We start from the raw sequence: 72,089 nt of genomic DNA, 5'->3' as shown, positions 1-72,089 counted from the left end.
GCGGCGGCCACGGCGGCGACGACATCGCCACGGGAGTCGCCAGAGGTTAGGGTTAGGCGAGCGAGTGAGAGGGCCGAGTGAGAGTGAGTGAGGTGGGCCGCTTCGGCGCCACCGAACCCAAAAGGGGACCAGCCTTATTGGGCCGTCCCTGGGTTTAAGTTATTGGGCTGGGCCCAATATGGGTCCAGGGGGTATTTTGGTCTTTTTACATTTAATAAAAGACCAAAACTTTACCAAATTTTAATAAATCATAAACAACTCTAAAAATCCAATAAAAAATTGGATTTATGAATAAAAAATAAATCTTAACAAGAATAAAATATGAAATGGAATTTATGAAACAAATTCAAAATTATGAATTTTTAGAATTTAAATAATAACTTGGAATTAAAGATTATTATTTCCTTGTAATTAAAATTCAAGGAAAAATCTCAAATAAGTTTAAATACTTATTTTCAAACATTTCAAAATGAAATTCTACTATTCCAAATCATTTCTTTTGAAAAAGGGTATTTTTCCCAGAAAAATACTATACTCCTTTTTATTCCAAAAACTATAGAGGTCACTCTATAATTTCAAATTATTTTGGAATGATTAAAGGAATCACCAAGTAGATAGTTTTACTTTGAATTGTTGTACTTTGTGTGAATTACAATGATTAATACTTTTAAATCAATTGTAAATTACCGTCAAAGACATAAATCTTAAATACAACCCTAAATTGTAATAACTCATTGGGGTAAAGGGATTCAACATAAAATAATCCATCCATGATTGCATTATTTGGATTTTATAACATTGTCCTTACCGGACAATGATGCTTCTTACAGAACCCGAGGTCCAGGTTCCATCAACTGCATTGAACTGCACTATCTCGCATCCACGTGCAAGTTCACCCTTGCTCATGTCAACTTGATTATTTTCTACTACTTTAATGCAAAGCTATATACTTATCATTCCTGCATCGCAAATGAAATGTTATTTTCCAACTATGAATATGACTATGTGGCTGGCAATGGAACCATGGAATGTGTTGATATGGTGGAGGTTCCATTGCAATGGGTTATATCACCCTAGGATTAATTACCAATGCCGTCCAGTGATTCTAGCGCCGTACAAACCGCATTGACCATGAGATCTATAATGGCTCTGGAAAAGCCAGCTGTATCTTTTCCCTTCTGCACGCCAACGGATCGGAGAGCCGGTGGGGTGCTGGAGGCACTGCCGCAATAGGTTGGGAAATCCTTTTAAATCCCCATCCATTAGTGATGATAAGCTCTACGATCTATGAGGGATTGTCCGGAGTACACCATGAGTAAAGCCGTATTATCGGGAAGTCTACCTGGAGGTGTACGGTTGGACAAAAGGGTGGGTTTGCAAGTCGCGGAGAAGGCGGTGTGGGCTTGGATCTTTATACCTGGCCTCACACCAAAGGAAGTGTGAACGGGGGCAAGTTCTCGGATGGCAAAAAGGGTGAGATCTCTTGTGGGAAAAGTAACGCACCTCTGCAGAGTGTATCAAATTGTGGTTGTCACTCCTTGTTCTGGGAAGGGAACTGCGAACGCGGTAGGAAAGGAACTCCACGAAGTTCTGGTCAACCTGTGAAGACTGACGGGCATAGTTTTCATAATAAAAGCAACCTTTTGAAGAAATGTTTTCAAAACATGCATTGACCTGCGATTTCCTGATCAATGGTCGTGGCTAGTGCATCAAACACCTTTTATTCTTTTAGAACTTGCTGCGTACCTCTGTACTCACTTTCTTTCGACACCCTTGCTAGACTGTGATCCGGAAATGGAGGCTATCAACGATGGAGCACTGTAGGAAGCCACGAGCTGGTCTACGAAGAACCTGATCTTACAGGCGGAGTGGAAGGCGTAGACTATGGGATAGTCTACGGACCAGATGACACGGAGGTGGAGGAGTAGTGACATACCTTAGCATCATAGAGCCGAGCAACGTAGAACTTACCTAAATAAGTTGTTGAGCTCTTTATATTTGTTATGAGTTGTAATCGTACTTAAGTAGTATCTTAGGGTGTTCTCATAGGACCTGTGAGAATACCAACTTGTTAAGGCAATGTTTGTAATAAAGTATGGAGTGTTATGACCTGCAATGTTTCTGTTGTACCACTCTGAGGGATATGGCAAATTGTGAAGAAGTCCCTTCGCAAAGATCATATCAACGACTTGTATACTACAACATGCAAGTGGTATGTCGGGTCACCGCACTGGTATCGTGAGCAAATGTTGCGACCTTAGGTTGGAAAAACCTAGTATAGGGAAGAAACCTGTAGGAGTCTAGTAGAAATAGTAAAGGATTCTCTAGAAATATGGTGATTATTCACTTGAGAATAGCAAAACCATATATTTTAGTGCGATAATTCTTTATTATAGCTATTATGATGCATTATCACTACTAATATTCTGCTTTTGTATACAGCCATAATGGCGAACACTTTTCCTAAGAGGACTTTGAGGAAGGTTGAGGGTTGGCTCGGTGATTATGATGGACCAATAACAGCTCTCCGTGTGGGATGTCAAGGAACTTCATTGTGATCCACGGATACCTGTTATCAAGTATACCTACTATGATGGGGAAATCCTAGCCAAGTGCAGAGTATCGGTCCAACTACCGGAAAAACTGCTGATGAGTCGTATAATGCCATACGGAGAAGCGAAAACTATTACCACAGCCTACCATATGGGCCTATTCAAGGCAATCCTTGAGATAAGGCAGCATAAGTCAGTAGAACTCCTATGTTCAGAGTTTTCTCATATACCTCATGCCGAGGAAGATGAGGATCCTACTCTGAATCATTTGGTGTTAGCACACAGAAGTCCTGAAGCTGCAGCACAGCATATGGATAGCTGTAAGTCTTTATTGACCACGATGTACCTTTTACACATGAAGATGAGAGGTGAGATTGACCACATGCTAGCTGAGTTCACGGACCCTGATAAAGTCCAAACTCGGATGCGTGATTTGAGGGCACAACCACAACATACTACACCTTTCTTTAACCCAGACAGCGATGTAGATTTGAGTGACCAGTGGTCCAAGAGAAATCCACTTACAAGAGATCCACTTACACCTAACTTTGTCCCGCACTATCCACACGTGTCAGCATCGTGTGATACTGGATATGGGGGAGACCATTCATGGAACATAAACTGCTCGGAGTCACCGATCGAGAACTCGACGGGTTGGCGTTTCGGGGAACCTTTCGGTGATGAGGAGGAGCCAATTCCATGTGATACAGGAGATGAGAGTGATGCGGTTAACCAGAATGTTAACCAAAGCTATGGGCAGAAAGAGAAAGACACCAACTCCATTTCTTTAGATTTGGAGATGGGATTACCCAAAACATCCCAGTACGTCGTAGGTGAGAGCTCTGGAACAAAGAAAAAGAAGAAGAAGATGAGAGGTCAAGTGAATAGGAATCCTCCATGGATGACTGGAGAAGAGGAGCTGTATTCCACTGGGGATATGTATGAGTCTTTATCTAGTTACTTTGGCATGACAGATCTCTGTCTCGGCACTTCGTCCGATTCAGACTACATACCTACGGGAAGAACTTTCATTCCGGACGGTCTTCGGAGGACAGACCGCTGTACCGGATGGACCCCAGGGATGTACGCGGAGGCGAGCTATGATGATGAGGAGTAGAGCCCCAATGAAGAATAAAGTAATTTAGGTGGTATTGTATTAGAACGTATTTTAAATTTCCGTTGGCTTGGGCTTTGAGCCAAATAAGTGGTTTATATGTACCACATGTAATATAAGTTTGTGAGTGTGTTATGTATTATACGGTGTATATACATAATAAATGTTTGTTTTGGATTTGCTTCTTGATTTTATTGTGTGACTAGTTCTGGGCAATGAGTTGAGCTCAGAAAACATTCGCATGGTGTAATTATGAGTAATCGCTCTTTGTTACAGGACTAGGGGGAAATGGCGTTAGTAGAAACCGAAGAGGCTCGCAGAGAGCGGGAAGCCAGAGAGAAAGAGGAGGCAGATGCAGCAGCTAGAGCAGAGAACGCACCACCACCACCACACCCAATGTTGCACCCAGACTTCCAACAGTATATGAGGTCAATGGAGGAGGATAGGAGGCGTTACCAGGAAAGCCAGAGCAAAAACATGCAGGATTTCTTTACCCATGTCATTAATGATAGGGGTAATGAAGGCAAGGGAGTAACTCTATCGGATTTCCAAAATGCAAGACCACTACCATTTACATCAGCTCCAGAACCAATGGACGCTGAAGATTGGCTCATGGATACGGAACGGAAATTGAAGACCGTTGGTTGCAACGATGAGGAGAAGATTAGATATACCACTTATCTGTTGTCAGGACCAGCAGCATCATGGTGGGAGAACCTTGTAGCAGTACACCCTCCAGATAAGGTATTCACCTGGGAGGAGTTCAAGAAGAAGTTTCGGGATGCTCATGTTCCGGACAGCGTGGTGGAGCTGAAGAAGAGGGAATTTGAAGAACTAAGACAGAATACTGCACCAATCATGCAGTATGTTCGGGATTTCAATAGGTTATCCAGGTATGCACCTGAGGATGTAGATACCGAGGAGAAGCGGAAGAAGCGGTTCATGAAAGGCATGAATCCATACATGAAGATGCAACTGAGGTTGGCACGGACTGCTGAATTCCAGGAACTGATTGACTCGGCAATCACTTTCGAGGATGACTACAGGCAAGTCCAGGAGGACAGGAGGAAGAGGGCTCGTATAGAGCCAAGGAAGTACCCAATCAGTAAACCAACACCTGATCGGAGTTTCAAACCCCGATACCGATCTACTACTGGTAATCAATACAACCGGGGAGGTCGAGTCGAACCCAATTAACCAGATCATCTGCAACAATTGTGGCCTGAGAGGTCATTTGCAGAAGGATTGTCAGAAACCCAGAATCATCTGTTATGGTTGTGGGAAGGATGGACACATCAAGCCGGATTGTCCAAACAAGGCGTCCTGGAGCGGACAGAGCTCTGGAGGACGAGGTGGAAACAACAACAACAACAACCGCAACAACAACAACAACAACAACAACAACAACCGCAACTACAACAACAACAACAATAAGAGGGGAAAGCCTTATGGAAAGCTGAATTGCACATCTTTGGAACAAGCGGAAGAGTCGGATCAAACAGTCTTAGGTACGCTAAGCATTCTTACTCATCCTGGCAAAGTATTATTTGATACTGGAGCAACCACATCATTTCTTGCATTGGAATTTGTGGAAAAATTCGGGCTTAGATGTTCTAAGTTAGAAACCCCTATAACTGTTCTATCCGCGGGGGGAACGATCTTAGTAACCACGTGAAAGAAGCACAAGTCCTAACCATATGTGACTGTGTGTATTTCGCGGACCTATTCATCATACCCATGAAGGACATATCAGTCATCTTAGGGATGGATTGGTTGACAGAAAATGGAGCGGTGATTAACTGTGGAGACAAAACAAAGATCACTTCGCAACTCCATCGGAGGTCGAATAGTGTTCCAAGGAGATAAGTACAGTGAGTTGGAGATCGGATTGGAACTAAATAGCCTGAAGGAAGTGAGAATTGAAGATATTCCTGTAGTGAATGAGTTTAAGGATGTATTTCCTAAGGAACTACCGGGAATGCCACCCGATAGAGAGATAGAATTCACAATCGATCTGATTCCAGGCACAGCACCAATAGCACAACCACCATATAAGATGGGGCCAAAGGAGTTAGTGGAACTGAAAGCTCAGATAGATGAACTGGAACAGAAGGGATTTATTCAAGAAAGTGTGTCACCATGGGGTACACCCGTTATTTTTGTGGATAAAAGAGATGGAGGAAAGAGAATGTGTGGAGATTACAGAAATTTGAACAATGTAACTATCAAGAACAAGTATCCTTTACCTAGAATTCAAGATCTTTTTGATCAAGTTCAAGGAGCAGGAGTCTTCTCAAAGATAGATTTAAGGTCGTGGATACCATCAAATCAAGATCAAGAAGGAGGATGTACCAAAAACAAGATTCGTATCAAGGTATGGACACCATGAATACTTGGTTGTACCATTTGGACTAACAAATGCACCAGCAATTTTCATGAATTTGATGAACAAGATATTCATGAAGTACTTGGACAAGTTTGTGATAGTGTTCATAGATGATATTCTAATCTATTCCAAAGATAAAGAAGAACATGCCAAGCATTTGAAGATAGTTCTGCAAACTTTGAGGGAACATCAGCTATATGCGAAGTTTAGCAAGTGCAAATTTTGGTTAGATAGTGTTGAATTTCTTGGACATGTTATAACCAAAGAAGGCATAGCGGTGAATCCAAGCAAGGTTCAGTCCGTATTGGAATGGAAATCACCTAAAAATGCTAAGGAGATACGAGGATTTCTTGGTATGGCAAAGCTACTATCGGAGATTCATAGAGGGATTTTCGAAGATTGCAGGACCAATGACCAAGTTACTCAAGAAAAATACTCCATTTGTGTGGACTGATGAGTGTGAAGCCAGCCTTCCAAACACTCAAAGATAAGTTAACCACAAAGACCGGTGTTAGCAGCTCCTAACCTGGAAAGGATTACACGGTGTATTGTGATGCTTCCAAGAATGGACTTGGATGTGTTCTTATGCAAGATCGGAAGGTAATAGCTTATGGATCAAGGCGCTTAAAACCACATGAACACAACTACCCAAGACATGATCTCGAGTTAGCGGCGCTTGTGTATGCTTTGAAGAGTTGGAGACAATTTCTATATGGATCCAAGTGTGAGTTATACACCGATCACAAAAGTTTGAAATATTTCTTCACCCGTAAAGAATTAAACATGAGACAGAAGAGATGGTTGGAGTTGATTAAGGATTACGACCTTAAGATCAACTATACACCGTGCAAAGCTAATGTAGTAGCAGATGCCCTAAGTAGGAAGAGTACCGAGAAACCACCTACGGACTGGCAGATTCCACCGGAACTTCGGAAAGAGTGAGCAGCTGCTCAGAATTTGTTTATTCAAGGTGACGTCAAAGGAAGTATAGCAACCATGAGGATTATGGATGAGATGTACTCAGACTTGAAATATGAGATTATCCGAAAGCAAGCGGATGATTTGTTCATCCAAGAGGAAATCAAGAGGATTGGCGAAGGAAGACCATCGGAATTCCATCTAGGGGATTTTGATTCATTATACTTCCGTAAAAGGATCTGTGTACCGTATGATCCAGAAGTGAAGTCAATCATATTAAAAGAAGCACATGAAACCCCTTATTCCATACATCCGGGAAGTACTAAGATGTATATGGATTTGAAGGAGATGTTCTGGTGGAACAACATGAAAAGAGAAATAGCACAATATGTCTCGGAATGTCATACATGTCAACGAGTGAAGGCAGAGCATCGTAGTCCCAAGGGATTACTCAAACCACTAGAGATACCGAATGGAAATGGGATGAAATAGGAATGGATTTTGTTACTTGGTTTACCAATGACTAGTAAGAGGAAGGATATGATATGGGTAATAGTGGACAGACTTACCAAGAGTGCTCATTTCATAGCCGTAAAACACAAAGGATACTGCGTAAAAGCTTGTGGATATTTATGTGAAGGAAATTGTGAGTAAGCATGGAGTACCAAAGAAGATAGTCTCGTATAGAGGTTCAATTTTCACATCAGCATTCTGGAAACAACTACAAGAATCTTTAGGATCCAAGTTGGATTTCAAGACAAAGATACCATCCACAAACCGGAGGACAAACCGAAAGAACCAATCAAATACTTGAGGACATGCTTAGAGCTTGTGCTCTGAACTTTGGAGGCTCATGGGAGGATCATTTACCTCTAGCAGAGTTCTCATATAACAATAGTTATCAGAGTAGCATCCAGATGGCACCGTACGAAGCATTGTACGGAAGGAAGTGTAGATCACCAATTTGTTGGTTTGAAACCGGAGAAAACAAGGAGTTTACACCGGACTACATCAAGGAGAGACAAGACGTCATCGAGGTGATCCGGGATAGACTCAAAATAGCTCAGAGTCGTCAGAAGAGTTACGCTGATTTAAGGAGAAGAGATTGGGAACCGAAAGTGGGAGACATGGTTTATCTGAAGGTTAGCCCAATGAAAGGACTTAAGAGGTTCGGAGTGAAAGGAAAGTTAAGTCCTCGATATATTGGACAATTTAAGATAATCAGTCAGAATCGAGGAACAGCTTTTGAGTTGGAATTACCGGCACAACTAAATCAAGTTCATAATGTATTTCATGTATCACAACTCAGAAAGTGTTTGAAGGCACCGGATGATCCTATCACATATGAGGAAATAGAATTGCAATCTGATCTAACTTATGTGGAAAGACCTGAAAAGATCTTAGAAGTACAATGGAAGAAGTTAAGAAACATGGCAATCAAATACTGTAAAGTGCAATGGCAACATCATCCTGAGCGAGAAGCAACTTGGGAGACGGAAGAAGAATTAAGGAAGTCTTACCCCGAGATGTTCAGGTATCAATCTTAACTTCGGGACGAAGTTTCTGTTAAGGGGGAGAGGCTGTAATAACCCAGAACATAGGAACAACGAAGGGTAGATTTAGAAATGGGATGTGCATTTCATCGCAAAACGGGGGAAATTTTCGCGCTTTATTGCAACTAAACCTAAGAGGGATCGAGGTTCTCTCTCATTTTGCACTTAGGGTTAGGCAATGTGAGTTAGGGAAATTTCGACATGATCTCTTTTGTATCTTGTTGATTTGGGGAATTGATTTCATTTGACAAGTGTTAATACATTTAACAATAAGCATTGAACAATATAAAAGGAATGCATAATTTAAACACAACTTATGAATTCAAACAACTTTGAATTTCAAAGTGAATCATAAATACAATGTATATTCCAGAATATAAATATTACATAAATCAAAAGCTCATAAACAAAAACTTGGGCTTTATTGATATCACAACACAAATTACATTGTCTTTACAAAATTCTTGATACAAGAATTGATGAATAATAAACAGAAATAAAAATGAAGATTACAATATTATTCCTAAACTAAAACCTAGACTATATGACTTGAAGTATTTCTTCATGGTCATGTCCATCTTCAAAACCTGCAAAACAAAGAATCAACACTAGCCAGAATGTTAGTGTTAGCCAAAGATTCAGTTTGGACAGTTAGCAAATAACACAAGATTCAGTTTGGACAGAACCAAGTGTCATGCACACTTGTGCTTGTCCAAAACCATGGACAGGACAAGATAAGGGCAGCAGCAGACCAAACCCGAGCACACACCGTGGGCTCAAGTTTCAAAGATATGAGAGCACACACTCAAGTGTGTCAAGCAAGAATAAAGAAGGCCATGCATCAGCTTAGTCACCAAGCAAGCCAGGCTTGTGTGTCAATGCAAGGATAGAAGCAGTGGTTCATATAAAAGGGGCACAAACCCTAGAAATCATAACCAATCGACTGCATAAAGATTCACCAGGTAAGGGTGAAGCAAGAACAAGCTCAGCTTCATCCAGCTTCTTGAGCAAGAACAAAACCAACACACACACACCCACTCAACCACCGTAAATCATGGTGACTCGAGAAGATCATCCAAGACCTCGGAGGTGAAGGGTCAGAACACAAACCCAAGTCTGCATCAACAAAACATTTCTTTCTAGGAGCTGGAACAAGGTATACCTAGTTCCTGGAAAAGATCCAATGGATCTAATCCATCATATGCATGAAATAAACATGGGATGAGCAGATGCTCATATGGGTAGATCATCACTTGGTTTTCACCAAGGATTACTGCCAGTCAAAAGCCACTAAAATAGAAAGCATCTAGGTACAGATCTTATACACAGAAACTAGCACATATGCACAGAGGCACACACTAGCCAGAATTGATGCATAGATAGCACCAGTAGATGGCAAAGATTAGCAGCTAAGACTATACAGTAAATCCTAAGCATACAACCATCAGAAACCCTAGATTTCTTCACAGGCAAGCATATTGGCATTCATAGTTACTATGATCCCCAAATATGCAAGCAAAGATGAGTAGCCAACAAGATCCAACCAACCATGTGAGCAACCAGTCAGTAGCAAGGCTACTGAGGTCACATCACACTTAGCACCAATTAAGAGAAAGCCAAATACAAAGCATCACTATCCAGAAATGGATTCAGACTCTAATTGCTTGTAAAGGAATCATGAATCATAAATTCAGACACAAGCAAGTAATTCAATCATCACTGCATAAGCAGTTCATCATAATTTAAGTAATACAAGCATGAATTTATCACAGATCCATGCTAAGCATGACAATAGCATACTGTTAAGCAACACAATTTAATTCATAGCCACTAGAGCAAGTCTAGATAGCTAAGATGAGCAACAGCACAAGTAAGCAACAGCACAGTAATGCTTGAGCATCAGCATCACAAAGATAATTGAATCATTTAGCCACAGTATTAGCCAGTAAGCCATCACTGACAATCAATTGATCAATTGGATCAATCATAGCAAGCCAAGTTACACAGAGAGGTTAGCCAACAAGCAGAGAATGATCCAATGGATCATTGGCTTGCAGAGATAGCACTGAAGCATATCACAGGCACCTCTGGCACACACACAAGTGTCACAGATGCATCACAAGTACACCTAGACAAGCAAGCATGATATACCAGTAAGCACAAGCAAGTCATAGCATGACATAGTTAGCTCTTGAGCAAGCACAGTAGAGCATGGCAAGTGTAGAGCATGCTAGGAGCAGCAGAGAAGTAAGCACAGCATGAATAGCAAGAAAAGCAGCATGTACCAGTACCAGTAAATGGTAATTGGGCCATGAACTTGCAATTAATCAAAGCACAGACAAATTGCATAAGAATAGCATGGCTCTGTGTGATCACAGGATCACCAGAGAGCAGCAGAGCATGAGGAGGAAGAAGAACAGTAACGAGGGGAGGCGCACAGAGGAGAGGTGGAGATGCAACACTTACTTGCGCCTGGAAGCAGAGGCTAGGGCATGGCGAGGCAGTGCTCGCGCGGCCCTAACAGCTGCAAATCCAGGGTAGGCGCCGACGTTACGCCGGCGAACCAGACACGAACCAGCACCACCGTAGCAGCACCTGAGGCGACGGCACGAGTACCGCAGCAAGACCCGCGCCAGGTCAACCCCAGGCGCGTACCATCGTCGGCGAGGACGAGATCTCGCCGGAGTTCGTCGAGGCGATTCTCCACGGGATCCAGATCGGAGGCGATTCGCCAGGAGAGGACGAGAAGGGGAAAACTGCGCGGACAGATCGATAGATCTGCACGCGGCGGTTCAGGATCGGTAGGTGGCTACGGCGGAGTAGCACGGCGATGGCCGGAGCGAGGCGGCGGCCATGGCGGCGACGACATCGCCACGGGAGTCGCCAGAGGTTAGGGTTAGGCGAGCGAGTGAGAGGGCCGAGTGAGAGTGAGTGAGGTGGGCCGCTTCGGCGCCACCGAACCCAAAAGGGGACCAGCCTTATTGGGCCGTCCCTGGGTTTAAGTTATTGGGCTGGGCCCAATATGGGTCCAGGGGGGTATTTTGGTCTTTTTACATTTAATAAAAGACCAAAACTTTACCAAATTTTAATAAATCATAAACAACTCTAAAAATCCAATAAAAAATTGGATTTATGAATAAAAAATAAATCTTAACAAGAATAAAATATGAAATGGAATTTATGAAACAAATTCAAAATTATGAATTTTCAGAATTTAAATAATAACTTGGAATTAAAGATTATTATTTCCTTGTAATTAAAATTCAAGGAAAAATCTCAAATAAGTTTAAATACTTATTTTCAAACATTTCAAAATGAAATTCTACTATTCCAAATCATTTCTTTTGAAAAAGGGTATTTTTCCTTAAAAATACTATACTCCTTTAAATTCCAAAAACTATAGAGGTCACTCTATAATTTCAAATTATTTTGGAATGATTAAAGGAATCACCAAGTAGATAGTTTTACTTTGAATTGTTGTACTTTGTGTGAATTACAATGATTAATACTTTTAAATCAATTGTAAATTACCGTCAAAGACATAAATCTTAAATACAACCCTAAATTGTAATAACTCATTGGGGTAAAGGGATTCAACATAAAATAATCCATCCATGATTGCATTATTTGGATTTTATAACATTGTCCTTACCGACAATGATGCTTCTTACGTAACCCGAGGTCCAGGTTCCATCAACTGCATTGAACTGCACTATCTCGCAGTCCACAGGCAAGTTCACCCTTGCTCATGTCAACTTGATTATTTTCTACTACTTTAATGCAAAGCTATATACTTATCATTCCTGCATCGCAAATGAAATGTTATTTTCCAACTATGAATATGACTATGTGGCTGGCAATGGAACCATGGAATGTGTTGATATGGTGGAGGTTCCATTGCAATAGGTTATATCACCCTAGGATTAATTACCAATGCCGTCCAGTGATTCTAGCGCCGTACAAACCGCGTTGACCATGAGATCTATAATGGCTCTGGAAAAGCCAGCTGTATCTTTTCCCTTCTGCACGCCAACGGATCGGAGAGCCGGTGGGGTGCTGGAGGCACTGCCGCAATAGGTTGGGAAATCCTTTTAAATCCCCATCCATTAGTGATGATAAGCTCTACGATCTATGAGGGATTGTCCGGAGTACACCATGAGTAAAGCCGTATTATCGGGGGAAGTCTACTGGAGGTGTACGGTTGGACAAAAGGGTGGGTTTGCAGTCGCGGAGAAGGCGGTGTGGGCTTGGATCTTTATACCTGGCCTCACACCAAAGGAAGTGTGAACGGGGGGCAAGTCCCTGCGGATGGCAAAAAGGGTGAGATCTCTTGTGGGAAAAGTAACGCACCTCTGCAGAGTGTATCAAATTGTGGCTGTCACTCCTTGTTCCGGGAAGGGAACTGCGAACGCCGGAGGAAAGGAACTCCACGAAGTTCTGGTCAACCTGTGAAGACTGACGGGCATAGTTTTCATAATAAAAGCAACCTTTTGAAGAAATGTTTTCAAAACATGCATTGACCTGCGATTTCCTGATCAATGGTCGTAGCTAGTGCATCAAACACCTTTTATTCTTTTAGAACTTGCTGAGTACCTCTGTACTCACTTTCTTTCGACACCCTTGCTAGACTGTGATCCGGAAATGGAGGCTATCAACGATGGAGCACCAGAAGGAAGCTACGAGCTGGTCTACGAAGAACCTGATCTTACAGGAGGAGTGGAAGGCGTAGACTATGGGATAGTCTACGGACCAGATGACACGGAGGTGGAGGAGTAGTGACATACCTTAGCATCATAGAGCCGAGCAACGTAGAACTTACCTAAATAAGTTGTTGAGCTCTTTATATTTGTTATGAGTTGTAATCGTACTTAAGTAGTATCTTAGGGTGTTCTCATAGGACCTGTGAGAATACCAACTTGTTAAGGCAATGTTTGTAATAAAGTATGGAGTGTTATGACCTGCAATGTTTCTGTTGTACCACTCTGAGGGATATGGCAAATTGTGAAGAAGTCCCTTCGCAAAGATCATATCAACGATTTGTATACTACAACATGCAGTGGTATGCTGGGTCACCGCAGATACACGTGCACATACGTGCCAGACTGCAGTAACTGGGCACTCACGAACCAGACTGCAACAGCAGGGACTTCTGGAACAGCAGGAGGAGCTTCTGGACCAGATCTTGAGAAGCAGACATGGCTATCTAAGTATGCCACTCCAACAAACCTCCAAAGCTCAACTCCTGCAGCTAGCTCAGAGCTTGAGAAGCAAGCGTGGCTGGCTAAGTACGCCACTCCAGCGAATCTTCAGAGCTCGACTCCTGCAGCCAGCACCGCGGATCAGATCAGTACAATCTTGAGAGACCAGTTCGGCATGGTGCCGAAAAGGAGGGCAATCGGCTATTCCAAGCCGTACCCCAACGAGTACGATTTGATCCCACTACCACCCAAATATCGGCTCCCTGAATTCTCCAAGTTTAGTGGGTCAGATGGCTCCAGTTCAATCGAGCATGTGAGCCGATATTTGGCGCAGCTGGGCACGATCTCAGCATCAGATGAACTACGCGTGAGGTTCTTCGCACAGTCCCTCACAGGATCGGCTTTCGGGTGGTACACATCGCTGCCACCAGACTCAATCCGGACTTGGAAGCAGTTGGAAGAACAGTTCCACATGCAGTATCACTCAGAGGCTTCCGAGGCTGGCATTGCCGATCTAGCACAAGTACGACAGAAGCGCGGAGAGACAGTGGCAGAATACATCCAGCGCTTCAGGACCATTAGGAACCGATGCTATTCGGCTCGTTTGACAGAAAAGGAAGCAGTCGAGTTGGCGGTGGTGGGTCTCGCATCGCCGATCAAGGATATGGCTTCCCAAGCCGACTACCCTTCACTGGCGCATATGGTTCAGAAACTGTCATTATATGAACAGCACCACCCAGAGTTGTACCAGGACAAATTCAAGCGGGCGGTAGTCTTGGTTGAGGCAGATGAAGATGAAGGCTCTGCGGGAGATCAAGAGGTAGCAGTGGCTGAATGGACTCGGGGGGCAAGCCCCGTGTCCTGTAAGTGGGTTAAGCCACAAGGTCCTCCAAGAGGGTTTGACTTCGACGTGACCAAAGCTGAGCAAATTTTCGACCTCTTGCTCAAGGAGAAGCAGCTAAAGGTACCCGAAGGCCACAAAATCCCCACGGCACAGGAGCTGAACGGAAAGCCATACTGCAAGTGGCATAACACGTTCACCCATACCACCAACGACTGCAGGGTGTGGCGTCAGCAGATCCAAATGGCGATAGAACAAGGGCGTCTAATTTTCAGCCAGTACGCCATGAAAGTCGACACACACCCTTTCCCCGCCGTTAACATGGTGGAGTGCACTTACCCTGGGAGGTGCCAACCAGGTTTCTCGTTCAGCATCAACATGGTAGAACCTGGGCACCACTCTGGTAAGGACAGAAACGAGGGCAGCCGCTCTCGTAGCAAGGACAAAGAGGAAGCCATTCCACGCGATCGGCTCCGACACGATGGCAAGCGCTACATCACAGAGGGAGAAGTAAAGAATGTGCGATATCAACGACCTCTCTCTGATCATCTCCTCAACAAATATGTGAGTCAGTACGACCAACGCCGACGATACGACGACGATGACGAAAGAGATCGTCTGACTAGCAGGGATGCCAGGAGACATCGTCGGCACGATCGAGACGAGGAAAGATATGAGCGCCATGCCAAGGACAAGTCAAGAGAGCAAGACGACGTGGACAAGCACTGGGACTGTCCCTTCTTCAAACACTGCTGGGATTCAGGAATGAGCCGATTGCCTACAATCGGCAACTGCCCAGAATGTAGACAGAAGAAGAAGAGCACAGGAGACGTGTCAGTGTTCAAGCGTCTGGGACCTCTCCCATCTCGGAACAAGCATGCTGAGTCCTCTCGGGTGGAAGATCTCGAAGAGTTAGAAGATGACGATGAAGAAGAAGAAGATAAATATCACCGGCCAAGGTGGTGCCCTGATGGACTCAGCCGTTCCCAAAAGCGTAGGGTTCAGCGACTACGTGGCTTGGAGGAAGCCGAAAGGTTATACCTGCATACGTTGAGGAAAGCGCGGCCTGATCTGGCCGCGAAGATTCAGCGAACTCTGGACGAGGAGGGTCGACCACAAAAGATGGAGTGGCGCCCCAAGCAAAAGAGAGCCGATGATGAGACATCGGCTGGTACAAACATGGTGTTCATCCTTCCAGCGGAGTTTTGTGCTCCAGGATTAGACGAAGCACCTGTGGCACAACTTGACTGCGGCCCACGGCCAGTTATCTTCGAGAAGCCACGAGAAAGAAGCTACAGACACCTGAAGGCCCTGTACTTACGAGGTTACATCAATGGGAAGCCTGTCAACAAGATGCTGGTGGACACCGGAGCGGCAGTCAACATCATGCCATACTCCATGCTACGTCGGTTGGGACGCTCTAGCTCGGATCTGATCAAGACCAACGTTACACTGAGCGATTTCAACGGCCAGGCATCGGAAGCACAAGGTGTTCTGAACGTGGATCTGACCGTGGAGAGGAAAACCATCCCTACGACATTCTTCATTGTCGATAGCAAGAGCACCTATGCTGTCCTGCTAGGGAGAGATTGGATCCACGCCAACTGTTGCATTCCATCCACGATGCACCAATGTCTAATTCAGTGGGATGGAGATGAAGTAGAGGTCGTCCATGCAGATGACTCAGCCGAGATTTCAACGGCTGGCATGAACGTTTGGGAGATGGCAGGCCAAGATCCACTCTCAGGCATCACTTTGGACGACTGCGAGCGCATCGACGTGACAAAAAACGGGGTGAGGCTGGTCTTATCCACCGGCCTGACCGTGTAACAAGAGCAAAGGCTATGGATGTACGTGGCAAGGCCGATCCTTGTGATCGGCCCCAAAAAATAAAAAGTGACAATCTTGTCTCAAGCATGTCACGTAGTCATAGTAAAGCAAGACCAAGATGTAAACCTTCATTGAGCAGTACAATCAAAATGGGGGCCGATTCCAGCAATCGGCCCATTTTATTATCCTCGCCATACGTTTTACCCATGCTCAGCGTCGATCTAACAGGTGACGGAAAGCTAGGATATGGGTTTACGTCGGCTGATGAGTTAGAAGAAGTCAACATTGGTCCTTATGGAGCCGATAAGCAAGTACAGTTCCTTGGCTAACTACAGAGCCGATATCTGCAGTTACCTGACAGATTCGGCTCGGGGGGCACCTAATCGGATGAACATGTGCGATACATGGGCAGTGAAATATTGAGGGCCGATAGAAAAATTGGCCAGTAAAAAAAAATGTACATGCAAGTCACAGCCGATGCACGGACATCGACTTCAGAATAATAGAAAGCCGATGCATAGTCATCGACTCTAGAGGAACAAGCTCAAATTGAGCAGGTTAACAGATCGGTTTCAGGCCAGAAGATCATGGCATCTGAGATGATTCTCTCATTGAATTTGCTGAATCTGCACGTTTGAGGTTGGAGGATGGCTTGGACATGGATTGGATCTGTTTGACCGTGTGAATAGGCAACTGTTTGGCCTCAAATCGTGTTTATGGTACAAGCCGATGCCCTGCCATCGGCTCTTTGTGCAGCGACTTCGTTTGACAATCGGCAAAATTGACAAGAAAGCAAAATTAATAGGGGAATATTTTCTTCATTAATAAGAGGATTTCTTACAAAGAAAGAGCCGATTGCTCAAGCGAGGAAGAACAAAAGAAAGGTCTATTGACCAATCTGCTGCTACTACTACTAGGCCTATACTAGTAGGTCCTAGTCTATGGGCCGTCGCTGCCCTCGTCGTCGTCGTCGGAGCTCTCATCGGCGCTGCTGCCGGCGGCCTCCTCGTCGCTGCTCCAGTGGCTCTCATTGGGGGCCTCCTCATCTTCATCATCGTCGTCGTCGTCGTCGGACCCGGCGCGGAAGCGCTTCGCCGGCGGGTAGTCCTCGAGGGAATCGTCGTCGTCTTCTTCCTCCTCTTCCTCAGAGGAGGTGTAGTCATCCCAGGAGAACGAGTCATCCTCGCTCTCCGATTCCAGTTCCCCATTGGCGAGGAACTGGAGCTCTTCGTCTCCGCTGGTCAAGGACTTGTCATCCTCGGACCAGACGGAGGAGGCGTGGTCCTCCTGGTCCCACTCCTCTGGGGCGCGCTCGTCGTGCGCCGCCATCTGAGCCGCCATCGGATCCCACTCTGGCGTGGGTTCGCGGGAGGAGGAGGAGGAGGAGGAGAAGGACTGGGAGGAGAGATCCGACGAGGTGGAGGAGGAAGAGGAGGAAGACATTGCTCGGAGATTGGGGTTTCTTGGTGCCGATGGCCAGAACAGAGCAAGGGGATGAAGTGGCGAACTGTTTGGAGCGGTTAAATAAAAGGGGATATAGTGGAGATTCAATGCCACAGCAGTTTCCGAGGAAGTGGTGCCTAAAGAAAAAAAACAACGGTCAAATCACGCGGAGAAGTTGAGAAGGCAAGGCATCATGATGAAGGATACTGCGACGGTTCTGCTCTGCCACGACATGACCCGACGAAGAAAAAGCTGAGTGATTTTGGAATTATCAATTCCAAAACCAGGGGGGCATGTGTTATCACCAGAATTTGACCGGATTAGAGGTGGGCCGTAATTAAGATGGGCTTGAAGAATATACACGGAAGATATACATGAATCGGCCTTGTGCACGAAGTTTGGACTAGTTTGCCCGTGTATCTGTAAATATAGTAGGATACGTATCGGTTAGTTAGAATTTGGCTCGTACACGGTTGGGATTATTCCCACGTTAGAAAGTCTACGGACTATAAATATGTATCTAGGGTTACTGAGAAAAACAACAATCACGTTCATCACAAACCAATCTAGGCGCATCGCCAACCCCTTGTTTCGAGGGTTTCTTCCGGGTAAGCATCATGCTGCCTAGATCGCATCTTGCGATCTAGGCAGTATACGTTTATTCGTTGTCCATGCGTTGCTCGTGCTGAAGCCTTGTTGATGGCGAGCAACGTAGTTATCATAGATATGTTAGGGTTAGCATTGTTTTACCGCGATACATGCTTTCGTCCATGCAACCCTTAGACGTCTAGCCGCCCTTACACCTATCTTAGGTGTAAGGGCGGCACCTTGCTTGATCATTATTTAGTAGATCCGATCCGTTATGATTGCTCCTTGTTCTTCAAGGATTAGTTTAATATCTGCATAGTTAGGCCTTGCAAACGGGTTGAAGGATCCAGTAGCACGTAGGGTGTAGTTTGCTAGCCCTAGATAAGATGTTCCGGGGATCAACTTCATGTTGGTTTTTAGGCCTTGTCTAGGGTTGGTTTATCATCACCGTGCGTGGCTGCCAGGCTGAATCACGCGTAGGATGTTCCGATTATGTGGTGAAAACCCTAAATCGTCGTAGGTCGCTTTAGCTTTATATTGATCAAGCAGGACCACCATGTGATCGTAGACCTCATACGAACCATGGGTGGATCGGCTCCTTGAGCCGATTCACAGGACGACCTGAGAGCCGATCGAGGCTCGTATTTAATGTTTACGTGTATGCCATGCAGGAAACCTAGCGAAGCAAATCCATCACCTTCCTGACCAGGTATAGGTCAGGTGGCACGCCCTTGCACCAGCATCGGGACGTGCGTACCAGGAGCTTTGCGGGCCGTCGCTCGGAGGGACGAGGGCCAGCCGCAGTTCTGGGAGCCTCCCGGCTCTTCGTGTTGCCAGCCGTAGCTCGCCGGTGGGTTTCGGACGCCAACAGACTTTTCCTTTCCCACTCAGCCACGGCGGCCAGCCGGCCCGCCGGCCCACTTGGCACGCAGGTGGGTCCCACCCGGACCTAGGCTTGGTGGGTTTCCCCCTTTCAGAACTTTCCGGTACAACCGAAAAATCCGGAACCATTCCGATACTTCCCATATATGTTCCTATGTGTTTGTCGCCCTTCCGAATCCATCCGTGGTATCCCCAAATCCATTCGGGACACCGAAAACACTGCACTTGATATCTCTCCCTAGCGACGTCGAACCTTAAGTGTGTGACCCTACTGGTTCGTGATTATGTGGACATGACTATGTCCATAGCCAATGGTTAATAGAGTGATCTGGAGATCCATATTAACCCCCACATATTCAACGATGATCTTATCGAGTGAACCACTTATGTCATTCATATATAGTTTCCACATGTCCTGCGATATCTTAGTTACCCGAGATTTGATCGTTGGTACCTTCATACCTTTTTCTTATCTCATTACCGGTAAGTACTCTTTTCTCATCGTAATAGCGCATCCTCATGTGACCTATTCACGGGCTTGCAAGCGACTGTGTGCGTATTACCGGGAGGGCCCAGAGAATATCTTTCCGTTACTTGGATGGACAAATCCCACTCTTGATAACATACAACCCAACAAGTATTTTATGGAACACATGCGGGATAGCTTTATAATCACCCAATTACAAAGTGACATTTGCAACAAGCTATGCATTCTCCCAATACCCGGGAGTTGTATAATCTCATGGTCAAAGGAATAGTATAGATGACAACGGAAAACCTTCGCAATTAGAACTATATAATGCGATCAATTGCTACGCCTTGATTAGGCCAAGTCCACCATATTATTCTCCTTAATAATATGACCTCGCTAATAAGTGACACTATGTCCATGACTATGAAAACCAATAACCAACACTTATTTCACGAACTAGTATAGAGGCATACTAGGAACACACTGTGTTCATATTCCACACATGTATTATGTTTCCGGATAATACAATAAGCATGGTATATAAACATTACCATGAACATGGATTGGTGATAATAAATATTCCTTTATTTTTTCGTCTTGGGCACCAAATCCCTCCATTTTTCGCGCCGCGGCTTCCATCAAGCTTGGTAATGGTAGGTTTGTGTTGTTATTGGATGGATCGTTGGATCAATTGAGCTACGGTGGCGGATTTGGCTCCACTTGTTCTTAAAGCTATTGGCACACGATAGAGGAGCTGCAGAACTGTGGCCAATGGTCTCATCAATGATAGCTGGGTCTTGGATATTACTAGGGCACTAGAGGTATAGGGTGTCGCGGAGAGTGCTAGCTTGTGGTTGACGATCATAAATATGCAACTCGAGGTGGATTTTGCAGGATTCTTTTGGCTGTCCTTGTGTTGTCGACAATCAGTACTCAACAATGGACACTTATATGGCTCTCTGTCAAGGCAGTATCAGGTCAGCGATGGTGAGCTGCACTTAGAAGCCGTGGACACCGTTAAAATGTAAATTTTTCATCCGGCTTGCCCTTCAATACAAAGTGTGGACCTCAGACCAACGCATCAAACACAACTTTCAAGATGCTATGGTGCCTTGCTAGACACGCTGGATCATATTCTTTTGGGTTGTGTCGTTTCTAGGGAAGTTTGGTTCCGCTGCTTCAGTCTAGTCGGTATTCATATCGATGTTCCGGATGGCACTGAAAATCTTGAGACGTGGTGGCTGAAGGCTAGGAGGAGGTTTAGGCATGAATGATCATTTTACTATTCCTAGGTTCCATTTCTGCTGCCTTTACTGCCTAATCATACTTTTACGGATCCAAACTTCTTTGTTAAGGAGAGAAGGCTTTTTGATTCGTTTTTCTACAACATTAGGTAGCAGTTCTCGGTGATCGATCTTGCACACAAGATTGTTGACAAGGTCAACTTTTGGGTGGCTGTGCGTGTTGTTGTTCGCAAAGAGGTCTGGCTTTTTTGTAATAACTTTGCTTTCTTCTATAAAAATTTGGTACGCATAAGCGTACCCTCAAAAAAGAAAAGGTTCTGTGAAAAATAGAATACTACTCAATCAATAAGGACACTAACTAATAAATCGAAGATATACTTCCTCCGGTCCGGTGTTCCGGGCTTACTAGAAATTGCAGGGCGATCAAGATGAAAAACGATTGGTTCATCGTCTTGAAAGTATCTACTCTAGATGTTTCGTCATGTTTACGCCCAATAAATATGCAGATACGCTTTGTTACTAGTAGATCCTTTTCAGATACATTTGCAGACCAATTATGGGAGACTTGGCAGTATTTCAAATCACGGAGCCATGGGCGCAACGGGTCATACACGTTTAACGTTTAGGACCCGCTATCAGTCGCAGCTGCCTTCCCGTGACGGCCGGCGCCACGGAAGTGAAAACAAATCGATGTTCCACAAACGCCAGCGGAGCCAGCCAGCCAGCACACCATGTTATTTAGGCTACTCCGCCGCTCCACTCCCGAACGAAGTGAGGCGAAGGAGCCACCGAGGAGGAGGTCGCAGACCAGTTCACCGCCGTCTCGCTTGCTCTGCGCGCGCGGAGGCACCGAGGAGGCGAGGAGAAGGTCGAAGCCATGGCGGCGGCGGCGTCGGTGCTGGCGCTGCTTGTGCTCGCCGCGGCGGCGGCGAGGGAGGCCGACGGGTACGTGCCGTACAACACGAGCGCAGGGACGGTGGCCGGGGTGCTGAACGTGCACCTGGTGCCGCACTCCCACGACGACGTCGGCTGGCTCAAGACCGTCGACCAGTACTTCGTCGGATCCAACAACTCCATCCAGGTGAGCAGCGCATGCAGACGCCCGTCCCGTGGCCGTGCTCGCCTTCTTCGATGACGGCTGCCGCGCGTGGTTCGTGATTCCCTCCGTGTGTGTGTGTGTGGATTGCAGGGCGCGTGCGTGATGAACACGCTGGACTCCGTGGTGGACGCGCTGGCCAGGGACCCCGGCCGCAAGTTCGTCGTCGCCGAGCAGGTGACGTGCTCTCCCAAATTCCCCACCGGATTGCCCTCCTCCTTTCATTCTCATACTTTGGTCATTTGGCGTGCCAAATGCATGGTTTGACATTTCTTCCCTTCCTTTGCCCAACGAAAGCAGTCTTATCCTCTCTTATACATCGCCATGATTGGACAGTCACTAGTGCTTGCTTGTGCCATGGATGTGTGGTCTCGTTCTGAAAGAGCAAAAGCAAATCCCTTGTCTCACTGCACCCCAATCTAGTCATCTAGTCACTTACTGTTGGGGCGTAGGGCCGGACCTCTCACGTGCCCAATCTAGTCTATTAGAGCAATTCCAATAGTACAACCAAGGGATGGCTATAACAAGATGTCATGTCATTTATAGTCATCATATAGCTAATATGTACAATAGTTGGCTAAAGAATGAAGTACTTTATTAACATATGGTCCACCTTTCATTCTCACAAAGTGCCTAGGAGCACGTGCAAGAGCTGTCTATTGCATAGTAGCCCACCTCCCTTCTCTCTCCCCTTCTCTCTCCTCCAACTCATCTAAAATAGTATTATTTAATGTCTTATAGTCAGCTGACTAGACTCTATTGTACTTGCTCTTATAGTGACCATACTGTACTCGATCGATGGCAACCATCACTCGATCGGATTGTTTATCCTTCAGCTGGCTAGCCGTAGAATAAACAAATATAATCAGCAGATCGGTGAATGTGCCGGCTGTCAGCTACGCATTATTCAAACCATGCGAGATTGCCAGGTATCTTTTTAAATAAATAATTACAAAATAATGAGATATCACCAAAATAAAATATATAGTTGAGTTTCCAAATTCAGCATTACCACTAGTACTCCTCCGTTTTTGTATACAAGGCCACTTTGTTTTCTGAGATAAACTTTGATTAATAATTGGGTCAACCAAATATAAGTTGTATGTTATTCAAAACTATATCATCGGATGCATATTTCAATGAACTTTCCAATGCTATATTTTTGAATGACGTATAACTTATATTTGGTTGACTAAATCATTAATTAATGTTTGACACGACAAACGATGTGGCCTTGTATTATAGAGGGAGTAATAGAAATATGTATCCCAGTTAATAGTTATTTTACTCCCTCCATCCTAAATAAGTGACTTAACTTTTTCTAGATATGGAAGAATCTAAAACTAAAATGCGTCTACGTACACTTGTAGTTATACAAAACTGAGTCACTAATTGTAGGACAGAGGGAGTACATGTTTTAGATGACTGCACCACTTAAAAAATCTCTTTGGGCCCCATTTATTTCCTTCATGTATTCCAACCAAGTGTACCGTGTGGTTATTGGGCAGTAAAGGACTTGTATTTTCATTAAATGGCTAATTAATATTATTGGGCAATAATGCAATTATGTGGACCACCATTTACGGAGGACCAATAAATCGAGCAAGCACTACCACTAGCACTAGCAAACACTCTTATACATACGTGTTTGCATATATGACAAAGACCACCACTTAATGTTTGCTAGTAGTACTTTTTATTGATGTGTGTATAAAGTGGACTGCCTAGTCTTTCTATTTGTTCGGACTTTTGGCTGGGCTGCCCAGGACTCATGTTTGAGTCATGGGTTTCGCAATTTATCTTTAAAAAAATTGCTCATGGCCCCTAGACTTCATGCATGTGTTGGCCTCCCGGTCACACTTTTGGTTGCGTTGGTGAGTGTCTCGCACTTAACACTTTTAATATGAGTTATGTCTTTTGCATTCAGGCTTTCTTCCAAAGGTGGTGGGTGGAAAAAAGCCCAAAAATCCAGGCCATAGTCCACAAGCTAGTTGAGTCTGGTCAACTCGAGTTCATGTATGTAATGTGGTTTCATTATCCCCTTTGACCTTGTACACTATACACAATTTTCAACACTTTTGTCATTTGGCGTGCCATCTGAGGCCAAATGCAGGGTTTGACATTTCCTCTCTTCCTTTGCCGAACGGAAATAGTCTTATCCTCTCTTGCCTCGCCATGATTGGACAGTCACTAGTGCTTGCTTGGGCCATGGATGTGTGGTCTCGTTCTGAAAGAGCAAAAGCAAATCCCTTGTCTCACTGCACCCCAATCTAGTCATCTAGTCACTCACTGTTGGGGCGTAGGGCCGGACCTCTCACGTGCCCAATCTAGTCTATTATAGTGACCATACTGTACTCGATCGATGGCAACCATCACTCGATCGGATTGTTTATCCTTCAGCTGGCTAGCCCTAGAATAAACGAATATAATCAGCAGATCGGTGAATGTGCCGGCTGTCAGCTACGTATTATTCAAACCACGCCAGATATCTTTTTTTAATTAATTACGAAATGATGAGATATCACCAAAATAAAATATACAGTTGAGTTTCCAAAGTCAGCATTACTACTAGTACTCCCTCAGTTTTTGTATACAAGGCCACTTTGTTTTTTTGAGACAAACTTTGATTAATAATTGGGTCAACCAAATATAAATTGCATGTTATTCAAAACTATATCATCGGATATGCTATATTTTTGAATGATATATAGCTTATATTTGGTTGACTAAATCATTAATTGAATTTGACACGACAAACGATGTGACCTTGTAGTATAGAGGGAGTAATAGAAATACGTATCCCAGATAATAGTTATTTTACTCCCTCCGTCCTAAATTAAGTGACTTAACTTTTTATAGATACAGATGTATCTAAAATTAAAATGCATCTAGATACACTTGTAGTTACACAAAACTAGAGTCACTAATTGTAGGACAGAGGGAGTACATGCTTTAGATGGACTGCACCACTTAAAAAATCTCTTTGGACCCCATTTATTTCCTTCATGTATTCCAAGTGTACCGTGTAGTTATTAGACAGTAAAGGACTTGTAGTTTCATTAAATGGCTAATTTATCTTATTAGGTAGTAATGCAATTATGTGGACCACCATTTACGGAGGACCAATAAATCGAGCAAGCAGCACCACTAGCACTAGCAACCACTCTTATACATACCTGTTTGCATATATGACAAAGACCACCACTTAATGTTTGCTAGTAGTACTTTTAATTGATGTGTGTATAAAGTGAACTGCCTAGTCCTTTCTATTTGTTCGGACTTTTGGTTGCGCTGCTCAGGACTCAAGTTTGAGTCGTGGGTTTCGCAATTTAAGGGGTTTCACAATTTATCTAAAAAGAAATTGCTCATGGCCCCTAGACTTCATGCATGTGGTGGCCTCCCGGTCACACTTTTGGTTGCGTTGGCGAGTGTCTCTCACTTAACACTTTTAATATGAGTTATGTCTTTTGCATTTAGGCTTTCTTCCAAAGGTGGTGGGTGGAGAAAAGCCCAAAAATCCAGGCCATAGTCCACAAGCTAGTTGATTCTGGTCAGCTCGAGTTCATGTATGTAATGTGGTTTCATTATTCCCTTTGATCTTGTACATTATACACAATTTTGACAAACTTTGGATATATGATCCAGAAATGGTGGTTGGTGTATGCATGATGAAGCTGCTACTCATTATATTGACATGATTGATCAGACCACACTTGGTCACCGGGTGATTAAACAACAATTCAACAAGACTCCAAGAGCTGGCTGGCAAATCGATCCTTTTGGTCATTCTGCAGTTCAGTCTTACTTGCTTGGAGCAGAGGTAATGTTAACACCACATTTGCAGATTGTCTCCAAACCTTAATTGTATTTCAGAATTTCATTGCGAATATCTCTTCCTGGAACATTGCTCTAAATTTGGTCTTTGTTTTTGTTGTAACTATAGCTTGGTTTTGATTCTATGCACTTTGCAAGAATCGACTACCAAGATAGAGCAGTGCGTAAAGGAGATAAAGGCCTGGAAGTTATATGGCGGGGCTCAAGAACTTTTGGTTCATCTTCTCAGGTTACTATTATCATTCTTATGCCAACAATTATATATGCATTCTATTCATTAGCATATATGATTAGATTGAAAACTACTGTCCTTAATTCTGTTCATTTAAATGTATAACTGAATTGCAGATCTTTACAAATGCATTTCCTGTCCATTATAGCCCTCCTAGTGGCTTTGGTTTTGAAGTTTTGGATGACATCACGCCTGTTCAGGTATATGGCTGTTGGCAAGAAGTTTCAGTGATCTCCAGTTCTTTGCAGAACCTCTCACCAAATTTAATTCATTGACAACCTTTTGGTAGGACGACCTGTTGCTGTTTGACTATAATGTTGAACAACGTGTTAATGATTTTGTTTCTGCAGCCATAGCACAGGTAAACTTTCATTTGTTGCAAGAGCTTTTGGTTTACTCAAGCAATTGGAGAGTAGTTTTTGAACTGAAACCTGGATCTGACTTCTGATGTTTCCTTAATCAGGCAAACGTTACACGTACAAACCACATAATGTGGACCATGGGCGATGATTTTAATTACCAGTATGCTGAATCTTGGTTCCGGAATATGGATAAACTTATCCATTACGTGAACAAGGTATTGCTGATTGCTGATTAATAGGTCTAGACTGTCAGGTGACTAGTTGAGGCCTTTACGTTTTGATGAATACTGGTCTGCTCTCGTTTTCTTTGCATTCTTCTGACTCTCATCTCATACTAGAAATATTTCTTCGTTTCATGAGAGGTAAACCATATATCGTGGACATGTAGCATATTTATGAGCTTTGAATGATGCCCCTATGCTCATGTATGATGTATCCGAGCAGGTTCACGAGACAGCGTTTCATTCAGTACGACAGGAACATACAGGGAAATGCATTTTGGATCATAGATGTAGATGCACCCATTATTCAAAAAATCTATTTCAAAATTTTAAAAAAATCTGAAATTTTTCTAGCTGTACACCCGGACATCTTATGTCAGCACACAAGTTTACACAAAAAAATGATATTTTTGTGACTTGTGTAAAAAAGAAAATTTTCGGTGCTCCAAAATGGCTTCTCACGAGATATTTATTTATCATTTTTACACAGCCCAGAAAAAATATCTTTTCCCCACAAATTTTTGTGTATGGACATAGTATGTACGGATGTACACCCAGGACTTTTTTTTTTCAGAATTTTTGGACATATTGAAATATATTTAAAATGTATTTCTCATAATAGGCGCATTTGGACCTATGAGCCAAAACACCATGTCCGAACATACATAACTCATTTCATACTGCTCCTGTAAAGAAGTCTTAAAAAATCTACATAATACATTAGTCCTGAAAGTATTTGAGGATAAGAAACTATTCCCTGAATACCGCAGGATGGCAGAGTGCATGCGCTGTATTCTACTCCATCCATTTACACAGATGCAAAACATTCATCAAACGAATCTTGGCCACTCAAACAAGATGATTATTTCCCGTAAGTTGTTGAACTTGCTAAAATGACTAGAGTTCATTCTTTATGCTCTTATGCTATATTGTGAATTGCAGATATGCTGATTCAACAAATGCTTACTGGACTGGGTATTTTACAAGCCGCCCGACTTTCAAGCGATATGTTCGAACACTCAGCGGATATTACCTGGTAAAATATATTTTTATACAAGCAAAATTGCGATGATAGATAATATATGTAAGTTTAGAATTGACTAAATTTAGCCTTGAGCCAGGGAGTGGGTTTTCCTTGACTATTGTCTATATCTGTTTTCAGTAGCTTAGTTTAGAATACTTAGTGCCTTTGCTTCTTCCCGTTCTCTTAATGTTGTTTGCCTTGTTTCTTTCTGTCTTAGTTGTACCTGCGTTGTCTCAGCGTCTAGTGAAACATGCTCTTCGGGGCGTGTTTGAGAAAAAAGAGTTAACTAACTTTAGGAAAATCGTTCTTTCCTAACAGGCTGCACGCCAAATAGAATTTTTGGTGGGAGGATTGTTTACTTCGAGCTTGGAGGACGCAATGGGAATCGCCCAGCATCATGATGCAGTCTCAGGAACGGCAAAACAACACACAACTGATGATTACTCGAAACGCCTTGCTCTTGGAGCATCCCAGGTTCATAATATCTCTTGTAGAAATGCTTTAGGGAAAGAACTCTTTCAGTTTGGCTAACAGAGTAGCTATTCATATCTTGTAGGTCGAGAAAAGTCTAAATACTGCTTTGGATTGTCTGACAAGCTCTAAAGGAACATGTAGGTCTCCACCAGTAAAGTTTAGTCAGGTGAGATGTAAACTTGATTTTCTGTAATAGTGCTTATCGCAAGTCTGTTTGTACAAATATGTCTTCTATAATTAGAAATGCACATCACCATGCTTTGTCTCAGAACGAAACACGACAATAGAATCTTCTTCAACTTTTATTATTTCACAGTGTTCTGGCATAGTTACTCATTTAAGCTCTGCTCTGAAAATATCTCAAAGAGCCTGGTTTGTTCACAGAACATGTTTAACTGATCTAACAGTTTCATTGTTGATTTTTTTTTAGTGCCAACTGCTCAATATAAGCTACTGCCCTTCAACTGAGGAACAAATTTCAGGAGGAAAGAGTTTAGTAAGTAATTTTATAATGTAACGTCACTTATGATTTTGTACATACTGACATTATCTTCTGCAGGTTATAGTTGCTTACAATCCTCTTGGATGGGAACATAGTGACTACATACGGGTTCCAGTATGCATCTAAACATTTACTGTGCATTTTTATCCAATTACTTCTGATCCTATGTAAAGGAAGAATGTAGATCAAGCATATACCCTCAATTGGTTCAAAGCTCTTCAGTAGTTTGTCAACATATGGAAAGGAATATGTTGATAAGGCTTGTGCCTATTTTTACCAGATCCTAGGTTCTTGAGCTAATTTACTTACTTTACCTTTTTTTCAGGTCAATGATGTACATCTAGTCGTAAAAAGCTCTGATGGAAGTGTTGTCGATTCACAACTAGTTGAGGTTGATACTGTGACAGACAATTTAAGGAAGTTGTATGTGAAGGCTTATCTTGGAATCAACACAGACAAACCCCCCAAGTATTGGCTAGTATTTCAAGCTTCTGTGCCACCAATGGGATGGAATACGTACTTCGTTTCGAAACCCACGGGGACAGGTGAAACTGCATCCCACTAAGAAATGAATGTTTGATTCATTCCTCTTTAGAGCAAAGAAACTTTTGTTTGTGGATAATAGAGTGATGATATATTATTTTCTGGATGAGTGCGGCGAACTGGATAACAGGGTATTACAAGAGAATACAATTTTACCATGTTTTTCTTCTTCTTCTTGTGTGATAACATGGCATGCGGTGTATCACTCAGTTACTTCGGACTAATATTGAGATTTCAATGTTATTTTTCGTTATCTTCACTAACATCAACCTTAATCACTAGACAAAAATATATGGTCCTAGCAAATGTAATAACTACAAATATGATTAGCCATTATATTTTATATTTTTTCAATATCAAGAATCTTCTTTTATCTGAGTGTTCGTTGGGTTAATTTTACATCATTTTCCATCAACTTATGCAGGATCCAATAAAATGGGGTCCGTCTCAGCTATCAGTTCTCCAAACAATGGCACAGTTGAAGTTGGACCAGGGCCTCTAAAGATGACATTTTCGTCAGCATCTGGACAATTGACGCGGATATTCAATTCTATCTCAGGAGTGAGTCCTAACACATACTGTCATTTATCGATATATGTTTGTGTGTGCAAAGTTAGATTGGACAAACAATTATTTTAAATTTACATGTTTAAATTTGAACAACCATATGTGGTTACAGGTATGTATCATTAGGAGAAATTATGTACTACTATTTTCTGGATAGTTTGGTATTGGCACCAGCCAAAAGTAATAAATGCTTTAAATATAGAAGCTGAGAGAAATATGCAGATTTTCTCTTGGCAGTCCAATAACATAGGAATCATCTGCAGCATCACATATTCAATTAATGTTCTAATGCGACATATATATTAAATTCGATACATGCCCCCTCCCCCCCACCCGGTCATTGCATTGGCATACTTTGCAAGCTAAAGAAATATACAATGTATAATTATTCTGTGAAATTGAAAATTATCGGCAAAACAAAATTCTTATAGTTGATCAACATTGCTTTTCTGAACTTCTTTTGTATGTATACTAAACAAATCTATTCTATTGGGAAGTTCCTGGAGTTTTACCACATGCTTATTAATCATGATATTCAGTAACAAAATTTGTTGGTCTTTTTAGGTGGATTTACCAATTCAACAGAGCTTTCTTTGGTATGGTTCAAGCACCGGTGATGCCATGGATTCACAGGTATTATCATGGAGCTATTTTTTTCTCTACTAAATTTCATTTGATTCACATGTTTGATTTGCTCATGTATATGTTTTATTCCAGGCATCTGGAGCTTATATTTTTAGACCAGATGGGGCTACACCTACTGCTGTTTCAAGATTGGTAATACTAACTGTTCATCTATGCACCCTTTGGTAGAGAGAATAAGCTATTAACAATAACTCCACATTAGTCACGCTTCCTGTATTTTTCTGCCATTATTTCTCTATTCAGAAAAATATAGTCTATGAGGATCGTAGGCCTTCAAAAACATAAAACAATATGTTTTGACACTTTTTTATGGATATGTTTTCTGCAAACTACTCGTAGAATAGATGAAGGCATGGTATCTATTATTGCCCATTTTTATAACAAGACTTTGAGAGATATAGATAAAAAGCATAGTGAACAGCCAAAAAATATCCAATTAGTCTCGTGAGTTGCTATTATAGAAGGGATAGTAATTGGATACTTGTATCATTTATCTAATATATTACTTAATTAAACTTACCCCTTCCTTATCAATTATTTAAATCTATAAATAAGTTTTCCTATATGATTGATTGACTTATTTATATTTCTGTTAGGTATCGCTGAAAGTCATCCGTGGACCTTTGGTTGATGAAGTCCACCAGCAATTCAGCTCATGGATTTCTCAGGTCAGATTTAAAATTTACTCCAATATACATACCATCCTGAGGATAATTTTAATTCTTGAACCTATAGTGATAGTACATTAACTATATTGTACCATCAAAAATTTCTGTGTAGCTGTAGTTTTTTTTTACTTTAGTTATATTCTAGTACAGTTTCTTGGTTATGATTAGTTAATCCCATGCTCCTTCATACAAACATCATTTTTCTAGGTGTAATATACTAATTAACATAAAATCTCTATCCAACTCTAAAAAAAAAATCTCTATCCACTAAAATATTTGTTTGTAGGTTACACGACTCTACAAGGATAAGGATCATGCTGAAGTAGAATACACGGTTAGTAATTTCCTCGGCTTTTGAGAGTAAAGGTTAAGGCTATATTTGTCCGTTTCGGAGAATATGGCATTCCAGGCTTCCAGCAATATTAAACAAGCATTGAATTTTATTTTTTTCTTCCTTTCTTATGTTAAGATTGGGCCAATCCCGGTCGACGATGGAATAGGAAAGGAGGTCATCACGCGACTGACAGCAAATATGGTCACAAACAGCACTTTTTATACAGATTCTAATGGAAGAGATTTCCTCAAGAGGGTAACTACCAATGTTTTTTTACGATTGAGTTAGTTCATTTGTTTCCTGGTCCAAAGTTATCGCTCTGTTTGAAATATTGTTAAATATAACAATAGCTAACCTTCCCATTTGTACCTGAATTATTTTATGAGTGACCGTTAGAGCCCTATAGAATATCTAAATTTAATATGTTTGATTTTTCAATGTATTCATACACTCCTCTTACAACCAAGTTCCTTTTGATTTCATCTATAGGTGAGAAACTACAGGGAAGATTGGGATCTTCAGGTGACTCAGCCAGTTGCAGGAAACTACTATCCGGTATGCACAATATTCACATTTTAATAGTGCGATAATTTTGGTTAGTAATATTAGTACTTCGAATGCAGATTATTCTATTTATATGTACTTTATAATGCTGTCATCAGTAGGAAAAATGATGTACTTTGTAGAACAGTGTCACTAGTTAATGTGAGTTGTCTATTCTATCATCATTATGCTAGCAAAATGGACGTGTAAGAGAGCACAGAGCAGTCATTTTCAGGACTACACCTGACACTTCCTCATTTTTTCGTTTTCCAAGGAAATTTATTATTTCATCACTGTTGTTATTTCATATGTTTTATTTGCTTATAAGTGTCCAAAGAAGATTAAAGATATTTCTCTCATGTTAACTGTACAGGTCAATCTAGGGATGTATGTAGCAGATGGGAAATATGAACTATCTGTCCTTGTTGATCGTTCTGTTGGAGCATCAAGTATTCAGGATGGCCAAATAGAAATTATGCTCCACAGGTATTACCTGGACTATTCTGAGCTCATTCCAGACCTAACATGGGACTAACTCCCATCGCGGTACCATATTTTTCACCTCACCAGGATAGACCAATCCATAAATGTGGTACAATTGGTTTGAAGCTAGCGGCCAGCATGAATTTAGAGATGGACTACGAAAATGTTGCCAACAAGTCCACCTAAAACAGCTAAAACTGGCATTTTTAGATTTATCAGTTTTGCAACCTACCTGTGTTTCGAACTTATTATGCAAAATTGTTTAATGTCTTAAAACCTCTGTCTTTACCAACTCTGTCTTCAACCTCTTGAAGTCATCTACGGGTGTGTGTAATCCAGTTCGATAATCCCTTGTACACTCAACCTCTGATCATGAATATTGTGAATCTCAGGCGTATACTTCATGATGATGGCAGAGGTGTAGGGGAGCCACTCGACGAAGTTGTTTGCGTCGATAATAAATGTGATGGGCTTACGGTATACATCCACTCACAGTATTGTATCCATTTCTATTTCCTCCAACACCGAACTGACATCATATTCACTATCTCTGCCATAATACTACCTCAAACTCTTACAGGCTAAGGGTACTTATTATGTAAATGTCAACAAGCTTGGACATGGAGCCCACTGGCGACGGGTAACTGGGCAAGAAGTTTATTCACCCTTTCTTCTTGGTTTCGCTCATGAGGTACATTTATATAATCTCTCATCCTATTTCTTAAAAAATTTTTGTTTCTGCAGTTAGTAATATTGTTCTTACAGGACGAGAGCAGTTGGAAATCCTACAGTATTGCGAAAGGCAGCATCATGGATGCAAATTATAGTCTTCCTCATAACGTCGCGATTATCACCTTGCAGGTTCACAATTTATTTATGTCAGAACCTATATGTCTGAATATCGAATAGCATCGTATTGGTCACTGACAGAATATGGCTTAACATTTCAGAATATTGACGATGGTACCACGCTCCTCCGGTTGGCACATTTGTTTCAGGTATTTATGGTTTACATAGCTGCTTCATATAATACACATTTCTATTTAGTTTACCGAATAGTTTTTTTCGGAGTTGCAGGCTGCAGAGGACCCGCAGAACTCAGTGATGGCAAAAGTAGAACTGAAGAAACTGTTTGGAAAGAGAACTGTAAGTAATTTGATGTAGTTCATCTTTTTGCACGATCAGAAGGTGTCACAAAATAGTGCTTAGTGCTGGGACCCATGGAGATACATGAATATTATACTCTGATGAATAATATTTCTTTGGAAAGTAAATGTATCCCGAAATGCTTAGTGCTGTTCCATTGTGCAGATCAAGCAATTGACTGAAACTAACCTGTCCGCCAATCAAAAGAAGTCGGAGATGAGAAAGCTCAACTGGAGGGTTGTGGGAGACACTGAAAGTGTCCCTGCCCCAATAGTTGGTGGACCAGTTGACAGTCAAGCCCTTGTTGTTGAGCTGGGACCCATGGAGATACGCACATTCTCACTGAAATTCTGAGTTGTAGTCGAAGAAGCCTATGTCATGCAATTCCATGTATACATGTTCTAGGAGATTTTGGCGCCTTTGTTCACAGAGTTATGTCCTTTACTGATTACTGAAATACATTTTTTTTTTCGAAATGGGGATTTGCCCCGGCTTCTGCATCATGATGATGCACACGGCCCTTTATTAAAAAGTGGTTCCACAAAGTATGGTTTACAACTCACGCATCACCGAGGATTGATACAAAAATCAACCATCGAAAACAACACATACTATGACTATATCTCAACATAGCCTACTAGTATGTCCCCAACCAGCCTGGCACAAGATATCCTGAGCGACCATCAGGAGCCGTGTGCATCCAGAAGCCATGACATCCCGCTGCCCCTCCGGAGAGAGTAGGGCCCAAAGCTGGACCCAATGGGAGACCATATGAATAACCTGCAAGAAATGAAAAGAGGCTTTTTTGTTAAAAATTATATCATTTCTGACCCTCCAAATAGACCAACATAAAGCAGAAACCCCAATCCGGATAAAAGCCTTAGATTGTCTATCTACTCCATTTAACCAATTACCAAACATATTAGTAATATTGGTGGGAGGTGGAAGATCATAAGTGAAATTAACCGTACGCCATAAGAGCTTAGCTAGTGGGCAGTCAATGAAAAGGTGTTGAATGGTCTCCTGTTCCCCACAGAAAACACATTTTGTACATCCATTCCAATGCCGTTTAGCTAGGTTATCTTTAGTTAACAGAACTTTATTACTCAAAAACCACATGAAAATCTTAATTTTAAGTGGAACTTTAACCTTCCATAGATATTTTCTTAGAAATGGGGTATGATCACACATAATATCTTCATACATCGACTTCACTGTAAAAGAGCCATTAGTTGTTAACCTCCACACAAAACGATCATCCTCTTCATTCAAATTAACCATCATTAGTTTCCTACATAACTGTAACCATAAAGTCCATTTGTTGCCACTCAACACCCTCCGGAATGTAATATTCAAAGGTGTTTGTGCTAACACCTGAGCAACAGTGACGTTCTTATGGTGTACAATATTATATAAGGACGGATACTGCTGAGCCAAAGAATTATTTCCTAACCAGATATCTTCCCAAAAGCGGATGTTCCTACCATTACCCACTTTGAAAAGTCCCCTAGAAAAAAACTCCTGTTTGACCTCCATCAATCCTTTCCAAAAAGGGGAATCAGTAGGTCTGGCTTGCACCTCCGATAAAGTCTTCAGTCTTAGGTATTTATTACGTAGCAATTCTTGCCACACCCCGTCTTCATTCAGAATTTTAAAGAGCCACTTACTCAATAAGCATCTGTTTTTGATTTCGAGAACCTCAATACCTAAGCCCCCTTGATCTTTGGGTCGACAAACAATGTTCCATTTTGTAAGGCGGTACTTTCTTTTATTTTCGTCGGACTGCCAAAAGAATCTAGATCTATAGAAATCCAGTCGTTTCCTTACCCCAACAGGTATATGCAGGAAAGACAACATAAACATCGGTAAGCTAGTTAATACTGAATTGATAAGGACTAACCTATCACCATAGGATAGCAACTTTCCTTTCCAGCATCCTAATTTACTTTCAAACCGTGTTTCTACCGGATACCAGTCCGAATTCCTGAGTTTTTTGTAATGAATTGGAATACCTAAGTATCTAAAGGGGAGTTGTCCAGCATCACATCCAAAGATCTGCTTATATTGGTCCTCCTCCTCCTTTGCCTTTCCAAAACAAAAAATCTCACTTTTGTGGAAGTTAATCTTAAGCCCCGATAACTCTTCAAAAAGGCATAAAATTAGTTTCATATTAACTGCTTTGTCGAGGTCATGTTCCAAAAAAAGGATAGTATCATCCGCATATTGTAGTATAGAGAGTCCTCCCTCAACTAAATGTGGAATTAGACCTCCAACTTGACCATCCACTTTTGCTCGTTCAATTAAGATGGCAAGCATATCCACTACAATATTAAAAAGCATTGGAGATAGCGGATCCCCTTGCCTAAGTCCTTTTTTTGTCTGGAAATAATGACCAATATCATCATTTACCTTCACCCCAACGCTACCCCCTTGAACAAACTGTTGCACTAATCTCCCCCATTCAGGAGCAAAGCCCTTCATGCGCAAAGTTTGTTGTAAAAAAGGCCATTTCACCTTATCATAAGCTTTCTCAAAGTCGATTTTAAATAGTACCCCGTCCATTTTCTTAGTATGTAATTCATGAATTGTTTCATGTAAAATAACTACCCCTTCCAGGATATTTCTACCTGGCATAAAGGCTGATTGAGTTGGCTTTATAACCCTTGGGGCAATCCCCGATATGCGATTAGTACCAACTTTAGTAAAAATCTTAAAACATACATTTAGCAAACAAATCGGTCTATATTGTTGAATTTGGACCGCGTCCTCTTTCTTCGGTAATAAAGTGATGACGCCAAAATTTAGTTTATAAAGAGGCAAATCCCCTTTGGTAAACTGAGAGAACAAAGCCATGAGATCACATTTTATTACTTCCCAAATTTTTTGATAAAACTCAGCTGGGAAACCATCTGGTCCAGGAGCTTTATTCAGCTCCATCTGAGAAATCGCCTCAAAAACCTCCTCTTCTGTAAAAGGGGCTGTCAAGATCTCATTCTCAACTGATGAAATTTGTGTAATATCATGGATCTCCTCTTCTGCTAAAGAAATATTGGTTGGTGCCGGTGCCCCAAACAATTTCTTATAAAACTCAGTAATATAGGCCTTCAAATTATCTTCCCCGACAATAGTTCCCTCTTGTTGCTCTAATTGGAAAATTTTCTTTTTGCGGTGCTTACCATTCGCTATCAAATGAAAGTACCTCGTATTATTACCCCCTTCCTGAATATGCTTAACTTTGGCTCTTTGTGCCCATTTAGACTCCTCATCTCTTCTTAATTTGTTCAAACTATCATTTGCCTTTTTTAATTCATCTCTTTCATTAGGAGTTAATGGGTTTGTTTACGCCTTCATATCAAGATGATCAATGATATTTAACAATCTCATCTTTTCATGTTTATATTTTCCACTTTGATTCTTTGCCCACCCCTTAAGGAATCTTCTAATATGTCTTAACTTATTCAACCAAACCTCCATTGGATCAGCTCCACCTAGAACTGAGTTCCACTCCTTTACTATCATATCAAAAAAACCTTCTTGTCGCAACCAATGCAACTCAAAGGAGAATTTTGCTTGATTACTGAAATACATGTACTTTTTTCTTTACGTGAACAAGATTACAGGGATTCTGATGGGCACATGATTGGCTAAGTTCAATGGTTAGAGTGTTGAATTGCTATTGCAAAATGGGACACTTGCTAGTTGCGCACTCTCAGCATTTTTTTTTGTATAGTACATGACGGAAAACTTATGAGTTATCGATGGCGATGATTGGACCAGCCTGGAAACCCGAAGCCCTTCCAAGTTTGAACCCGTTTCAGTTTGATGATCCAGTATTTAGGATCAATTATCTATGATATGTTTGTCTTTAAGGAAGTCAGATATTTATGATGTATGATTATCATCAAAAAAGAATTGGGCGTGCTACTATAAATAGGGGCAGCCTCAGAATCCGCTATTAATTTTGGCGCTATAGCGGAGCTAAATCGTGCTATAGCGGACAATTGTGCGGGGATTTCATTTAGTGGCTGCTGGCTCAAAACAATATAGCGCGTGCTATAGCGGACAATTGTACGGGGATTTCATTTACTGGCTGCTGGCTCAAAAGGATATAGCGCGCTATCTAAAATCATAATTATTATAGTGTTCAGAGATGAATACCAAGATTTGTTCAGCTTACAAGTGTTAAGTTTTCTGGCTCTGATTGCCGACATTAAACCGAGCTGGTATATTCATCACTTTATTGCCACACCCATGAATGAGCGCTAGTCAGCAACTATCCAAACAACAACCAATCTTTTAGTCATGACCAAAAAACGGGTAGGATATGATTTGGTAGCAATCAAAACACACCCGAAGTCACGGCCAGTGGCATTGCTTCACGTCCTGACCCTACACTTACAGCGTGTTTGGTAAATGGAGGGCAGGGGAATGGGAGTTAGAGGTAGGGAGTTCTGATGGGTAATGGGCAGGGGAAGTTGTCATTTACTCCCATTCCACTGTTTGTTTTTTGGATGGGAATTGTAGGGAGTTGCCCAATCGTTTTTTCCTTTCTGTTGTATCCATCAGATTGATTTTTTTTCATTTGCCCAACCGACACTGCAGCAGCCACACAACAAAGTGTTGTATCAGAAATCAAATGTGCAGAATATAGCAAACTCAATTTTTGCAAGCCTCTCGCTCAATCAAACAAGTGAAGAGACTGTATACTAACCCATTAAATCAAGACACATGAAACCTGTGAGTACTCAGCAACATCTGGTGTTGCCAACAAGAAAAGTTGATCTCAAAGAAAATTAAGAAAAGTTCATACAGCAAAATAAAACGACATGTTGTCATACCACATAAATTGACCACGGTACAATACTGGGCAGATAGAAACGAGACAAACTAAGAAATAACAGGAGTACACTCCAGTTGATTAACATATGAAAATAACCTCCATTGATGAGTTCTAAAAAGCACAAAACTAGTACCATTGTAGAATTAAAAGAAGCCAACAAACAATAGTGAATTATTCTAAATCTGATCATGAATAATTTACTTCTTTGCCGCCTTGAGCTCCTGACGAACAAATACCACTTGGTACTTCTCACGCATCTTTAAGAAAAGTTCTGTTTGTCCAGCGTCACGACCAATGACACGAACAGCCATGACGACTTCTTCGTCTGTGAGGTCCTCCAGATTCTGCAGAACATCAAGTAACTTGGTTCTGTTGGCTGACGTTTGCTCATGAACTTCGGCTTCATGAAACAATGCCTTCTGTAAACCACTCATGGTTTTTGCATTCTCCTGCTCAGCTTCTAAGAACTTTGCAAGTGTATTAGATACACTTACAAGTCCTAACTCAGCTGCTTCATCATCTGGGTACGTTCTCTTACGACCCTGCCTCGAACTTCCTGAAGGGTTGGTGTTATCATGTGCTTGGGCAGCATTCTTCTCATTAGGTTCACTAGTGGGTTCTGCATTTACAGGAGATTCATCTTCTGCCACTTCATGTTCTCCAGGACCCTTAGCACTTCCTCCTTGAGCCAAATCACTGGCATACACCTCACAAAGCTTGTCAAAATTGACCATGGGCTTCATGTACAGAGGACCTGCTCCCTCACGGGACTACAAAAAGAAACCATGAATGTAAATTAGAAACTTCGACAAGGACAACCAATAGAACTTAACACCATGCTTTCTCTATTAACAGAAAACAACATTACCTTTGCCCAACCCATATAGGTGTCTCTATCTCCAACTACCATCTTCATCTCATCGTCCCATCCAAACCCACTGCCATTTTGCATAATTTCTAGGACATACGAAAGTTGCTTCTTCAAAATCTTCACTTTTGACTTGATGTGTGGATCAGCTTTGAGATCAGCATGTGGTAGTACTTTAGCCATTTCCTTCTCAATGTACGTGAGATACCCAGACTTGTGACCTGTGTCTACTTTCCAAAAAGAGTCGTTCATTTGATGGAGAATATCAATAAGTAACTTCTCCTCCTCAGCCGTCCATGTTCTCTTGTCTCTTTTTTTGGATGTTAATTTGCTCCTCTTTGACTTTGTATTCTGCCATTTTTTAAATATGACAATGAAATATTTGTACAAACAGAATATATGACCATACATTAACATAGGAGGAGACACATCGGAGAAAACAAACAACAAGGGAGAAAGATGTTCATAGATTCACATGTGAAAAAGATATGGTACTGTGACATATAGGAGAAAACAAATAGCATGACAGAATGTTTTCACACACATAGCTAGGCACACAAACATTTAATTAATACACCTAATATCTGCTACCATGCATCAATTGTCTCGTCTTTTCTCTGTCCAAGATTTCCACATGTCCTCAGCTAACTTGTCTCTTTTCTCAGTCCATTCTGGAGATGCTTGAGTGGACTGAATGACATCCTCATTTACATGTTGTTGCTGAAGACTTCGCATGTACTCATCTAGATATTCCTCACAAGGATCAATACGCATTTGTTGTCGTATGAGATTGTGAATGTAGCAGCAGGCTAATATTATATCAACTTGTGTATCAAAAGGATAATAAGAGGGATTCCTAATGATACCCCAACGCATCTTCAACAATCCAAATGTTCTCTCAATCGTATTTCTGGCTGCTGAATGCTTCATGTTAAACAGTTCCTCTTTTGTATTTGGGGGATTTGTCCAGTCATTTAGATGGTATCGTTGGCTTTTGTATGGAGCAAGAAATCCCTCACAGTTCTTGTACCCAGCGTCGACTAGGTAATAACATCCTACGCAAATAGATTAAATGTATGTGTTTAACAAGTGTGGACATAATATATTTAACATGGGTCATTTTTAGAACAATGTCTTACCACGAGGAATCCTAAGGCCATTTGGTCTCGATAAAGCATCTCGAAGCACCCTCCCATCATGTGCAGATCCTTCCCAACTCGGCAATACATAAATGAACTGCATGTCTGGCGCACAAACGCCAAGGACATTTGTTGCAACTTCCTTTTTCCTTGAGCGAAATCTTGGTTTGTCAACTTTGGGCACGTGAACTTCTATATATGTCCCATCTAAGGCACCTATACAGTTCTGTCAAAGAACATGACGTGTTAGACCAAGAATAGAATTAGACCTAAAATGGTTGCTAATGTTGGCATATTGTTTTGATACCTTAAACCACGTCCACCTTCCATCTGTGCAATTGGCAGGAATTGGTCGAGGCTTCTTAAGTAGAACTCTCCAGAGTTTTAAAACCGCGTCTAGAATTTTATGAAAATTCCGACTAACTGATTCAGGTGACCGCTGGAAATCATGATGGATTGCTCGATTTTTCTCATCATGTGCAAGTATGTGAAGGAACATAGCAACCATTTCATCGACGCTCATGTTTCTACTATCATTTACCCCACCTATTTCTCTTACCAAAGAGCATAACACTTGGAAACAACGCCTATCCATCCTTAGCTGGTAAATGCATTCAATATCGCTTACTCGTATTTTGTTGTTCAGTGTTTGTGCTCGTGTGATTGGATCATACCAAGAAGGCTGCCTAACACGACGCATCCTATATCGTCTCCTCCTAATTAACATTAAAAAGACTTGCAACAATAGATATAATATTATGAGTATTTTCACTCTCCGTTGCCTCATTGTGTGCCATAAGATTATGGTTTCCCGTTTTTTTGGTGGGCGTGCCATGTGTTTTTAATGTTAATTAGGAGGAGACGATATAGGATGCGTCGTGTTAGGCAGCCTTCTTGGTATGATCCAATCACTCGAGCACAAGCACTGAACTGTTAGGGCAATATGCTTGTTGTATTACCAGGGGGCCAAAGGCCACAATATATAGTACATGTACAGGTGCAAATATGCAGGAAGCCCCCTAACATATGGGGAAACTACAATATACAGATATATACTCTAACACCCCCCCGCAAACTCATGGTGGATCCACAACACTGAGTTTGGAGAGTAAAAAGTCATGCTGCGCTCGAGTTTGTGCCTTTGTAAAGAAATCCGCCAACTGCAAATCTGAAGGCACATAATGAACCGCAACAACCTCATCCTGCACCTGAGCACGTGTATAAAAAGCATCAACACCAATATGCTTGGTCAGCTCATGCTTGACCGGATCACGTGCACATCGATAGCACCTGCATCCGTCGGACAAAAGTGGAGTGGGTGTCGTAACAGAGACCCCAAAATCTGCAAGCAACCACCGTAACCAGGTCACCTCAGCAATCAACAAGGCCATAGCCCCACAGCTCAGCCTCAACACTCGAACGAGAAACCGCTACCTGTTTCTTCGTCTTCCAAGCAACAAGCGAACCACCAAGAAACACACAGTAAGCAGAAAGTGAACGACGATCCGTAGGATCACTCGCCCACGTAGCATCCGAGTAGCACTGGAGCTGGAGAGAGCTAGAACGAGGAAAGAAAAGGCGACGAGTGATCGTGCCACGAAGGTAACGAAGAACACGGAGGAGATGACTGTAGTGAACAGTGGTAGGAGCTGAGACAAACTGACTCAGAATATGAACATGATAAGAAATATCGGAGACGAGTGACAAGAAGATAAACAAGACTCCCAACAAGATGACGATAACGTGTGGGATCGGGAAGAGGATCACCATCGGTAGGACGAAGCTTAACATTAAGCTCCATAGGAGTATCAACCGTGCGCTCATCCCCAAGAGCAGCACGAGCAAGAAGATCCTGAATGTACTTCTCCTGAGAGATAGAAAAGCCATCAGAAGTGGAGGAAACCTCGATCCCAAGAAAATAGCGAAGAGGACCAAGATCAGTCATGAGAAACTGATCACGAAGACGAGCCTTTACAAAGGCAATATACTCAGGATCATCACCAGTAATGATCATATCATCAACATAGAGAAGGAGAAGGGTGCGTCCACGAGGAGAAGTGTGAACGAAAAGTGCTGGATCATGAAGACTAGGAGAGAAACCAGCCGCAGTCACCACAGAGGCAAAGCGCTCAAACCAGGCACGAGGGGCCTGTTTGAGACCATAGAGAGAACGTCGAAGACGACAAACCTTCCCATCGGGAACAGAATACCCAGGAGGAGGCTGCATGTAAACCTCCTCACTCAACTCGCCATTAAGAAAAGCATTACGAACATCAAGGCGTGAGACAGGACCGGCGAACGCAGGCAACAAGAAGAAGGGTACGCACGGTAGTCATATGAGCCACAGGGGCAAAAGTCTCATCATAGTCACGGCCGTGCTCCTGCTGAAAACCACGAGCCACAAGACGCGCTTTATAGCGCTCAAGAGATCCATCAGAGCGAGTCTTAATTTTATAGACCCACTTACACGTGATGGGAAGAACACCAGAAGGGGGAGAAACAAGATCCCAAGTGCCAGTGCGTTCAAGCGCAGCGATCTCCTCAGCCATGGCAAGCTGCCATTCAGGATGACGCTCGGCATCCCGATAAGAAGTCGGCTCGGAAACGACAGAGAGACCATACTGACTAGGAGAGTAACGAACTGGAGCACGACGCTGACGAACAGGCCGAGAAGGGGGAATGTCATCTGCAGAAGACAAGTCATCAGAAGAAGAGGAAGAAGGGACAGAATCGGAAGGAGCCGAAGCCGGAGAACGAGGAGTACTAGGTGGACTAGACGAACGAGAGGATGGCGTCGAAGGGGTCGCATCAGAAGTAGGAGGAGGGGAGGAGGGACGATGGGGGTGCATCCGGAAAAAGAAGAAAAGAGATATCATCCACCGGGTAAGTACCCGAGGTGGGGCGAGGATAGAAGGGACGCGTCTCATCAAATGTGATGTCACGAGAGATGCGCATCCGACGACCAACGGGGTCCCAACAGCGATAGCCCTTATGCTCATCACTGTAACCAAGAAAAACACACTCAACAGACTGAGCGGTCAGTTTGGTGCGTTCGCGAGGAGGCAGAAGGACATAGCAAACGCAACCAAATGAACGGAGAGTCGAGTAGTCTGGAGAAACACCAGAGAGACGCTCGAGAGGAATGCCACCCTGTAGAGCAGCGGAAGGCTGAATGTTAATAAGGTGGGCCGACGTAGCGATAGCCTCAGCCCAGAAATGTGGCGGAAGAGAAGAGGCAATCATCATAGCACGGGTGGTCTCAAGAAGATGACGATGCTTACGCTCGGCGACGCCATTTTGAGCATGCGCGCCGGGACAAGAAAACTGAGCGAGGGTGCCCTCCTCAGCAAGGACACCACGAAGGTGCTGAGAGATATACTCACCAGCAGAATCAGCACGGAACACGCGAATGGGTGAGGAATACTGAGTGCGGACCATGGCCGCAAAACGCTGATAAATAGAGAGCACCTCACTGCGAGAGTGCATGAAAAAGACCCATGTGTACCGTGAAAAATCATCAATGAATAAGATATAGTATCGATGGCCCCCTTTCGAAGCGAAGGGAGCCGGACCCCAAACATCTGAATGGACTAAATCGAACGGTTGCTGAGAGACAGACACACTAGTAGGATAGGGAAGCTGAATCTGTTTGCCTAACCTACAACCCCGACAAATGTAACGACCCATCTCCAGAGACAGACCCCGAAGGCCACGATGAACCAAAGACGACAGCGAGAGTCACAAAGGTGACCAAGACGATAATGCCATCGCTGAAAAGAGCCGGTGACAGAGGCAAAAACCGGAGGAGAACCGGCAGATGAAGTGGCGAGCGGAAGGAACACGAAGCCGCCTAACTCCCAAAGCCCCGAGACCGACGGCTACGAGGGCCAGCTCCAACCAGGGCCTGTGTGCGACGATCCTGAACCGCACAAGACTCGGCGTCAAGAATGACGCGACAACTGGGAATCGGTGAGCTGGCTAGCAGAGAAAAGGTTCATCTCGAAGGCGAGGAACATGAGAAACATCGTGACAGAGAAAGAGGGAGTAGAAAGGGTGCTCAGTACTAGAAACGGAAATAGAGGTACCATCGGCCGTGACAACACGGACGGGAGAAATAAGAGACCGAAGAGCAGACGGGATAGCAGACTCGAGAGGTCATATGAAAGGAAGCTCCGTAATCCAGATACCACGGGGACGTACCGATCGTGTAGAAAGTGGTGGTCGCGCAGCTGCCGTAAGAGCTACTACGTAACCAGCAGCGCCGACGAGGAAGAGTCCGGAGTAGCGAGCAGACCACGAAGACCCACGAGAATGTCCCGATCGTAGAGTGCAACCGCAGAAGATCCCGAAGAGCCGATCTGGCCGACGATCCCGGAACCGCCGACGTAAACCGGGATCCCGCGTCCAGCCAGGTGGAGGAAGTGTGGCCAACCTTGCCACGGTAGGTGCAATGAGGACGAGGGCGGAGACTCGGACCGCGAGGTGGCCGACGTAAACCGGAATCCCAAGCATCAAGCGGTGCAAAGGAAGCTGTGCTATCTCATGCGCAGAGAGGGGCGCGACTGGAGAGGTCGAAGTACAATCAGGTGCCGACGAGGAGCTATCATCCACACACAGAGGCCACCAAAGGGGGTGACGGAGAGCAACACGCCGATGAAGACAGAGTCGGCAAAGCGCGGTCATAACCACGTGAAGAGGCCGCGAAAGTCGATGTAGAGCGGCATGCCGACGCAGACGGAGTCGACGAAGCACGGCCATAACCGCGGGAAGAGGCCACGAAAGTCGATGTAGAGCAGCATGCCGATATAGAGGAAGTCGGCGAAGCGCGGGCAGAGCCGCGTGAAGAGGCCGCAAAAGTCGATGTAGAGCGGCAGGCCGACATAGACGAAGTCGGCGAAGCGCGGGCAGAGCCGCGTAAAGAGGCCGCAAAAGTCGATGTAGAGCGGCAGGCCGAGGGAGACAAAATCGGCGAAGCACGGCCAGAGCCGCGGGAAGAGGCCGCGAAAGTCGGTGAAGAGCGGCGAGCCGACGTAGACGGAGTCGGTGAAGCGCGGGCAGAGCCGCGTGAAGAGGCCGCAAACGGCGACGAAGAATAGCTAGCAGTCATGCACGGAGGCAGCGGAGCGAAAGTCGGTGAAGAGCGGCGAGCCGACGTAGACGGAGTCGATGAAGCGCGGGCAGAGCCGCGTGAAGAGGCCGCAAACGGCGACGAAGAATAGCTAGCAGTCATGCATGGAGGCAGCGGACAAATACCAAGTACCGAAGGTGGGCCCAAAGAAGGAGCGGGATCAGCGGAAGACATAGCTCTTTTTTTTTGTTTTTTTTTTGCTTCAGACGGAAGTCAACTAACCAGCAGCCTGGGAGAAACACGGCCACACGCGGGCCATCGGAGAGCAGGGAGCAGCAGCACGGAAGATTGGAGCAGCAGCAGCAAGGAGCGGGTCAGGCACGGGGAGCAGGCAGAGATCGGCCGGGCGTGCGTGGGCCAGAGCCAAACGGAGATCGCCAAGCAGGAGAGATCGGCCAGATCGGCCGTATCACGCGGGGAATCCTGGCGGAGCCTGGCGGGCGGCCTCACGCGGGATCGGGAGGAGAGATCGAGCGGATCACGCGGGGAATCCTGGCGGGCGGCCTCACGCGGGATCGGGAGGAGCGATGGCGACGGGATCCTGGCGACGGATCGGGAGCAGGCAGGCGGGCGGCCTCACGCAGAGCAGAGATCGGCGCGGGGCAGAGATCGGGCGGAGCAGAGATCGGCCGGGGCGAGCAGGGGAGAGATCGGCCGGAACAAGCTTGAACGTCGGCCGTACAGACTAGAGGAGGAGGATCAATATTTGCTCTGATACCATGTTAGGGCAATATGCTTGTTGTATTACCAGGGGCCAAAGGCCACAATATATAGTACATGTACAGGTGCAAATATGCAGGAAGCCCCTAACATATGGAGAAACTACAATATACAGATATATACTCTAACATGAACAACAAAATACGAGTAAGCGATACTGAATGCATTTACCAGCTAAGGATGGATAGGCGTTGTTTCCAAGTGTTATGCTCTTTGGTAAGAGAAATAGGTGGGGTAAAGGATAGTAGAAACATGAGCGTCGATGAAATGGTTGCTATGTTCCTTCACATACTTGCACATGATGAGAAAAATCGAGCAATCCATCATGATTTCCAGCGGTCACCTGAATCAGTTAGTCGGAATTTTCATAAAATTCTAGACGCGGTTTTAAAACTCTGGAGAGTTCTACTTAAGAAGCCTCGACCAATTCCTGCCAATTGCACAGATGGAAGGTGGACGTGGTTTAAGGTATCAAAACAATATGCCAACATTAGCAACCATTTTAGGTCTAATTCTATTCTTGGTCTAACACGTCATGTTCTTTGACAGAACTGTATAGGTGCCTTAGATGGGACATATATAGAAGTTCACGTGCCCAAAGTTGACAAACCAAGATTTCGCTCAAGGAAAAAGGAAGTTGCAACAAATGTCCTTGGCGTTTGTGCGCCAGACATGCAGTTCATTTATGTATTGCCGGGTTGGGAAGGATCTGCACATGATGGGAGGGTGCTTCGAGATGCTTTATCGAGACCAAATGGCCTTAGGATTCCTCGTGGTAAGACATTGTTCTAAAAATGACCCATGTTAAATATATTATGTCCACACTTGTTAAACACATACATTTAATCTATTTGCGTAGGATGTTATTACCTAGTCGACGCTGGGTACAAGAACTGTGAGGGATTTCTTGCTCCATACAGAAGCCAACGATACCATCTAAATGACTGGACAAATCCCCCAAATACAAAAGAGGAACTGTTTAACATGAAGCATTCAGCAGCCAGAAATACGATTGAGAGAACATTTGGATTGTTGAAGATGCGTTGGGGTATCATTAGGAATCCCTCTTATTATCCTTTTGATACACAAGTTGATATAATATTAGCCTGCTGCTACATTCACAATCTCATACGACAACAAATGCGTATTGATCCTTGTGAGGAATATCTAGATGAGTACATGCGAAGTCTTCAGCAACAACATGTAAATGAGGATGTCATTCAGTCCACTCAAGCATCTCCAGAATGGACTGAGAAAAGAGACAAGTTAGCTGAGGACATGTGGAAATCTTGGACAGAGAAAAGACGAGACAATTGATGCATGGTAGCAGATATTAGGTGTATTAATTAAATGTTTGTGTGCCTAGCTATGTGTGTGAAAACATTCTGTCATGCTATTTGTTTTCTCCTATATGTCACAGTACCATATCTTTTTCACATGTGAATCTATGAACATCTTTCTCCCATGTTGTTTGTTTTCTCCGATGTGTCTCCTCTTATGTTAATGTATGGTCATATATTCTGTTTGTACAAATATTTCATTGTCATATTTAAAAAATGGAAGAATACAAAGTCAAAGAGGAGCAAATTAACATCCAAAAAAAGAGACAAGAGAACATGGACGGCTGAGGAGGAGAAGTTACTTATTGATATTCTCCATCAAATGAACGACTCTTCTTGGAAAGTAGACACAGGTCACAAGTCTGGGTATCTCACGTACATTGAGAAGGAAATGGCTAAAGTACTACCACATGCTGATCTCAAAGCTGATCCACACATCAAGTCAAAAGTGAAGATTTTGAAGAAGCAACTTTCGTATGTCCTAGAAATTATGCAAAATGGCAGTGGGTTTGGATGGGACGATGAGATGAAGATGGTAGTTGGAGATAGAGACACCTATATGGGTTGGGCAAAGGTAATGTTGTTTTCTGTTAATAGAGAAAGCATGTTGTTAAGTTCTATTGGTTGTCCTTGTCGAAGTTTCTAATTTACATTCATGGTTTCTTTTTGTAGTCCCGTGAGGGAGCAGGTCCTCTGTACATGAAGCCCATGGTCAATTTTGACAAGCTTTGTGAGGTGTATGCCAGTGATTTGGCTCAAGGAGGAAGTGCTAAGGGTCCTGGAGAACATGAAGTGGCAGAAGATGAATCTCCTGTAAATGCAGAACCCACTAGTGAACCTAATGAGAAGAATGCTGCCCAAGCACATGATAACACCAACCCTTCAGGAAGTTCGAGGCAGGGTCGTAAGAGAACGTACCCAGATGATGAAGCAGCTGAGTTAGGACTTGTAAGTGTATCTAATACACTTGCAAAGTTCTTAGAAGCTGAGCAGGAGAATGCAAAAACCATGAGTGGTTTACAGAAGGCATTGTTTCATGAAGCCGAAGTTCATGAGCAAACGTCAGCCAACAGAACCAAGTTACTTGATGTTCTGCAGAATCTGGAGGACCTCACAGACGAAGAAGTCGTCATGGCTGTTCGTGTCATTGGTCGTGACGCTGGACAAACAGAACTTTTCTTAAAGATGCGTGAGAAGTACCAAGTGGTATTTGTTCGTCAGGAGCTCGATTCGGCAAAGAAGTAAATTATTCATGATCAGATTTAGAATAATTCACTATTGTTTGTTGGCTTCTTGTAATTCTACAATGGTACTAGTTTTGTGCTTTTTAGAACTCATCAATGGAGGTTATTTTCATATGTTAATCAACTGGAGTGTACTCCTGTTATTTCTTAGTTTGTCTCGTTTCTATCTGCCCAGTATTGTACCGTGGTCAATTTATGTGGTATGACAACATGTCGTTTTATTTTGCTGTATGAACTTTTCTTAATTTTCTTTGAGATCAACTTTTCTTGTTGGCAACACCAGATGTTGCTGAGTACTCACAGGTTTCATGTGTCTTGATTTAATGGGTTAGTATACAGTCTCTTCACTTGTTTGATTGAGCGAGAGGCTTGCAAAAATTGAATTTCCCTATATCTGCACTTTTGATTTCTGATACAACACTTTGTTGTGTGGCTGCTGCAGTGTCGGTTGGGAAAATGAAAAAAAATCAATCTGATGGATACAACAGAAAGGAAAAAACGATTGGGCAACTCCCTACAATTCCCATCCAAAAAACAAACAGTGGAATGGGAGTAAATGACAACTTCCCCTGCCCATTACCCATCTGAACTCCCTACCTCTAACTCCCATTCCCCTGCCCTCCATTTACCAAACACGCTGTCGGGGGAGTTGGCCTCCTCAATTCCCATGACCCTTCCCTCCGTAACTCCCATTCCCTGTAACCATACAAGGGCTTTTAACTCCCGCACCCCTCCAATTCCCATTCCTTTACTTCAATTCCCTCCAACCAAACACGCTGTTACCCAAATTTAGCCACCGTCATGAGACGAAGATGGAGATCAGAGAGCATGCATCGCATCCTTGGACAAATGTAAGCGAATCAAGGACATGCAAGGGAGTAGGGAGCAAACCTGGTCATCGGAGGAATTTTACGGTACCCAGTACTCCTTGGAGAGAGGCTGGAGTACCATTTAAATCTAACCCTCCGTTTAAAAGGGTACTTTAGTCTTTTCATTCTCTTAATTAACCAGCGGTTCCGTCTAACTGTCCACCGAATCGTGTGATCTTGGCATAAACCTCGGGGGGCGTATTTTCTCCCGTCACAACGATCTCATCTCGGCTGCGCTCCATTCTCGTCCTCCACGCGGACGCCACCTCCGCCGTTTCCCCGCATCTTGGCCGTGCTGCCGCGCGCCTGGTGCTACCCGTCTTTCAAATCTAGAAGTAATCGAAGCACGTCCTGAATGTATTGATCCAACAGGGCATCAGGCCACCTCCTCTCCGATCTTCTTGTTCAGTGCAACGAGGCAGGCATCCGGAGAAATCAAATCATTAAAAAATGTGTGAACATTCTTTTTCGACAAAGAGCATATATTAATATCGAAGATACCAATTACGTCCAGCTTTTGAACAACGCATTGCCCTAACGGCATTACGGATGCACACAACCAAAAAAAAAAGAAGAATTACAGAAAAAGAAAAGTCCCCGCTACGGTGGTTTAATCATCGGAACAGCAACACAAACACCACCAAGACAGCACCATAAGTCCAACTTCTTCAAAAGCGGCGCCTCCAAGAAGAAAATAGTGCACAAGCGTTGTCGTCACCCGATCAAAGATCTGGATTTTCATCCTGAAGAAGGTCCTCGCTCTCAAAACAATGCCTTCAACAAGGTCATTGCCAGGTACAACCAATTAAGGCCAGACCTTGGATTTTCACCCTGAAAGGTAAGACTTTGGTCTTCTCCGGTGCAGTCGCCCCCACTTGCATGCCGCTGCTCCAAGTCATGAACCACTAAGCCAAACCTCATCGCCCCGAAGATTGGGACCTCCATTGGTAGTCCTTAGATCTCGTCCTTCATGATATTCTCTGCCAGCACCATGGACCGAGAACATGCCTCATGATATTAACAGCCAGCAGAGCTTCGAAGCGCTCCCTCTAAAACCAAACAACCAGAGTAAAACACGGGTGTGCACGACCGAATCCCACCCGATCCAACAGTCTCCAGGCATGATTCGCCCATGGAAGATCGCCGGCGGAGCCTTCTGGAACCCGTCACTCTAGCCAGATCAATGGGGACACACCTCCAGTAGATCATCATCTTGACGCAAGTTGGAATCCTAGGACCGCCGCCATTATTCTGGCTGAAACCAGCAGCACCCACACCGCCGGTCGACTCCCGACGATCGGAGAGATCGGGTTGACCCTTGCTGCTCAGACGAGCCAAGGGATCAGACTGCACGGCGCGATCCGCCGCCAGAACTTGGCCACGCGCCTGCAGCACAGGATCGGCCATCACCGCCACAGGCTGAGGTCGCGCCGCCGCCTCCAGCGAGCAGCGCCGTACGTCCACCTCCTCCGCACCTCCCTCCCACGACGGCGAGCGCCGCCATGACGCCGCTCGAACCGCCGCCGCGCCGCCCTGGAGATGGGAACCACGCGCGATGGGATCCGTCAAGGAGCACCCACCCCACCCGCCGCCTTTGGCAGCCAGGTGTGGCCGCCACCGCCGGCGACGGCGACGGCAGCGGCCGGGGGTGGAGATCAGAGCCGCCGCGCTCTTGGGATCTGGGGGGGGGGGGGCCTCCGGAGCCACACTCGCGCGAGTTTTTTCCTCGAAAAAAAAATGCGTGAACATGTCTTCTACGGAGTAGAGTGTACAGTCTGTATTACCACAACACACGGATCATGGATGATAATGAGCGAATGCTTAAATGCATCAATTTGCGCTCCTAATTCTCTTTTCGTTGTGATGGAAACATCCTGTTTCACTATACTATTTCTTTTGCCAGAGTTCCCGTATAAATTACTCTCTAGTTTACTATACCCCTGAGTCAAAGGTACTCCGTTAATTTTAGTAGTCATACTCCCTCCCACTTATGTTGGAGTACTGATTAAGATCACCCGTCAGATTGAAAGAAATGAAGGGCCCATAATCTTTTCGGGGTACAGTAAAAGGACTAGGTCATCATGATCCTGCATGCAACAACCATTTTCTTTAGACCAAGTCTCTCGATGAAGCGAGTGTTGGCCACAGCATCACCGTTATTCATTCATATATTTCAATAGTAGAATGATACCAGCATCAGCGTTATTTGATTTGGCACACCAGTCAACTTACAGTTGCCTTACTGGTTATCGTTCCCCAAGAAACAACAACAAACATGTACACATTGTCATATAGCTTGTCGAAGAGTCGGAAATAAGCAATCCTCCAAGATCTTTTGAATAGTAGAGCACAAAAAATAACCCAGAGTCCCAAGACAAAGCCAGACGCTAACCCAAAGTAGAAGAATAACAATGGATCATAACCATTTTCACTTCCGTCCTGCTGATTACCATGCTCTAGCCCATTGTTGCTCGGGCAACTCTTTTCAAGAGGAGGCCCGCAAAGACCGGTATTGCCGTTGTACATGGATGGGCGCTCGGTATAGAGGGTGTCAAGTTGACGTCCTGTGGGAATCCTTCCTGCAAGATTATTGTATGACAAGTCCAAGGAGCTTAGGTACGTCAAATCTGACAAGCTTGTTGGGATTTCACCGGAAAGGTTGTTTCTTGAGAGGTCGAGCGATTCTAGTGATTTCATAGCCCCAATCTTCACAGGAATTTTTCCGCTCAAGTGATTCCATGATAGATTCAAAGTCAACAATGCATTAAGAGAAGATATCTCATGTGGAATCCCACCAGTTAAGTGGTTGAGTGACAAGTCAATGCCGACCATTTCGTTAACTGCAGACGTGCCATATTTAAGCTCTTGCTGCTTCATCACCACAGACAAAATATCCTTGCTTGTGTCCTCTTCTAACCAACTAGACCCAAGTCTCGGTGGATGTTCTAGGGTCATTGCTATTAGTTTTGACAAGGACGACGGAACAGATCCAGATATATTGTTGCTCGCTACACTCAAGTGTTGAAGTAATTTAAGATTGGTGATGTTGACTGGAATATCCCCATAAAACATGTTATGGTCTAGCTGCAGAAATCGCAAGTTCACCAACTCTCCAATCCATGCAGGTAACATTCCATAGAACTTGTTCACCCCAAGATCAAGGAAAGCCAAACTTGAGCAGTTCTGGAGCCAAGATGGAAATTTTCCAGATAAGTTGTTGTTACTTAAGAGTAGAAATTCCATGTTTGGCAATGGAGAACAGCATGAGAATTCTCCCTCAAAAAGATTATTTGATAAATCCAATAAAATCAAGGTTTTTGATTCACAGATAGATATTGGAACACGACCTGTAAGATAATTGGAGGATAGGCTTAGGTCTGTAAGGTTTGGACCTCCAAAATCTAATGGCAAAGGTCCCGACAAGGAGTTCATAGAGATACTCAGTTCGGTGAGACTTCTCGGTAACATTGGTATCTGACCAGTTAGTTGGTTGAAACTGAGATCGAGCATTTTCAAACTAGTAAGATTCCTTAACCCATATGGTATAACTCCAGTAATACTGTTGTTAGAAAGGGAAAGATATTGTAAGCTGTTCAAGTTCAAGTGGCCTTCCATATCCGGCAGCGATCCGGTCATATTGTTGTCATCAGAAAACAAGGAGAGAAATTTGCTGGACGAACATTGTGGCAATTTGCTTACAAACTCTGTTATGTTCCCAAACGCGAGGCCACCATCAAGCCATAGGACTTGTAGATCGCAAAGATTTTTCAAGTCTACCGTTATTGTGGCTGAATTACCATTATTGTCGAATTCTAGGCGTTGAAGGGATGTCATATCTCCTAGGGCGCCAGGGAATGGACCATAGAGATTGGTTTCAGAAAGGCCCAGCTCCTTGATGCTTGTTATATTCCAAAACCAGCAGGTTTCAATTGAATGGCCCAAATAGTTTGTGGAGAGATCGAGCAGCTCAAGTTTTGTGAGGTTTAGGTGTGTAGGCGACTGATTTGCATTTGGAAGTGAGCAGTTGATAAGAATTAGGGCCTTCAGAGAAGAAATTGTGTTCGCCACAGAAAACACATCAGCGGTGCTGAGATTTATAGCACTCATGTCAACGTATTCCAGGAGATGAAGATTAGTTAACCACGAGATATCTGTTGTGTGTATTTTTTGCATGAAACCGAGGCCAAGGTATCGCAAGTTTGAAAGGTTTCCGAGCTGAGGCGGCAGGGTACCGGACAAGAACGTGCCCGAGAGATCTAGATACTCCAACTTCGAAAGGTTGGCAAGCTGAGCAGGCATTCTACCAGAAAAGTATGTGTAGGAGATATCGAGATGTCTCAAGTTGTGGAAAGAAAACAAGAATTCTGGGAAGAGACCGTTTGGTCCAAGTAGGAACGTGAAATTGAGATTTAGATACTCCAGATGTTCCAAAGAGAGTAAGGAAGGACTTAGCTGGCCGACCAAGGGCGTGTAACCGATGTCAAGCTCGGTCACATGGCCGGTTTCGTTGCTGCAGGCGACGCCTCTCCAGCGGCAGCAGTCGCAGTCGTGGCGCAGTTTTTGCCAGGAGGCGAGGACGCCGTGGGTGTCATTGATGCCTTGCTTGAAGGTCAGCAACGCGTCCCTCTCGTGCGGCCAGCAGCTTGCATGGGCGACGATGAACAAGCCGCATGACAGACCGGCAGTAGCGAGGAGCAAGGCGAGCTTAGCAATTGAGCGATGCATAGCGCAACTACAGTGTCGTAGCTACAAGTTTCAGGGTTTTGCTGTTCGTCTGTTTGGAACAGGCGCGGGGTTATTGCTCTTCTATTTTATTACAGGCACAGCGATGGACTTTTCCGAACGTGCAGTCGTCGGTTCAAATTGCGTGGAGGACGTGAGTCGTCTCGCCGCATCAGCGTACCTGATTACACACGACTCAGACTACAAATGGTGATCACACATGCATCAATCATCCATAATAACTACGTAGCTGTACGTGTGTCGGCCGGCCAAAGTTACGAGATATGCATAGATTTGTGTGGAGAGCGATGAACTTTAATCGCGTGGACCGGGTCAGACACGGCTAGGTAGTATATACAACTTGCATTTCTATACCGACCATGGAAGAGCTAGCTATCTTCTCTTGATACTACATGGACCCAGCGCTCTGCCGCGCTGACTTCTATTTTGCCATTTCATATAGGGTTAATTATTGATTTACCACTACAGCTCGCGCAACACTCAGTTTTGTCACTAGAGCAGAATGGTGCTCAGTTTTGCCACTAGTCTGTGTGCAACGACTCGTTCCGTGAGTCTGCCGTTTCATTCAGATCAACGTCCTTGACTCGGCTGTTTCAGGTGGGACCAGGCGGAGACGCGTTTGAAAAGAGGACAGTTGCTGCCCGTTTCACGTGGGACCCACAAGGCAACCGTTGGAGCTCAACCCCATTTAAAATCCCTGAATGCGCGGCGGAGCTCGCAGCGGTGAGCAGAAATCGACGGGGTTGGAGACGGCCCCTCGCAGAGGTGCGGTGCGGCCGACTGAGAGGGCCTTATTGACGGGGAGCGCCGCCGACGGCGGGAGCTGCGGAGGGCGCAGCCATCTGCCAGAAGCACCTCACGGTTCAGATCCTGCGCCACCTCTATCCATGTCTTCTTCTAGCTCCCGTGCCACCTCTCGGTTCGAGCTTCCGGTGCGCATGGAGATGCCGATCCTCCTCTGTCCGCGGTGCCGGGCGGCCGTTGATCGGAGGATTTCGCGCACACCGAAGAACACCAATCGTCCGTTCTACGTGTGCAGCAGCGAGAAAGGGGTAAGAATAGTGGAAATTTCAGTATTTTGTGCATAGTTTGTGCTCAATGTGGTTGATCTCTTTCGTGTGCTTGCAGATAAAATGCTTCTTCATTTGGGTCGATGTTTTGGTCCAGACGCTGATGAATCAGCTGCTAGATGAGCACGAAGAATGGTTGCCCATCTTGCCACAAACGACACGGGTCGCCGCGATAGCTAGTTCAGAAGAGACGGAGGGCGGATCACGCATTGACAGAGAGGTAGCTTTTGAGCTAAGGAGGATGAACCAGAAAATTAGAGAGCTCGAAGATCAATCAAAAATTTGGAATTACATTTGTGCATTTGTAGGTGGTATTGTCATCGCACTAGGTTTAATGTTAACATTGTATGGAAAGGCATGACTTTGTCATGAATTTGTAAGCTTCAAATTGTATGAACTTGTAAGCTTGAATTTGCAAGCTTGAAATAAATAAATCTGATCAAAATTCGCTAGTGGCAAAGGTTTGGCTTTGGGCAGATGAGAAGGGTGTTTAAAAAAATGGTGAAAAATGAACAAACAAAAAAGGGTGCGGCTGGGACTCGAACCCAAGGCCGCTTTGTTTGGTAGCGTGAAGGATTGCTCTGGTAACCAGTGGGGTGGATGGAAAAATATTGAAAAGCAAAAGGAAGAAATCTAGCTATAGTTAGTTCTAGTTCGTGACTTGGTTTATGGTGTAAGGACGCATATGTTTGTTCTTTGTGTTTATGCACGCTGCTTAACCAAAAAAGGGTGCGTCTTTGTTATTTCAAGCATTACGTGTTTGTGGTTTAGGTTGAAAAAATAATCAAACAAAAAAGGGTGCATCTTTCTATTTTTGCGAGGGAAAAAGGGTGCATTTATCTAATTTCAAGCATTGTGTGTTTGTGATTTTTTGTTTCATACTTATATGGGTATCCTACTTATATTACATCAAAGCATCTACCGTCGTAGCTGAGCAACGAGTCATGTCCATTTCCAAGCCTCTTGTTTTCTGCTTCAATTTATTCATCACGGAAGGGATTATAATGTGTCCCATGAATTTTGCCTCGGCTATTCCTACACGAACAAGAAATTTCTGCACGTATTCTACCCTTATCTTGTCAAGCAAATCTGCCAAATAAAGACCCTTTAGTTTTCGGATCGTTGAGTTGAAAGACTCTACAAGATTATTATGCACATAGTCAACTTTGCTCACTTCACTGAATTGGCTTCTGGCCCATAACTTGGAGTGGTGTGTTTCCAAGTATTCCTTCACTTTGTCATTTTTGTATAACTGCCTCATGTGATAGTTGTGCTTCTTCATACTGCATGTCAAAGATGCTGGCCATAAATTTTCGGCATACACCTTTCCTTTGAATTTCTTCCCAAAATTTGCAGCAAGGTGACGCATGCATTTCCTATGCTCTACTCCAGGGAACACTTGTCCACGGCTACTTCTAAACCCTTGCAAGCATATGTATGAATTACCAACCCATTGGGATGTGCAATAGCCCGGCGCAGATTCTGCAAAAACCAAGTCCAGCTCTCCTTAGACTCTGCCTCTATCACGCCATAAGCAACTGGAAATACAAAATTGTGTCCATCAACTGCACACGATGCTACTAACTGTCCTTTAAACCTCCCTGTGAGAAAAGTAGCGTCAATAGCCAAATAGGGCCTGCGGCCTTCCAAAAAACCCTGGCGACAAGCCTCAAAGCAGACAAATACCCTTCTAAAGCATTCTTTGGTCATTGTTATTCCCCTCAATGTGTACTCCACGGTGTGGTGATTAATATCTACAATACTACCTGGGCTGGTCTTCTCCACTTCACCCTTAAATGAATACAATAGTTTAAAACTTTCCTGCCAATTACCATAAATAGAATCCATAGCATGTTGTTTTCCATTGAAAACCCTCATGTATGGTACCTCTATCTTGAACTTTTCTTTGAGCTTCTTCTGCAACTCCTTTGTACCCACTTGATGGTCTTCTGTCACCCACCGTTTTACTTCTTGAGCAACCCATCTTGACTTGGCTCTACTGATTGTTTCCTTCCTCAGGGTTGATTCCAGGCATGTGTGCCTAAAAGGGTTCACTTTGACTTGAACATTCGTGCTATTTCGCATTTTAGACGCGTGCATCCTCCATGGACAATCTTCAGTCGGACAGTGCACTCTGTAACGTACTCTGTCGCTCTTGTCAACTTCAAATGTAGGCTCTGCCTTGATGCAGTATGTCACAGGTGCATTTCTACACTCACTCATGGATGCAAAGATGGTACCTTCTTCCATCTGAGAGTTTTCAGGGTCCCATTCAATAGCTGGAAGGTCTTCGTCCTCAACCTCCTCCTCATCAATCACAAAAGCCTCATTGTCACACTCATCTCGGTTTTCAGCCCGACATGGCCGTCGTAAATTCTGCACAACATCAGAATATAGCCTCTCTTCATCATCGATGTATTCAGGCTCCACTTCTCTTGGGACCCTACTGCCGGTGCCCATGTTTGACGAGCCACCACGTCGCCGTGCACTAACTGAAGCTCCCCTAACTGAACTGTTCTGGCTAGAGCAGCCATTACAACGGCATGAATTTGTCCGAGAAGGTCCAACTGCCGGCACAACCACATCATTTTGCAGCCTCACATGAAATTGCTCTTTCTCCTTATTCTTAGCAAACATGGTAGCGAGCTCTTCATCATTACTAACTTTCACACAATCACTTCCCCCATCGTAGTATTTGAATTCCACTTCATCATGCATACCCCAAGGATATGGGCCGCAAATTACCTCGCCAAATTGTCTAAAACTCCAATTACAATCCATTGGCAACCGATAATCAAACCCTCCTTGGAATTTCTTTTGATCCTTTGCATCCACAATGAATCGCTCCCTTATAATGTTCACCAAGAAAGCAAACCGCAGTTCCATCCTAATCAACCAAAAACAGAGAGGCAATGAGCACACCAAAAGCAAAATCAAACGCAATGAGCACTCCATGTCAAATCGACTATTGCACTGCACAAGAAAGCTCAATAGGAACAAGGCTTACCCCTCGGGAACCCAGTCGTGGACGCGGCGGGTCTCCGGCCCGACGCCTGCCTCGCCAAGGTCGTCGCCGCCACTAGCCATTTCGTCGAGCAGGTGGAGGGCGTAGTATTAGAGATAGAGTTTAAACCGTATTAGAGATATATTCGGGGCGTGTGAGTCGTGTACGATATAGCTTGTATCCCGTGTAATCCTCACGTGTAATCTCTCCCCTATCCTCCTTCTATATATACATGCAATGATAACCTCGGAAGGTATCCGAGTATTCCCAATATACCTGATCAGATCCTTGTTTAATATGGTATCAGGCCGGCTCTTCCGAAGTTAGCCTCGATCGCAAGCTCTCGACGACGCCGCCGCCGCTGATCCTGCTCGACGCATCTCAGCTGCCATGACGTCTCCCTCCTATACCCCGCCGATCAATCTCGGCCTACCTCCCCGTGAGCAACTTACCCGCGACAACCATCCACTATGGCGCTCCCAGGTCTTACCTGCAATCCGGGGCGCCCAACTCGTCGGCCTACTTACCGGCACCGATGTTGCTCCGCCAGGGCAGATCGAGCTCGCCCCCGCCGACAAAACAACTGATACAGAAGCCAAGATGGGACCAAATCCGGCGTACGCGTCCTGGCTGTCCCGTGATCAGCTAGTCCTGTCGTACCTCCTGCAATCTCTGTCACGTGAGATTCTACCGCATGTTCACCGGATCGAAAGTGCTGCCGGTGTCTGGAAGGCGATTGAAGAGATGTTCGCTGCCCAGAGCGAGGCCAAGATCAACAATCTTCTGGTCTCCCTCGCTAATACGAAGAAATTGCAGATGACGACTTCTGAGTTCCTATCCAAGATGCAGGGATTTGCGGATGAATTGATTGCTGCCGGTCATCCTCTGACTGATCGCCAGCTTGTATCATATATTCTGGCCGGTCTTGGCGCCGACTACAATGCTCTGGTGGCCGCTCTTGGCGTGGCCACGACGCCCATCTCGCTGAGTCTGCTTTTCTCTCATCTCCACGCCTACGATCAGCGTCAACTCATGCTCAATGGACCATAGCAGCCAGACTTCGAGACATCGGCCAATGCTGCCAGCCGGCAGTGGCGCCCTCGCTCTGGCAACTCCAACTTCAACCGCTCCCGTGGTGGTGATCGCGGTGACCGCGGTGACCGCGGCGACCGTGTCGACCGCCGTGATTATCGGCGCGACGACCGCCAGTACAACTCTTCTGGCCGCGGCGGCGGTCGTGGTCCTCCAGGAGGGGGACGCGGCCATGGACGAGGACGTCGCCGTACCACACCCTGGGTTGACGTTACCTGCCAAATCTGCAACAAGGAGGGACATCCAGCTAAAGACTGTTGGTCCCGTTATTCCGAAGACGATGATTATGGTGAGAAGGAGACTCATGCCGCATACGGCGTCGACACAAATTGGTATCAGGATTCGGGCGCCACTCACCATATCACAAGTGAACTTAACAACTTGACCTTCCGAGATACCTACAAGGGCTCCGACAGGGTCAACACCGCCAATGGGCAAGGTATGAATATTTCCCATATAGGTCACTCAATAGTTCGTAACCCTACTCGAAATTTTCATCTTCGTAATGTCCTACATGTCCCTCATGCATCAAAAAATCTTCTTTCTGTCCATCGCTTCACATATGATAATGGTGTCTTTATCGAATTTCACCCCTTCTTCTTTTTGATCAAGGATCAGGTCACCCGGAGAATCATTCATAGAGGGCGGTGTGTTGGTGGCCTCTATCCTCTTATTTCATCCTTGGCGTCCTCAGGGTCCATGAAGCATGCTTTTGGAGCCGCCAAACTCAACCTCTCCCATTGGCATAGTCGTCTAGGGCACCCCTCTTCAGTTATTGTTAGACAAATACTAAGCAAGCATAGGCTTTCCTGTGTTAGAGATTGATGGCGTGTAACTCACACGTTCGTTGGGAACCCCAAGAGGAAGGTATGATGCGCATAGCAGCAAGTTTTCCCTCAGAAAGAAACCAAGGTTTATCGAACCAGGAGGAGCCAAGAAGCACGTTGAAGGTTGATGGCGGCGGGATGTAGTGCGGCGCAACACCAGGGATTCCGGCGCCAACGTGGAACCTGCACAACACAACCAAAGTACTTTGCCCCAACGAAACAGTGAGGTTGTCAATCTCACCGGCTTGCTGTAACAAAGGATTAGATGTATAGTGTGGATGATGATTGTTTGCAGAAAATAGTAAAGAACAAGTATTGCAGTAGATTGTATTTCAGATGTAAAGAATGGACCGGGGTCCACAGTTTACTAGAGGTGTCTCTCCCATAAGATAAATAGCATGTTGGGTGAACAAATTACAGTCAGGCAATTGACAAATAGAGAGGGCATAACAATGCACATACATGATATGATGAATATTGTGAGATTTAATTGGGCATTACGACAAAGTACATAGACCGCTATCCAGCATGCATCTATGCCTAAAAAGTCCACCTTCAGGTTATCATCCGAACCCCTTCCAGTATTAATTTGTAAAACAACAGACAATTGCATTAAGTATGGTGCGTAATGTAATCAATAACTACATCCTCAGACATAGCATCAATGTTTTATCCCTAGTGGCAACAACACATCCACAACCTTAGAACTTTTCACACGTCCTTTGTCCCATTTAATGGAGGCATGAACCCACTATCGAGCATAAATACTCCCTCTTGGAGTTAAGAGCAAAAACTTGGCCAGAGCCTCTACTAATAACGGAGAGCATGCAAGATCATAAACAACACATAGGTAATAGATTGATAATCAACATAACATAGTATTCTCTATCCATCGGATCCCGACAAACACAACATATAGAATTACAGATAGATGATCTTGATCATGTTAGGCAGCTCACAAGATCCGACAATGAAGCACATGAGGAGAATACAACCATCTAGCTACTGCTATGGACCCATAGTCCAGGGGTGAACTACTCACTCATCACTCCGGAGGCGACCATGGCGGTGAAGAGTCCTCCGGGAGATGATTCCCCTCTCCGGCAGGGTGCCGGAGGTGATCTCCGGTAATCCCCGAGATGGGATTGGCGGCGGCGTCTCTGGAAGGTTTTCCGTATCGTGGCTCTCGGTACTGGGGGTTTCGCGACGAAGGCTTTAAGTAGGCGGAAGGGCAACGCGGGGGGCCACACGAGGGCCCCACACGCCAGGGCCGCGCGGCCTAGGGCTGGGCCGCGCCGCCCTGCTGTGGCGGCGCCTCGTGGCCCCACTTCCTTTCCCCCTCGGTCTTCTGGAAGCTTCGTGCAAAAATAGGACCCTGGGCGTTGATTTCGTCCAATTCCGAGAATATTTCCTTTGTAGGATTTCTGAAACCAAAAACAGCAGAAAACAGCAACTTGCTCTTCGGCATCTCATTAATAGGTTAGTGCCGGAAAATGCATAAATACGACATATAATGTGTATAAAACATGTAGATATCATCAATAATGTGGCATGGAACATAAGAAATTATCGATACGTCGGAGACGTATCAGCATCCCCAAGCTTAGTTCCTGCTCGTCCCGAGCAGGTAAACGATAACACAGATAATTTCTGGAGTGACATGCCATCATAACCTTGATCATACTATTGTAAACATATGTAATGAATGCAGCGATCAAAACAATGGTAATGACATGAGTAAACAAATGAATCATAAAGCAAAGACTTTTCATGAATAGCACTTAAAGACAAGCATCAATAAGTCTTGCATAAGAGTTAACTCATAAAGCAATAAATCAAAGTAAAGGTATTGAAGCAACACAAAAGAAGATTAAGTTTCAGCGGTTGCTTTCAACTTATAACATGTATATCTCATGGATAATTGTCAACATAGAGTAATATAACAAGTGCAATATGCAAGTATGTAGGAATCAATGCACAGTTCACACAAGTGTTTGCTTCTTGAGATGGAGAGAAATAGGTGAACTGACTCAACATAAAAGTAAAAGAAAGGTCCTTCAAAGAGGAAAGCATCGATTGCTATATTTGTGCTAGAGCTTTTATTTTGAAAACATGAAATAATTTTGTCAACGGTAGTAATAAAGCATATGTATCATGTAAATTATATCTTACAAGTTGCAAGTCTCATGCATAGTATACTAATAGTGCCCGCACCTTGTCCTAATTAGCTTGGACTACCGGGATCATCGCAATACACATGTTTTAACCAAGTGTCACAAAGGGGTACTTCCATGCCGCCTGTACAAAGGTCTAAGGAGAAAGCTCGCATTTTGGATTTCTCGCTTTTGATTATTCTCAACTTAGACATCCATACCGGGACAACATGGACAACAGATAATGGACTCCTCTTTAATGCATAAGCATGTAGCAACAATTAGTGTTCTCATATGAGATTGAGGATATATGTCCAAAACTGAAACTTCCACCATGATTCATGGCTTTAGTTAGCGGCCCAATGTTCTTCTCTAACAATATGCATGCTCTAACCATTAAAGTGGTAGATCTCCCTTACTTCAAACAAGACGGACATGCATAGCAACTCACATGATATTCAACAAAGAGTAGTTGATGGCGTCCCCAGAAGCATGGTTATCGCACAACAAGCAACTTAATAAGAGATAAAGTGCATAAGTACATATTCAATACCACAATAGTTTTTAAGCTATTTGTCCCATGAGCTATATATTGCAAAGGCGAATGATGGAAATTTTAAAGGTAGCACTCAAGCAATTTACTTTGGAATGGCGGAGAAATACCATGTAGTAGGTAGGTATGGTGGACACAAATGGCATAGTGGTTGGCTCAAGGATTTTGGATGCATGAGAAGTATTCCCTCTCGATACAAGGTTTAGGCTAGCAAGGTTATTTGAAACAAACACAAGGATGAAGCGGTGCAGCAAAACTCACATAAAAGACATATTGTAAACATTATAAGACTCTACACCGTCTTCCTTGTTGTTCAAAACTCAATACTAGAAATTATCTAGACTTTAGAGAGACCAAATATGCAAACCAAATTTAGCAAGCTCTATGTGTTTCTTCATTAATAGGTACAAAGTATATGATGCAAGAGCTTAAACATGAGCACAGCAATTGCCAAGTATCAAATTATTCAAGACATTTTAGAATTACTACATGTAGCATTTCCCGATTCCAACCATATAACAATTTAACGAAGAAGATTCAACCTTCGCCATGAATACTATGAGTAAAGCCTAAGGACATATTTGTCCATATGCAACAGCGGAGCGTGTCTCTCTCCCACACAATGAATGCTAGGATCCATTTTATTCAAACAAAAACAAACTGATGCTCCAAGTAAAGCACATGAGATGTGATGGAATAAAAATATAGTTTCAGGGGAGGAACCTGATAATGTTGTCGATGAAGAAGGGGATGCCTTGGGCATACCCAAGCTTAGACGCTTGAGTCTTCTTAGAATATGCAGGGGTGAACCACCGGGGCATCCCCAAGCTTAGAGCTTTCACTCTCCTTGATCATATTGCATCCTTTCCCTCTCTTGATCCTTGAAAACTTCCTCCACACCAAACTCGAAACAACTCATTAGAGGGTTAGTGCTGAAAGGACACGGATGTCGCCTAGAGGGGGGGGGGGGGGGTGAATAGGCGATTTAAAACTTTTACGAGATGGGCTTAACAAATGCAGAATAAAACTAGCGTTTACTTTGTCAAGCCCAAAGCCTATATACTATTGTTCACCTATGTGCACCAACAACTTATTCTAAGCAATGGTTCACCTATGTGCACCAACAACTTATGCTAAGCAATACAAGCAAGTATGTGATAGCAAGATATATATAACTTCAAGCACGATGGCTATCACAAGGTAAAGTGCATAAGTAAAGAGCTCGGGTATAGAGATAACTGAGGCACGCGGGAGACGATGATTTATCCCGGAGTTCACACTCTTGCGAGTGCTAATCTCCGGTGGAGAGGTGCGGTTGCTTAGTGCTCCCGAACGCCACAAGAGGCTCACCTTGAGGTGTGGTTGCTCGATGCACACCAACGCCACAAAGGCCTCACCCCAAGATGCGGTACTCACACCACACACCGAACGCCACGAAGGCGCCTCACCTAAATCTCCGGTGACCCTCGCCACAAAGGCCTAGGTCACGGTTCCACTAAGGGATTTCCTTCGAGGCGGAAACCGGGCCTTACACAAAGCTTGGGGCACGCATCCACAACTTAATTGGAGGCTCCCAAGAAATCGCCACAAAGGCCTCAAATCCGTCTAGGGTTCCAAGAACCCAAGAGTAACAACTTTCTTGCTTTCACTTCCACGAATCACCGTGGAGAATTCAAACCGATGCACCAAATGCAATGGCAAGAACACCACAAAGATGCTCAAGTCCTTCTCTCTCAAATTCCAACAAAGCTACAAAAGCTATTGGGGGAATAAGAGAGGAAGAACAAATAGGAGGAGGAACACCAAATTTCTCCAAGATCTAGATCTAAAGGATTCCCCTCACAAAGAGAGGGATTTGATTGGTGAAGATGTAGATCTAGATCTCCTCTATCTATCTCTCAAATAGATGCAAGATTCATGGGAGGGAGAGGGAGATAGCAAGCTCAAAGAAGGTCAACAATGGGGGCAAAAACGAGCTCAAACGGTTGGGAAACTTTGGGGAAGAAGACCCCCTTAAATAGGGCAAGAGAAATCTGCCCGTTATGCACAAAACTCGTCAAAACCGGAACTTCCGGTCATTTGGGGCGGAACTTCCGCCCCCCGGAAGTACCGGCCAACTTCCGGGTGAAGTCGGGCGTCCCCGGAATGCTTACAGTATAGTTTCTGCGTGCGGATTCGTCATTTCCGGAAGTTCACCGGAAGTAGGGCGGAAGTTCCGGAACTTCCGGCCAACTTCCGGCCAAAAAACTGCTTCACGAAAACTTCAATAACTTTTGCATCCGGACTCCGATTTTGATGATCTTGGGCTCGTTTCGAAGCTAGTAAAAAGCTCTACAAGATCATGCATGGAACCATCATAGTCCAGTAAGGTAGGATAGAAACAAATGGATAAAGGTTTTACCTATCTATAAACAGCAAACCGGTAAAACCTCCAATATGGAAAATGCAACAACTTGAGTTAGGAAACTCGGATTTAGGTGAAACCAATTTTGTTGTAAAGAAGATGAAAAGAGCTACCCCACAAAGAGTGAAAGGCTTAAGAACAAGTGGGGTAGGTTTTTCTATGTATTTTAGAGTGAAACCTCTCAATACGAGAAACCGAGAAAAACTCCAATATCGAAAACGCAACAAGTGATTCATGCGGAATCCGTTTTCGATGAACTAGAGCTTGCTATGGAAATAACCACAAGCTCTAAATCACCACATGGATAAGATCCAAATAACAACCAAGAAATATGATGCAAGGATGCAAAGGTTTGAGCTCTCTCTCCGAACGATACGATCGAGTTACTCACTCGAGAGCCCTCTTGATAGTACCGCAACTAAACTATAAAACTGTCTCCAACTACACCATGAGACCTGTAAGAAAGAAACCCTATCAAGAGCAAACCTTAACCTTGCGCGTTCCTCTCGAGCTCGATGAAGACGATCTTGATCACAACAAGATGGAACACCTTTCTTGATTGTGCTTGCTTGATGAAGTCTTGTGGATTGCTCCCCCATAATCCACCATGGGAGAGCATTTTCTTCGGCACATCTTCACATATCCATGATCACCATATGGATGGCAAGCTTCAAGCAAATGATCTCTTAGAGATGGCTCATCTTGAACTTGCACTTCATTTCTTCATTCTTCATCATGTTGATGTCTTGAAGTTAACTTTGAGGGATCACTTCATCTTCATCTTCAAGACATACTTGATACTTGATATCCTTCATTAATTTCTTCTTAATGCAACCTTGAAGCCAACATATGGTTCAAGCATTGCCTATGGACAACACCTATAAATATAACTCAATGCAAACATTAGTCCATAGGGATTGTCATTAATTACCAAAACCACACATGGGGGTCCATGCACTTTCAATCTCCCCCATTTTGGTAATTGATGACAATCTCTTTGAGAGGGTTTATATAAGGAATTTAAGTAACAAACAAGTTGAATATATAGAGCAAAGCAAAATATGGTGTTGCCACCCGGTGGTAGTGCCCCCCCTCTCACTGCCGTCCGATGTAACATATAGATTCACACTCAGTTAGCAAGCCAACAGTTAATCGACTGGCCAGTCTGCAAATTACCTGATACATCTAATTCTGTCCACATATGCATTTTTTATCTAGGTGCTGCAAATTTTGCAGGTGACACCACACAACCATTTAATGCGTCTTGGTTCTAGTAGTTCTAGTAGTTATGATTCACTCCAACATTTATGCGGAATGACACAAAAACGACTGGCAAATGATAATTATCGGCTGAGTCCACTGGTTGCACATAGGTGTTGGCAGAAAACGGCCATAGGGGGCCATTTCGACGTCACTGGACTTAAGTACGCAGAAATGTTACTGTATGTAGTAATAGTCACCAGTTCACCGCTATGTCGGCATGCATCACACGATTAACAGGAGAATTCACTAGAAAGCGTAAAAAAATAAAGAGAAAATAATCCACAACTGCTTAGTAAACGGAAGAAATAGACTCAAGCGCACAGTGGTAGCGCATGGCGGACGACCCGCTTTCCTCCACCCATGTCCTCTTCCTCACCTCCTGAACCTCCGCAACATGCCGCCGCATCTCTGCCCCCATCACCTTCTCGATCACATCTGCAACCTTGGAGCGCTCCAGGCTGAGCGCTCGAAGTTCCCCGCGCCACCTCCACGCACACGCGGACAGGCCCCAATCTTCCGCCAGGGTCTTGACGTTGTAGAACTAGCTACTCCGTCGAGAGCGGCCACCACTCGGCCAGCCGACAATGGGCACGCCGTGCGTCAGGCTCTCCTCGAGCACCGAGTTCCACCCGCAGTACCTGAGGAACGCCCCCGTCAAGCCGTGCGCGAGGATGCCCACCTGGCCACCTGCGGCGCCCAATCGTGCACCAAGAGACCGCGGTTAGCAGCGCCTGCCAGCGCCTCAAACCCTTCCGGCAGCCGTTCTTCTCCGCCGATGATATCGACGTGGATCCCCAGCGGCGGTCGGAAAGCCCAGATGAAAGATCGTCCGGTCGATTCCAATGCCGTGGCTAGCTCCATCGTCTCTGTTTCAGACGTATCGAGTTCTGCGACCTGAATGTTATGTACAGAACCGAACATGGCAGTTGCGAGTCCAGCCAGCGCATGCCGGCGGCGCCAATGAAGGTCGCTGTGTCTGCCGAAGTTTCGCGGACGAGAGAACCGATGGAGCAGACCGGGACCTGCTTGCCGAGAGTGAGGCGCACCATGGCCAGCCGGGTGGGCTCCAGCTCCTGCATCTGCATCGTGTTCATGAGTACCGCGGCGCGTCCGTCGGGTACCAGGGCCTTCTGGCTCCTCGCGGAGTCCCTCCATGCCCGGCGGCGACAGGAAGAAGCTTTTTTTTGGAATTGATCACCGTACAGTATCAAGCAGCTGACACCATGCATGCATGCATGCATGCATGTGTACCGAGGCACGTGCCTGGCCTGACATCAAAAACACTAGTGAGCCATTGATGTCGCTGCACCACTCTGCTGGTCACCTGTCGTATCAACCTAAAATTAGGTTCTAATTCAGCTTTCCACGCGATATACAGAGTATTAGTGGCATCGTGATTGAACTCTAGCATTGCAGACCGAATCTCCGGCATGTCATCCGACGGTAGCCAAGAGGGGGGCATTGCCACCGGGTGGCTACAAATCCACACTCATAGAGCAAACTCCCCCATAATATATGCATGTGTGAATGATCTAGACTTTCATTGCATATATTGGCATTCAAAGCCTAGTGGAGTTTTCTCTAAATATTCAACTATGCAAAGCAACAAGATGCAATGCAATAAAGGCACATGCTTAAGCACAAAGCAAAGACATAACCAAATTCCCTTAAACCCTCCAAACTTCTCCCCCATTGGCACCAATTGCCGAAATTGGTGACAAATTTAGAAGGCCAAAATAGTGAGAGTTCCTTCATAGCGTGTGCATTTCTCATAATTTGAGTGGAATCAAATGCACGTATCCAATGACGAATATTCGGAAGGAATCACACTATAGATAGGATCAAAGATTGCAAAAAGATAACAAAGTCAAGAAGCTTCAACAAATGAAGCAAGCAACCAAATGAACCACAAAGAAGATACCACAAGAAAGATAGATATTATGATAAGATCAAGAAGATTGCTCTAAATAATATGAGGAAGCTCCCCAAGGTTTGTGCACAAAACCAGACAAATTGCATTGGAGTATAAAGTGCACAAACATGGAATCATCACTCCCATAATATCATTCGAAACAAAAGATACCAAGTGAATCAAACTCTAATGATCACGACAAAATAGTGCCTTAAATAAAATGAGGAAGCTCCCCAAGGTACATGCATAAATTAAAATGTTGCATTTGAATACAATATGCATAACATGGAATCCTTACTCCCTCATTACCATTTAAAACACAAACATTTGTAATAGATCATAGATAGAAAATTAAGCTTAACACTTGCAACAAACAAATGGTTGAGCAACAAGTAAGAGGCACCATAATAAAAGGCTCAACCAAGAGGATATGTGAAAGACATGATAAAGCATATTATAAGACTATTACAAGGATGAGCAAAAAGCATCATCATAGTCTTCAATGAATTATATTTCTTAGCATGACCAATCAACACGCAACAAATAAATAAGATATCAAATGGAGATGTATCATCTCTTATGTGTATAAGTTTCTCTAAGTGAGCAATATCACAAAGATATTTATCCACAAAGAAACATGCACACACAAAATAGATACACAATAAATATAGCATGATATTCCAAAATGAAGTCATGCAATATACCAATAAGAATTTTTGCTTAATAGCATGGCCAAAGGCTCAATTTTATCTTATTGTACATTCATGAACTTCAGCCACAAACATCTAAAATACATCACAAATATCAACAAGGGATAGAAGATAGTTGGGATGCATTGAGATAGGCAACAAGTATCACAAACGAGGATACCAAAAGAAATAACTAAATTTGCACTTTCATCGATATTGCACATGTGAGAGGTTTGATGAATTGATATGCAATAAAATTGCTAGATAGGCATAGTTGGGATGGATGAAACATGAGCATGATTTAATATACTTCCCAACAAATGCACTCATCTCAACTTACTCACATTCACAATAAAGAGGTTTCATTAAGACTTTTGCAAGAAGCACAACATTTGCAAATCAAGAGATTCATGCCAAGATGCAACCACATGGTTGGATGCTAGAAAAATATGCATGAGAAGATACTTGTTACCGAGATAGCATTGGTGTGGATGTAGTAGATATGTGTTTGTTGACCATCCTAGCTTGCCTCAAGTTACCATTGAGTCACCACTTCTTCCCAAGAGTGAAACAAACATCCAATGCATATCCATTGCACCTAACACAAAGGTAAGTACAAAATGGTCCCCAAACTAATTGGGTCCGAAGTAGTTAGACACACTACAACATATAGGACAAACTCCACAATTCTATGTGCATATAGATATGAAATTGAATTTCATGCACATCTTAGCCAAATTAGGATTTGATGGAGTTTACCCTATATATTGGATCAAAGAAAGTGACACATGCCATAAGATATACATATATTAAATATGCATGCACAATACTTTCAAGAACCAAAGGAAGATACAATTTGGACAAAACACCAAATAAACCAAGAGACAATGGTTGTCCAAATTGTATCAAAGAATCAAATCAACACAAGATTGACTACAAAGACTTATCTCATTATGAGAAACTAATTAAACCTAAACACAAAGGAATGAGATAACCAACTCCCAAGAGAGCAAGGTTCCAACAAATAAACCAAACCCTCGACACTTCTTATGATGGCACAAAGTACCAAAGAGAAAGTTTATGTCTCCCAAAACCAAATTTTTGATAATGATCAAGAGATGTTAAGCATTTTAATAAATATAGAAGAGCTCCCCCAAGATTGGTGCATTATCTAGGATTTTTCATATGAATACAAAATGCACAAAACTAGGATCATCACGCTACCTATATCTTCTTAAAATGCTAGAAAGTTTGAATAGACAACTTAGATCCATAAGTTGCAAGGAAGACACATGGGAGTCAAAGCACAACAAATTCATGGCAATAAATAAGGCAATTTAAACACAAGAGCCAATGTAGATATGATCAATAAATATCTACCTCATAATTGATTACCAATTGTCCTAGGACAAGAGGTATTAGGAAATATTTCCCGGTGGTAGTTTGTAAGTATACATAAGATCATATTTACAACGAACAAAGCATATGGTAAAAGATACGAGTTAACCATCATGCAAAGAAAGTTTCTTGATAGCTTCATTTAGTCATACCAACATGCAAGGCAATTAATAGTATTCATACCAATATGCAAAGCAATTAATAGTATTCATACCAACATGCAAAGCAATTAATAGTATGACTTGAAGCACATGGTTTTCCAAAAATGTATTGAGGGACACGTTGTGAAAAACCATGCCAAGAAAAACTTTCACAAATAAGATCCACAAAGATATTAGCAATGAAGCTATTTAAGCAAATTGGAGCTTGTTTGAGCAAACATGCCACATAGGAGAGAGATAATTTTTACGATATCAATTCTATGTGACACAACCTCAAATGTTCACATTTTCTAGGCTTGTAATATGCACAAAGCTTATTACCCCCCATAATGTGATAAGGAATTTATTTTCACAAGAGGCAAATAAGATCCAACTAGAGATATTAATGGACATTAGAATTTGAATTTCTCATGAAGATGACATACCACATAGAGACTAGATAATCTTGCAATATCAATTCTAAGTGATATTCCTCATGTACACACATTGTTAGGATTGTGAAATTCCTAAAGGCATATCACTCCCCCAAAATGTTATAGTCCATTAATCTCTCATAAGAGCCATATAAGATACAACAAGATGCAAAGAGGCTCCAACACAAACACAAATACATGGTGTGCAACCCAACATGCATAGACTTGATTTCTCAAGCAAAACTATTAGGAAGCACAACATATACAAACACATGTTAGGAACAAAACTAACACATGCAAAGGGGCGAGTAACTTTCAATATAAATGAGTTGAGCACATGTTACCGCAAGGAGGAACATTGAATATATGATAGAAGCAAGATAACCAAGACTTGGCTTGAGATAATATAAATGATGAAGATCCCTTAATTCTTCATGATGTAGCCAAGTCTCCAATGCCCTCCAACAAGCACCTATTGATCAAGTTTTGGATTGTTGGTCCCCAACTAAGTTGGGTCCTAAGAGGTTAGTCACAATGGGCTTGGCAACCCAAATGGTTCTTTTC

General features: G+C 43.6%; 2 protein-coding genes across 2 annotated transcripts; one reads left to right on the top strand and one right to left on the bottom strand.

The window, feature by feature from the left end:
- Positions 1 to 21,734: 21,734 nt before the first annotated feature.
- On the top strand, positions 21,735 to 37,407 carry LOC127323579 (alpha-mannosidase). Its single transcript, XM_071823343.1, has 30 exons — positions 21,735 to 22,102; positions 22,211 to 22,294; positions 24,045 to 24,133; positions 25,763 to 25,937; positions 26,061 to 26,180; positions 26,300 to 26,383; positions 26,473 to 26,544; positions 26,647 to 26,760; positions 27,537 to 27,637; positions 27,709 to 27,802; positions 28,109 to 28,264; positions 28,347 to 28,430; positions 28,695 to 28,760; positions 28,824 to 28,880; positions 29,092 to 29,311; positions 29,734 to 29,870; positions 30,441 to 30,509; positions 30,594 to 30,653; positions 31,118 to 31,189; positions 31,476 to 31,523; positions 31,659 to 31,778; positions 32,013 to 32,078; positions 32,440 to 32,552; positions 32,942 to 33,026; positions 33,130 to 33,240; positions 33,315 to 33,410; positions 33,500 to 33,547; positions 33,627 to 33,695; positions 33,861 to 34,143; positions 37,277 to 37,407. The coding sequence occupies exons 1-29, from the start codon at positions 21,899 to 21,901 to the stop codon at positions 34,047 to 34,049; spliced, it is 3,003 nt and encodes a 1,000-aa protein (XP_071679444.1). The 5' UTR covers positions 21,735 to 21,898; the 3' UTR covers positions 34,050 to 34,143; positions 37,277 to 37,407.
- Positions 37,408 to 52,002: 14,595 nt separating this feature from the next.
- On the bottom strand, positions 52,003 to 54,606 carry LOC127317596 (uncharacterized). The gene has a single exon (XM_051348195.2). It carries the CDS (start codon positions 54,566 to 54,568, stop codon positions 52,067 to 52,069), a length of 2,502 nt encoding a protein of 833 aa, XP_051204155.1. The 5' UTR covers positions 54,569 to 54,606; the 3' UTR covers positions 52,003 to 52,066.
- Between the last annotated feature and the right edge of the window lie 17,483 nt (positions 54,607 to 72,089).

This window comes from Lolium perenne, chromosome 1, assembly GCF_019359855.2.
Source record: "Lolium perenne isolate Kyuss_39 chromosome 1, Kyuss_2.0, whole genome shotgun sequence".
Lineage (NCBI taxonomy): Eukaryota > Viridiplantae > Streptophyta > Magnoliopsida > Poales > Poaceae > Lolium > Lolium perenne.
The sequence above is the reverse complement of the archived record's forward strand: the minus strand, read 5'-3'. Positions and strand labels throughout refer to the sequence as shown.

Bases quoted from the DNA above. Each gene is read 5' to 3' on its own strand.
- LOC127323579 (XM_071823343.1), top strand. From the start codon at position 21,899: ATGGCGGCGGCGGCGTCGGTGCTGGCGCTGCTTGTGCTCGCCGCGGCG. The intron at 27,638-27,708 runs GTAAGTTGTTGA...TGTGAATTGCAG, and splicing joins AAACAAGATGATTATTTCCC to ATATGCTGATTCAACAAATG. The intron at 30,510-30,593 runs GTATTATCATGG...GTTTTATTCCAG, and splicing joins GTGATGCCATGGATTCACAG to GCATCTGGAGCTTATATTTT.
- LOC127317596 (XM_051348195.2), bottom strand. From the start codon at position 54,568: ATGCATCGCTCAATTGCTAAGCTCGCCTTGCTCCTCGCTACTGCCGGT.